The 72089-nt window shown below is 39.4% G+C and overlaps 1 long non-coding RNA gene across 1 annotated transcript; it reads left to right on the forward strand.

The window, feature by feature from the left end:
- The first annotated feature begins 22871 nt into the window (after positions 1–22871).
- Positions 22872–41096, forward strand: LOC308061195. Its single transcript, XR_013927119.1, has 2 exons — positions 22872–27050; positions 40716–41096. It is a non-coding gene; the product is annotated as an uncharacterized lncRNA (long non-coding RNA).
- The last annotated feature ends 30993 nt before the right edge of the window (positions 41097–72089 follow it).

The following is a 72089-nucleotide window of genomic DNA, read 5'->3' on the forward strand; positions in this document are numbered from 1 at the left end:
TTTAAGATAAATTCACAAATAAATGGTCCAGATGGAAATCTGTGATTAGAGTGCAGCTCTGTATTACTGCACTAGCAAAGAGTGACTCATTCTACCCATTATAAAACTCCAGCTCCCAGAAATGAATAAATTTTTGTTATAAAAGTTCTCACTAGGCTAATGCTTGACAGAGTTCTTGATCCAGGAGAAGAGTCTTTAGTATTTAATTTCTTTGTCAAAAGCAAAGTTTGGCTGTAACAATTGCAGATGTGTGCTGGTTCAGTCAGTGCTAGTTTCTAGGTGATAACTTTGGTGGAAGCTTTTCCACCTGTGCAGTACCAGCTGTGCCGTGAGGAGCTCTGTGATGGATCCTCCCCCCTTGAGGCTCTGCAGCAGTAGTTCAGTGACTGCAATGAGGCCACATCTAGACAATCAATGTGATTAGCCATATACACCTCTCATGTGTGCACACATTCTGTATCGCTCTCCTGGCTTCTTAGTTTCAGCAGAAGGGCCTTCAGTTCCATAAATGACTGCAGACCTCTACTGCTGGAGCCTCAGAGCTCTTTTCTGCTCCTGCCCCAGCAATTAACATCCCACAAGTGTCTCGTTGCTTGCCTTTTATGACCCAGGTGTCCTGCCTTTCCATTAAGTTCATCATTCAGAAAATACTAACTAGGTTGAGTTCTATAGGTTCATTTCAGCACTCATTCAAAGCCCTCCTGCAATCCTCACTGTGCAAGGTACTTCCAGAGAATTTATCTTTCTGCTCTGGATGTTTTATGTTACAAATATCACTGTAGGAGCTCATGGTCCCCATTCCCTATCTTAGTGGAATGGTTTTGACTCCACTGCGTAAGAACTGCATCTACTTATAAGACAGATCAGCAATTAATTTATTTTGCTTGATTTGCAATAAGTAGCCCTAAAAAATAAAGCTTCAGTTCTTTTCTATTCACTATTCCTATTCTCTCCCACTCAAATGGTGTGTAGCATTTTGCCTGACTTCCTTGCAAACTGTCAAGATGAAACTGATCTTGATTCTTGTAATTTTGTGCCAAAATATGACATCAGCATCCAGGGAAAGCTGAATTGGGCATCAGACAGAGCAAGTTTTATGCAGTGAGTGGCCACTGTATAATAGTTACTTTGTCATTATATTCCATGGAAGGTTTTCATGTGCCTCAAGATGCAGACTAAATAACAGGATTTTGCCTTCAAAAGAATAACAAGAAGAAAACTTCTGTTTGTACTCTTCCAGACTCTGTATAAACATTCATTGATCTTGGCTGGGCATTTTTATCACTAAAGATGGAAAGATTTGCAGCTAGGAAAGCCATGTTAGACCCCCTTTTTCTTTTTTTTTTTCTTTTTCTTTTTATAATAGGTTTGAAATGGATCCAAAAAGGGAAATCTGAAATATTTAAGCTAAAGACAATGCTGAAATGGTCTTTTTTTCATTCTTGGACTAATCTTGTGTTGCAGTGGTGTACCAGTACCTCTACTTATTGGTTGCCTATGATACTCGGAGATTTGCAACTCTGGCATCTGATTTCTAGTAAAGTGATCCTAGTTAATAAGCACTGTCTTTTAGCACTGGGAATATCTTTGTTTTTGTGAGGTAAAGTATAGATTAATGTCAAATTCCTTCATCAGTTCCATTTAAAAATGCTAATGAATTTCATAAGAGGTTTGTGTTGTGGTTGACAGTCTGACTATGCAATTAAAACCAAAGATAATTCATGTGAGATTAATTACTGTAAAGATAGAAAGTTGCATGGGGATTTGCACCAACAAATGAATTTTCTCTTTTGTGCTGAAAAGAGGTTTTACCTGATTCTTCCATTGCCACAAATTTACAAAGGGTTGATTTCATGAAGCTCTAGATGTAGCATGCTAGCTACTTATATGAGTTTTCTGCTGTTGCTTACATGACTTTTAAAGCAAAGACTCCCAGATGTCTGTAAGCACAGAAAGTTCTGCCTGCCTTCTGCTTTTCAACCAGTTACCCTCTTTATAGGCACCTTGCACACTACCCATGAACAACCAAACTTTTGATATATTAGCTGACTATATATATTGGGGCTTGCATACCCATGCAAAAACCAGAGTTATGTCTAAGCTGTTCTTTTAGGCTCATTGTCTTCAGGACCCATGAGCCTGGCCTTGAAGGTGCAGTTAGGGAAATACAAACAAAACCTTGATGATCTGCACAATGGCAAATACACAAAAGGATCTCACCCTGAAATTTAATTCTCAAAACTCTTATCTATCAATGTCATCTATCCAAGATGTTCCCAGAGATCACTGTTCTGTTTCAGAGTTATACTTCTGTGGGTAACATCAACTTTGCCTCTGGCTGCACCGAGAAGCTTGTCAGCCTTGGCATCGTTGGACAGATCCCAGCCACTTCTTATACTTGACTTTGGTCAGGTTTCTGACTCATCTGCTGGGACCCATCACCCTGTCTGTTGAAATGCTTCATTTTACTGCTTAGAAAGCACCTTTGCATCTATAGCAGTGACGTTGCCCTGCAGCCCACAGGACACTTGGAGAAATGCGTGGATGCCTGTGTTAGGGATATGTTTGGCATGAAACACAATTCATGACTGTAACAGGCTTTCTCCTTGGAGGTGTAAGATCTAAATCTCACTGTTATCCATTTTTTCTTAGCCATCTGGGATCAAAATCAGGTTGCACTCATATTTCAACTACCTTGGGAACCTCCAGAAAATGAGAACTGTTAGTTAAAATCCAGCCTAAAGTGAGTCTTGAGTTCATGTCTTGCTCATAGCACTGTTAAGCATTTTGTTCAGTGGCTGTTTAACACAAATAATGAAAATTGCCTGGGAACACAGAGTGATACTCCAGAACCCTTGTCTGTTCTGTATGTATTTCTGGTCTTGTGAATTCTGCATATTTTTCTGTTGCGGAATCGCTTAAAGAAAAATCGTGAATTAGAGCAGCATGCAGCTGCTCAGTTCTGAGAAGCAGGCTGGCTGGCCCTTCTTGATAGTCAGGACAGAAACGGAAATATATCTTGTAATTAAGACAAGTGTCCCAACTGTTGTGCACCATCCAGTTAAGGGACACCCAGCTTGGGAGCCTCTGGCCCTATGAAGGAAGTGGGCAAGAGAGTGCCTGCAGTGAGGGTGAATAGCTATTGTTGTTTAGCACATCACTTCAAAGCGCAAATGCAGCAACACACTATGTCATCAAGGCATGATTTTATTTCCAACAAGTACAGGATGTGTCATATTAACTCTGCACCTAATGCAAAATGAAATTTGTTCAGATCATATGTGCTGCCATTGACTAACCCAGGTTCTGGTATTGCTTCTCAAGTGCTGATGTTGCTTGTTGAGGATGTTAGGTCAGGACCACGTTTTCTGCAATTTTCTTCTCTCCATTTTCCTTCCTCATCAGAGACTGTATGAGCTTGTGGATGCTATGCATAATCAATTTCTTCTGTGCAGTTAGGGTTTTATCATGACCACTGCAAACAACCCTCACTTCTCATGCCCTCCTGCGTCCTGTGTCTTCTGAAGTAACTCCATCTAGTTCAATGTCACTGAGGCTCAGGACAAAGCATGTTCTATACATACAATATCTCATTATATGATAAAAGATTATCATGTAATCTTTTAATTAATTTGTTATTTGCCAGATTATTTGTTGGTACTTGGATCTCCAATACCACACATATCCCACTGCTTTTGTTCAGCTCACTTGTAACTTCAGATGTGCTGTAAAACTTTAGTTATACTTATTGTATCTCCACAACCTTGGGAATGTTGCACAAAAGTTATCTTTGTCCCACAATTTTGAAAATTATTTTTATATGTTTCTTTTCAGCATGGTATATGTGATCTGAGACAATGAAAGGCATTTTTTTTTTTTTTGTTTAATGTGCTTCCTAAATTCTATCTAACTGTCCAAAAATAATTTCAGGCACTGCTGTAAATCTCATCAAGTGCTAAACCGGTTCTTTTTAGCTGTCTAAACACCTTTTAAAATCTGACAGCACATGAATTATTTGTCCTTTCTGCTAAAGGAGTCACAAGATTACATCTATTGCCAGCTTCACTTGATTACTTTGTAGCCCTCATTTTATTTTCAGGAATCATATACCTATAAATCAAGAAGACAAATTAGTGCAAATTTGTAATTATCTTGCTTCCGCTACCCTATTTGTCCACAAAGACATCCACAAAATAATAGCCCACTATTTATATTTAATTCCTGTCTTCACAGCTGTAATGGATGGTGCTTGGTTGCCCCAGATCAATACTATCTCTTCAGAAGTCTCATATCACCAAATCACTACATGGAATAACAATCAGAATAATTTCATTTAAATGGGTACAATTAGCACTGGAGATGAAGCTATTAAATAAAGTCCATTGATTGTTTATCAGGCACTGGGGTGAGATAATTTAAACACGCTCATTGCTAAAAATGATACATAAATTGCCAGCATATTAGTATGCAGCTACTACATTTAATCTTAATTAATAATTTAACTTATTTTTAAATTTCAGTGACAAAGGTAATGAGAAAGACTTATCTGAGATTCTTACCTCAAAACTAACTCAAGGACCCTATAGATGCTTGACTGACAGATACAAGAAAGCTAATATAGTAGGAATTTATTCTTTTAGAGGCTACAGACTGTGTATGGAAACCCGATGTGTTCAATATATAAAGAACTTTCTCAGTAAAAGTGCCCATTTGCAGTAAAGTTTCAAATGCATGTTTTATATATCAACACATACATACTTTTTCCCTTGTCAAAGACTTATTTTAGAGGAGCTTTGCTATTTCACATATACAACTATTTAAAGTTCAGGGTTCTTTTAACCTAAGACTAATGAAAACTAATAAAAATCCTTTCATCTATACTAAAGCAACTCCAAAATTCCTTTTATGTGTGCTAAATTCTGGAAATATGAAGGTAGAGCTAAGCTCAGTATAAAAAGCATTTACTGAACTTTTGCAAAACCTTCTATGGTCTAGTCTTGTAAACCTTTATTCTTTATAATAGCGCCACTTCTTTGAGGAGCTTGTGAGACCAGGCTCTTGGCTGCCACACTTTTTGTCCCAAAGTTGGCTGATGCTTAAGGATGTTTGCTTGCAAAGCAATGCAGTTTTTCTTTCTATTCTCAGAAGGCAAAGAAGATTGAGAAGGCTCTGGATCTTTTTCTGTCCAAGTTATTAGGAAAATTCCCGCTAACTCAGACAGCAGAAGAACAAATCCCAGGAGAAACTGCAGCAGCTTCTCTGTGGGTTGCGGAGGGGGCCCTGGGTCAGATGGTGGGACCGAGGAAGAGAGTTGCCATCTCTTACCAGCACTCCGCCATGACAGGCACTTCTTACAGGAATGCTGAGAATTTTGAAGTAATCAAATAAATTATTTATAGGAAATCATTTTCTGTGTCTAGTCATTCCCTAAAACACTCAAATGCGTGTCTCTAATGGGGTTATAAAGCTGTGATGAGGACAGCCGTTGGAAAATGTCAACAGCATATAACTAAAAGGGTAGGTGCTTTGAGCTGGCTGAAGACTTTGCTGCAAGGTTCTGTTGAGGAACACTTCTACAGAAGAATACTCTTTTTCATTGTACTTAATATTGGGGATAAAAATCCACAGGAGCTAAAAAAACCCTCTCCATTTTCTTTGTTCCAGTTCCCTTCAGTCCCCACTTCCTGTTTGCCATAAAAGAAGGAAAAAAGTGGGAAATAAAATGAAAGGTAAACAATCTTTGCCTTTTGTGTTTACAAATCTCTGGAAATTTCTGATTTTTTTTTCAGGATCACATTCCTTTAACAACTTGAATTTAACTGTGAAGAAACAGCTGAAATTAGCTGAGGGGATTATTTACATCCAAGCAAGGGCAAGATCCTTTCTATGTGCTACTTCCCGCGGTTCTGTTTTCTAATTAAAGAAAAAGCTAACGCGAGTGAAGCCACATGCTCACGGTGCATAATTTTTGGAAAGGCAGCAGCAATTTAAAAGTAAATTTCACACTAGCTCTGAGCCTCATGTCAGATGCTGCCTGCTTGCTCTAGTTCATGAAGGCCATTTATATTCTAAATTTAAAAATAACTTGGTGCTGGCACATTCCATTAATAAATTAGGACTAGAATTTTATGTTTTCAAAGGATATGGCAAGGTATAAATAGACTGGCTAAAAACAGCTGAAGCTCTGTTTGAGTGTTTCTCTTTCACCTGCTTTTATTTCAAGCTCTTGTTTTCCAGCATCTGCCTCTCCATTTCTGAAGCAGGGTCTAACTCTGAAATTCCTTCTGCGTGGTGACAGCAGTTTTGAAGACATTATTACCTGGGGGAAGATATTTGGTGAACAGGACCAGCAATAAACCTAGTCTCCATCTCATGCAGTGAGGGAAAGGTGCTGGTGAGGTCTTGAATGATAAAGTCATGGTGTCTAAACATTCAAGTGGAACAGCTTTGCATGCTGGCAGGTCAGAGGGCACAGTTCTACTTGTAGTGTTTTTAACTTATGCACCTCCTTGCTTTTTGGACAAATGCCTACACCACAGTGAATGTTTCAGAGCCCTGCTTTCTGTTTTTTGCTGAAAAATAGTAGATCTCTGGTCTAACTGGGCAGGTGCCAGGGGAGCTTCTCTGGATTTAGAGGACAGGTTTCAATTTCATTCATTTTGGTCATGAGAGCTGGAGATTTGAATTTGGGACAAACCCCCAAATTCTCAAAAACCCAAACAAATGAGTTTACCAAAACGAACTATCCCTGCCCCAGACAAAAAAAAAATAATATAATTTTGATAAAACATCTCATTTAAATTTTTGAATCTTCTTTCATTTGAATCTTGACCTTTTCAAAAGACTTAAATAAGTAACACCAAATTTGTTTTCCTGATGAGACTGAATTATCTCAAGAAATTTGCTAAGACTAGAAATTCCATATCAAACCCCAGTATTCTGACAACTTCTTCATGCTGAAAACTATGAACAGAGAATTTTTCCACAAGAAACCCATTTCCTCAAAATGTTTTGCCTGTTTGAGATTTACTCCTCCACCCCATCCCAAGATACTTTTGTTCAGACTTGTGGCAGTGCACACCAGTTTCACAGACACGAGCATGACTTTTCTGGGGCTTGCAGATCTACCTGATCTGAGAAGTGTGGGAAGGTTGTATACTCCTGAATGATTGAAACAAACAGTCCCGCAACACCTTTTTGCCAGTATTGTATATCAGACTGATGAGTTTCTGTTCTTAGAAATTCCAGAATTGTCCTTCCAAGACCAATTTCCTTTGTGAAGTACCCATTTACATCTCATCACCCACAGAGAAGAGATTAAGGTCAGCACAGAGATATTGATAAAAGGATATCCACTAGTCAAATCTAATAAAATGTCAATATAGCAGATCCTTCAATAACTATTACTTCACTCAGAATTCCTCCTGTCATTTCCAAGAAAACATCTGAAACCGTGTGTTTGGGTTTCAGTCTTTTTGCCAATCTTTCCTTTCCATAATCCAAAGGAACGTGACTACTTTCAGTGAACAGGGTGGGACAAGGTGTTGGACCAGACAGTGAAAAGAGGGGTCTCCAGTCAGGTTCTCTGGACCTCTTTTGATTTCTACTTTCTGGGCAGTGCCAATGTCCCAGGAGGATCTCTAGCAATGGAGCCTGTAGCAAAAGTCATAAATACTTTATCTGCACACATTTGTGAATGGAAATACTTTTAGTGAGTACTTACAAGAGAAAAACAATATCCTGTGTTGGCTGACATAAGTAAGTACAACATAAGTAAGCCAAAATGCTCTCTCCTCCTTCGTAGGAAATCTAAATCTTTCTTCTGCACATGCTTGAAAAACCAAAAAACCCCACAGGCTCACCAATATGCTTTTCATGGAGTAACTGAAAATAAATACCTATGAGCAGCAGCACCCTTACAGATGAAAAGTATTAAGTTCTGCATGGTGGTGGGTCAACACAGCTTGTATGTCACCTGACAGACATTAGTTTTCCCTTGAGTTTCCTCCAGATGTTACCTGTAGTTGGATTTAATGAATATTAGCTGGGTTAATGTTCTGACACTTGGAAAGACTACATCCTGGTAGATCCCAGTGTTGTTTATACTCTGTTCATGATCAGAGCTTCACATCAAAGGCCACTTCCCTTTTAAGAAAGGGTTACAAGTGAGATATCCAGGTTGTTTTAGGATCTATTTAGGAAACTAGTACAATATGGCCTTTATGCAACCCATTTATAGTATGGATACTCTATTTTCCTATTAGTAAAAACATAGAGCTTTTTTAGTCTCTATGAAGTGAGTAATTACCTTAAAATCAGTCCACATGAGACATTTGAATGTATCTATTTGTGTACCTAAGACATATACGGAGCTCTCTGAGGCTCCAGCTTGCACCTCTGTTTTGCAATACAGCAAGACTGGAGTTGCAGACAGTGTGCCGGGTCTCAGGTCTTGCTCCTTATTCGAGTTTAATTGCAGGTGTCTGATGATTTGTTCACACTTTTCCAGTTATATGATTTTCCTGTATTCCACTGGATATCTTGCTAAGCAATACGCAGGAAATATCTAATCAGCCACTGAAGTGGTGCCTCTGCTTAAATTTAGCTTGGAGTTCTTACGTCCTCATATGCAGATTGTATCCCAGATACTCTGTCTGTTTTTTATTACTGCAGTTTGTAATATAAACATCTGTCTTTACTCTGTATGATGTCAAGAATCGAGTCAAAGGGCACGAGAGGAAGGTAAAAACTGCCTCCAGTGGCTTTGTGTACAATCTGTTTGTCCTAAGTAACATTGGAAAGCTGACCAAATCATATCTGTAAGGTTTTATAAAGCAAAATGCTACTTATTATTTGTGCCATCAAAAGGGTGAGTACAGCAGTATAGCACTCTGCATGCCGATATGAGAGTGCCCATTTAAGCAGTGAAGATAAACAAATAGTGGAAATTTCCGATGTTTTCTTTATACATAAAATGTAAGTTGAATGAGGGGATGTCGCCTTCATGGGAAGGAAAAAAGTCAGTTTAAATTCATATTTTGACCCATTTTACGTGTCTGGTAAAATGCACTTTTATGTAAGAGCAGTCATTTAATGTCCTTTTGAAATGCATCCCTTCAATAGAAGAGCAAAGTTGCCCGAATTCTGATGGGTGGTCATCCTGCCTTTGCTGTGCCTACAACCTGTTGCTGCTAGCTGCAGAGAAGGAAAACTGAATGACTGACAGTAAAAACCCCATAACAAACAGTTAGGACCACTGTAGGGTTATGAGCTTTGAAGGGTGTAGGGAAAAGGAGAGGCAGATAAAAGAACAAAATGAAGGAATATTTTAATTCTGTAGTAATGAATTCTGTAGCAGAAATCATTACTATTTTCTTTATCTCAAGAGCTGATCTATAGGCCCTTAAGTCTGTAAATTAGGGAAAACAGTTACCTCTAATCAGGATATTTCTGGATCTACATGGAGAGGTTATGCAATATGCAAAAAAGAAATCAGTGAAACAGGGACCTGCAAGTTTGTCATACATTCCTTTTGGGTTGTTTCTTGTGGAAAACAAACAGAAAAAGATGAAAAAAAACCAGAGGAAAACGTTCAGGTTTCCAAAACATTTCATGGAAAAGTCATGAGACGAATCTCTTTAAATTTGTGCTCTTTATGGGGGAAATGCATGGTACTTATATTTCACACCTTCTAAGCTGTGTGGAAATCTATGAGTATAAACATAATGCATGACTTTCAGAAGTAAATGTATGACATCTCTTTAAATCCTTCTGCGTATTGCATCTCTCTCTTGTTCCCAGGCCCTTTTAAAAAAGTAAGAAAGTTTTGAAGGAGCATAATGAGAAGTTGGAGAACATGCAGAGTGCTGGGTTTTTAACTTCACAGTGTTTAGTAGATGTCATGGACTGAAACTGGGTCTTTTTAGAGCCAAACCCCTGAGTTTGCACAAAGCCACCCAGGTCAAGTACCATGCTTACCTCAGTCCAAAGCAGATGTAACAGCAGTTGTGTGGCTTGTCAGCCTATCTAGGATGCAGACTCAGTAGCGCAGAGCATGCTGTATGTCAGAGGCACCTATTGATTTCAGCCTTGGTAGGCTCCTGCTTAGGGTCGCCTCCTGCTTTTGCTAGCAAACACCAGCAATGTGTGTCATTTTCTCACTGTGGCAGAAAACTCATATCTACAGTGTGAGCTGAAGAGCCTGGGCCAGAAGAATCTCACCAAATTAATAAAGACAGCAACAATAATGCACTACTAATTTTAGTAGTAATCCAACAGTGTAGTAGTGGTGGTGGTGGTAATAGCAATACTGGTAACAAATCATAACAATGAGAAAAATAGCCTCTTGCAGGATCATAGTGGTTTGGATTATTTTAAAAAGGAAATTTTGATCACTTTTGACCTTATCAAGATTGCACAATATTCCTAAGAGTTATGCCTAGAAGCTGCTGAATATAGCCCTGTGTGGGTTAGGCAGGGATGTGGCTCTCTCCTTCCTGTACTTTTAGAGAAGCATATTAATGTTTTTAAAGAAGTGCATTATTTAGTGCTTCCACTCTCTGCAAGTTACATGTTGAACCATTTGAAATGGGGGGGAACTATTTTCTTTCTCTTTGTCAGACTGTGAGGGTGCTATACATCCCCTGTGTATGAGATATGTAGTTCACATCAGAAATCAACATACTTGCCAGCTGTTTGTAAGGTATATTTCCCTTTTCAACACCTAGTCCAGAATCCTGTGTGACTCTCTAACCGCTGAAGAGAATGAGCACAACATTGCTTGCTATAAAAGTGGATGCTAAATGATGGGGAAGAGGAATTTGAATGATTTATTCCCTTTTAATTGAAAATACAATTTTTTTCAGAACAGCTGTTCTGCCTGTTCAGTGGTGACCAGTATCTCTAAAAATAAAATGTAAACAATGTAATGAAAATGTCATTAAGTGGAATGCAGTCCAAAATATGTGTAGCAATTTATTCATTGTTACTTCTGCTTAAAAAGGAAAGCAGCTGAAGACACATAGAAATTACAGGCAAATCCTGCTGTGTTCTTGCTAGAGAGATATTCTCTGTTGAAGTCAAAGGTTCCTTTTGCCAGACCTAGGACTCCAGAATAAGGATCTGTGCACTGCAACTTTGTCAGCTTCTCACTCTTTGTTTGACTCTGTTGTATGTATTTGCACATCTTCAGAGCTGGTTTACTCTGTGCCATCACTACCAAATGGTAACACCAGCCAACACTCGGCTCAGAGCATTTATCAGTTTAGTGACAACTGGGGAACTGTCTCTGTAATGCCTCTAATTTCTAAGCAGGCATATTCAGGTAATGGGGAGCACACAGTGTAATAAATGAATTTTTCACTTGAAGAAACTGGAAAAACAGCATGGATTTCTCTAGCCTGAAGTTGCATTATTTTTTGCAAACAAACAAGTTTTCAAGTAATTTGCACGTAGAAGCAAAAAAGCATATGTCTATTAATTTTCTCTTGTTAGTAAGGTACTTTGAAGAGAAAGATTGTTCAGTATTGCAGTATTTTTTAACTTTATGTTGCCTTTATTATTGTCTCTACATTATACAGTATGAGGAGAAATAATATTTTTTATTAGAGCAAATAATATGACATAGCTGAAAAAAATGGCAAGCCTTTGGCGTTTAGTCTTTCTTCAGGTCCATGAGGGTCCTAAAGAATTTTGAAAGACCATAGAGACAACTCGTCTCATTCAGCTATTTCAGTGGTTCTTTTTACACTGTTTATATATTTTTTACGACTGATAAAATTTTTAGGGAAAAAAATTCTTGGAATGGGACTAAAAACTTTAGAAAAGTTTTATTCATGTCCTCGTACTACTTTCATCTTTCTGCTCCTGCTTTCTTAGTCTCTACACAGGGTCCTCTTTATGCACTGATCAACCCACTCCACTTTATTCACAGGCAGAGCAGACCACATATCATTTATATCCAAAGAATGAGATTTCCTAAGGATGCTCCTTATCAGAGCAAATGCTTCTGCTTGTTGAGGAGATGTAAGCCTTACCATAATCCACAACTGAAGAGTTGTAGCTGGCAGGTATATTGTGCTGTATGGAGGAAAAGCTAACCTGTATTTTGGTTCTCAGTAGAACAGGAAACTTGCAACACGTCTTGAAAATTGCCCAGGGCACAAATGAGTTTTTGAAAAGAAGGCAAGAGACCTAAACTCCTTGCACACATCAAATTATGCTTGAAGCAAAGTAGCCCGTCTCGCTTTCAGGTTGGTTGCACAGGGAGCAAGTGTAAGGGTTTGAAATCCTGCAGACATTCTTTTCTAGTAATATACCAAAACAGGTGCAATTCCTAGTGATTTAAGCATTATGTTTGGATCAAATGCTAGGGATGACAAAACAAGTAGATGTGAGAGGTGGAGTGGTCATGAAAGTGTAATGCATGACCGCTCGTGCCCAGGCATACCTGCTCCCGCAGCTGCTTGCACTCCCCATCTTCCAGAAAAAAGAATTATTGATAGTTCTAACAAAGGAGGCATTTAAGGCGTTCAGATTATCACCTGGCTCGAGGTAAACCTGTTTGTGCAGGCCCCTTTTACAGTGTCATGGAGCCAAGCTCTGTGTTTCTCCTCCTGGTGTGGACTACAGTGGTGTTGGGCTGGTGATTCTCCAGTAAAACTCACTATACAATCTTCTGTTTACCAAGTGTTAAATTTCAACCAAGAAAAGTAGTTTGACCACGCTAACCTGTGATGAAATAGCACCTATTAGTGATTGGCACAAATCCAAAGGAATAATTTCCTCTGTGTAACTGGCTGCTATGCCCCAGAATTTTCCATTTTATACGTTTCAGGAGGAAAAGAATGATTGTTGTTTTCATCTCTAGCAAGGATGTAATCCTGAGGATTTCCTGGCGGTATTCGCAACACTAAAATAAAGCAGGGTTGCACCATAAAGTATCGTGCCAAAATTGGTGACTAAAAATGGGTTTTTAAATAGTTGAGAACTAAATGAGAAAACATTACTAAGACATAAAATAAAGTATGAGATACAGTACCACCATTACCCCTGTTATTTTGACTTTATCATAATTGTTGGTGTTTTTCTTAATGCTTCAACTGCTGAAATTATAATTGAAATCATAAATATTAATATACTGGGTAAAAAGCATACACTTGGGTTTAATTTTTTAAAAAAAGCTTCTAAACTCTGCACTTGAGGATGAAAAGTGCAATGCAGAAGCATCTTGGAATTTCAAAAGTAGAAGACAAATAGATAGTTATATACAATACAAATATGAAATGCTTGGAGCTGTTAAATTAAAATGAGTTTGGTGTCCTTACTCTGTGAGTTCTGAGGTTGATAAAACTGGATTTTGGTTGATATTTTAACCTCCCCACATACAATCTTTGTGACCTTCAGTACCTTACATCATTTCTCTGCACCTCAGAGATCATTGTACAGATGGCGGATAGGCCATGCTGGCTTTTAAATCTAAAGTTTTAGAACATGTTTGCAAATTCTTTAACAGGCGTATAAAGAATTTTTTACCTTCCTTTTACAAACTTTCTTTTATTTGCTGCCTGCTAAGCTCTGGTTTCATTTAGTATAGCATTTTTGCTAAGAAAAATATGAAACAATGCAACCCAAAAATCCAAGGCTAAGAAAAGGTCTATTTTTCATATTGTCTATGAAAAATCATTTCACTCTGATTGGTTCAGCAGGCTTTTGTGGTGTCTTATAGCTGATAATAATATGAGGAATGTAGTTATGGTAATTTAGAAAGCACCTAATTTAGAAACTTTTGTCATACTTTAGAAATAAGGTTGATTACAAGGTGTTCTGTATTTGCATGAAAGAGTTCTGGAGTCTGGAAGAGCATAAACTTTTGAGATTTCACATTCAGAGGACACTAACAGTCAATATATGGTTGTTTCCACCTGTGTATGCCTTAAATGTAGTTGAAAACTGTAACTATTCAGTTGTAATTGAAATTGGAATTGTAAGATACTAATTTTTAAAGTTTGAAAATGATGTGAAAATGCTAATTAAAGCTCAACTTTATGAGTTCTTCTCCATTTCCAATAAAGTGTCTGGTGGAGCCTGGAGTTTCTGATAAATTCATCACACTCTGCCTCCTTGTAGCTGCCCTTCAATTCTGCTCCATTACCGTTCTTCATACCACTGATACCTTCCTAAATAATTAATTCCCACTTTGACTTATTGCAATGTATAGCTGTCTTGGAGAGAGCTCTGTATGTTTTGTTCTGTCAGCTTTTCCTCTGGAGAATGGGTGCATGGTGCCAGCCAGCCCCAGGACTTAGAGGTTCAACTTCAGAGAAAGTCGTCTTGGGTTGGCTGAAGCCAAGTTCCTTTTCTTTCCCAGATCTCCACCCCTCTTCCTCCCAGCAGGCCTCACCACCCTCTTAAACATAAATGCTGCATACAGATACTTCTCTGGTCTTCCAACAACTTCAGGATGTCAGGCTGCTACCCCTTCTCCCTGGTCTTCTCAAAGGTCAAATCAGCCGGCTTTGTCATTTTATTTCCCTGGGACTGGCTTAGCACACTTGGTCTCTACTAGAAGTTCTGGGGACACAGGCAGATCTCCTGAAAGTAAGATTAAGGGGAGTCAAACAACACTCCCAACACAGAGACAGAGAGGATACTGGCTCCATTTGTCAGTAACACATTTCCCGGCACTGTTGATCAAATCAGTAAGCGGGCTATGTACTTGATATGAAACACCCCCAATACTGAAAGCTACTTTTTGGAGATTAATAATTGCTATAACATAAATATGAAATAAATATCTTTTCTTGTCAGGATTAGCTCAGTCTGAACACTATTTAGACTTCAATGTGAAAAACTCCAGGGTAAATTTCTACTGATAAAAGCTGCTTAGTCTTATTTCCTTAATAGACTTATTCCTTATTTTAAACCCAAACTTCTTATTACTTATAGACTATATTTGACAGAATATAACAACAACATTTTAAAAATCTGCCTAACAGAATAATGTACAAATGCAGAAAATGCTATCTTAGTAAACACTTTATTTTATTAAAACTCTTGAGCTGATCTTTCACATGAAATTCTACCAAGCATGCTTCTCCCTAGGAGCTGGCCATTTAAATTAAGTAGAAATAATTGGTTGTCATCTCTAAGAGGTGTTTTGTGGGAGGGTATTGTTTTGTCTTTTGTTTCTAAAGAAAGCTGGAAGGCAGATTTAAATCCTGTTATATTATTGCCGTCTTTTTCAGTTCTGAAATCATTGTGTGTCTTCAGTGAAAAAAATATCTAGTTGTTATTTTACATTCTCTGATGTGTAGAAAGTGTTCCACAGAAAATGAAAATTTAATTAAAACTGCAAATAAATCTAAGCACATTTGATACCTGAACTAAATAGTTTTATTATGCCATTATTGTAATGCTTCTTTTCCAGTCATCCTGGTGTAGATGAGCATTTATGAAAGTCTGTAGATCTGATGTGAATATTAGCAGCTTGTAAAATCCTGTTTTTAAAAAAATGTATTTAAAGAGGCTCACATACTTGATGTGAAACATCTCTACTTGCAATATTATTACCTGTTCACATAAATGTGATTTTTGTTCTCATGAAACAATGTATGTAATTTCAAAAGTCTGACATTTTTCATTATTTATATTATTGTTTAAAAGTCCAGGCTCTATATCTCTGTATTCAAGGATATAATTCAACTTTAGGTCAGCTTGGTGATCACAGAAAGTGAATGAAAATAGCAGTTATATTAATATGGAATAATATGTGAGAATGTATGTACAAGTCAGTGCTTTCTGATATTGTTGCTCTAATTTTGTTTCATGTTGCTGAAACTGTAATTCAAACACCGCCCCTTTGCATTTAATGCTTTGTGCTAACTTTAGTGAAGAATATATGTATGTGTATAAACATGTAAATTCAAACAATGGCATTTTCTTGCTATTTAAGCCAATTTTGTGAATGCATAACTTTATTGAACTTCAATGGAGTTCAGAGCATTAATTCATATGTCCAAAATGTAACCATGCTGTGGCCACTAATGGTACCAATAGTTACGTATTTCCTGGTTGAAAGTATATTTTGAATGCTAATGTTTTGTGTTTAATTTCCTTTGAAAATTAATAGTACAAATGTATTTGTTTGAATTTGCAACCTCTTTTGAACCTGACAAATTCAGTGCCTGCTTCCCACCCTTTGCAGTCACTGCAGAAAGGAATGATAAATTGTTCTCATTCTCACTTGATAATATTTTCGATTCACTTTGCAAAGGTGTAAATGACTACATGGGGATAAAGTAACGAAGCAGAAACTGAGCTTAAAGTAGAAACACAATTCCTCTCATAGATTGTCATATATCTCTCAAAGCAAGACTTTGGCAACTGTACTTAGACTTCCATATATTCTCCTATCCTGTGGAAATTTGGGAATTAAGCTTTGTTGCTCATTTTGCTCAATTAGCTGGCCCTTGGAGCTTATATGTAAGCTTGATGAAATTCAGAGGTCACATCCAAAGTCTTGTCTTAAGTGCGTTAAAAGAAACCCTGCTGGGTGGGGATTCCAGAAGGCGGTGCAGTGCGTATTTAAAAGCTTTTGGTAGCGATGATCCTTAGCGTGTGCACATGTGTGTGTGTGTACACATATATGTATGTATATACACATGTAACTGAATAAAGATATTGAATTCACATAGATAATTTTTCTACCTTTCTTGAATCATGAGTAAGGCAAAGGAAGCACCTTCAACCCGTGGAACAGCTCATCCTAACTTTTATTAATCTAAAGCATTTACATAGTTTTCCTTCAAATGTTTAAAAATTAAGTCAGTGGTACCCAAACCAAATATTGAGAAGTGTTTTGGTAGGAAGACTCAGCTGCTCTGTCCTGACTTTATTTGCCTCTACTACCTTCTCCCGTTTGTTCATCAAATGTAATGTCCTTTCCTTCTCCCTTCCTTTCTTCCTCCCCATAATTTCTGAGGGAGGCTTCTCTGATCACTTAAAAATGGATTACCTTTCTTCTTCCATCTGAGATCATGATGTTTGAGGCTTTCTCTGGCAGTAAAGCACATTGGGACATGGAAATGCTGCCTTGGCTGGTGAGGGACAAGGGAGCCAGAGGTAGGACAGCATGATCTGTCCTGCAGAAAAGGTCTTTTGCAAGCTACTAACCAGAGGTTGAGCATATGAGTCCCTGAACTCAAATCCACCTCTATTTGCTGGGCCATGTTATTCTAAAATGATTACAGTGTTGGTTGTGTTGATTGCCTGTGTTGGGGCTGCTCCAGTTTGTCTTTCCTGGATTTGATCCAGGATTATCCCTTGGCTTCACTGGCCATTCAGGCTTAATTTTTTAATTAAAATAGAGAGTCCCAAAGGCCTTCCGAAATTACTGTTGGACCCCAAAGATCATCCACGTGCCACGTTGTGCTGGTGGGGCCCTGGGGTACTCCTTTGTGGGCAGCCCATATGCCAGACGTGGGGTGGTAGCAGGCTTGGCAGCAGCGCAGGGCGGCTGTCCCGGGAGCCTGGGGCAGCCGCGGGGCTGGTGCTTGGCACAGCCCTGCTGTCCTCACCACTGTGTTCCATAACGGGGTGCTGCCAGCTCCTCACCCCCCAGCTACATCACCTGTGCAGCTAACCAGCTCCCTGCCGTGTGTTGCAAAGGCACTGCCAGAGAGCCATATTCCTTACAAAATCCTGTTTTACAGCCCTATTGTTAGAAAGAAAGAGGGACTTGGCTCTAAAAGGTTAGCATTTATAGATGCCTCTGTTTGGCTTGTGTTGGTTTTGTAATGGCTTTGCAGGAGCTTTGAATAACTCCACTGTTGTACTGAAGATTTCACCTAATTGGGACAACTGGTAGAGAGGCAGCTGGCCCAACTAAGTGGTCATAAAGTGGCATGAAGAGTGTAAGGGAGGGAATATTGTTCTGAATAAAAATATCAGGGTAGAAACGTCTCAATGCATTTAATCTGCTATGATCCTTATTTCTTCTTTTACTCTTTATTTGGATACACCGTGTATTAAAAGACTACAGAGCAGAATTTCATCACCCAGTGAAAGCATTAGTTTTCTGTCCAGCTGCATCCTCAGTATGTATAATTCAATAATGCCTTGATCAAGCAGCTGTCCTAGCCACTCACTATTACTGTGCAATATCTTCTCCTTGTTAGATGTTGCAATAGAATCACCATCTAAATGAAGGATAACATAATTAAGTGGAGTGTTGGGTAGTATCAGAGGCAGAAGCTTTCTTTTCTGGAGAGGGAACTACTTTGCCAGAGCTGTATATTTCACTTGTCGGTAATCATAGCAGCAACCAAAAGGCTATAACTTTATTCCAGGCTATTAAGTAATTAAAGCACCTGTTAAAAAGACTCTCTTAACACTAAGGAAGTATCTGTGTTTGTACCTAGCTGTTCAATGTCCTTTTTCTTCTCTTTGAACTTGTAGGGAAGAGGAGCTTATGTATAAGAAAACCAATCCAAACCCTTACAAATTTCATTTGAGCATATAGAATAAACTGTTGTTTAGTCTACTTTGACTAAACTGCCTCTAAACAGTGCTAAAGAGGTCAGGGTTTCTAGTCTAAGATATTGCAGGTACACATAAAACTGTAATAACCAAAAAAGTGAAAGAAAGGGCAATGCTTTAATTAGAGCACAAATGCACCATTTATTCACTGAGAGACCTTGACCTAGTACTATGCCTTCCTATTATAAGCTTCATACCTTGGTCCTCTTGAGGGCTCCTGGAGTGTTCAACAGCCTCACTTCTGCTGGTGGTCTCTTAAGAACTATACTGCCACTGTGACTTGAATGTGAATCAAAGCAGGGATCTTTCCCAAGAACAGCTTTATATTTTCATTAAAACTTCAAGCTTTTAATTAGGGTGAATCCTTATTTAGTCAATCTGCTGGAAAATGCAGTTGTTTCACTGGTTGCATATGCAATGCCTAGCTACCTCTAATTATACTCCTTGAAAATGTGGAGTTCCTTTTCCATGCTATAGTGCCAGTAGTTAGCTGGTAATATTCTAACATTGAAAAAATATCAAACTAACATTAATAATTTAAGAAAATAATAGTTGGCAATGGAATATGTCGGACTTCCAGATCTGTAAGGTAAAATCCAGAAAGTAGTATTGAGAAAATGTACCATGGCTTTTCCCATGCTGTGCTCACGCTCATAGTGGCAAGTCTCTGTCTAAGGGTGAAATGATAAAGGAGTGTAACAACTGAATTAAAAGCAAAAAATACCATGGCACTCTGCAGGGAAAAGGGACAGAAAGATGTGCCCTGAGTTTTATGCTCTTCTATAAGTTATTTCATTACCCAGCTATTATGTTTAATATATATATATATATATGTATATATGTATATATGTATATATATCTCACAGGCCCTCTGAGAACTAAGGGCATCACACACCAGGCTAAATGCCATGCTTGGTGTCCTCTCTTTGCCCTCAGAAACACTGCGCTCTTGGCCAACATAATGGCCCAGCTTCAAAAAGAAGGAAAGTCTCAGTTTCCTGCAGGGGTTAGTCTAGCAATTGGGATGTTCTCTTTGGAAATGGGACTTGTGGGTTGCATGTTCCTCAGATTTAGGAATGCATTGAATCCAGATTTCCAATTTACTGGACAAATACCCACAAAACTAGGTTACAGTATTAAAAAACCCCAACATCCTCCAGTCTTGACATTCATATCACCACTAATAACTTGCTAGAAGGACACCACTCTATCAAACAAAGGTGTAAGATGTTAACGAAGATTAAAGCTTATGGTACAAAGATTCAGAGGAGAATTAAGATTCAGGTTGTGTTTTCTTTTTCTTTTTTTCTAACAGTGAGCACAATCAGCCCTAGAATAACTAAACAAGAACTGTAGTGGATTTCCCATTACTGGAAACTTTAAAATTGACATTGGATGTTTTTCTAAAAAAAATGGTCCAGGTCTGTCACAGCTATTGAGATTTGAAAAAATAATTAATTCAGGGAAGTCCCATGACCTGTCGGACTAAATGATCACAATGGTCACTTCTGGCTTTAAAATCTATGGAGTTTCTGGCTTCTGTGCTGTGAATGCCAATGAGACTGCCAATTAGTGTGTGCTTTTTTTTTTTTTTTTTTTTGATGTGGACACGTGTTCACTGGGAGCTAGGCTGAGACCACCAAATTAATTTTTAAGTCATTAAAATGCTTCATTCCCTGAATAATGATTGTCACAAAACACAATCAGAATGTAAAAGAGAAAGCATCTTATTCTTGGAACAAAAAAGTAAGCATAAGGAAGTAGTATAAATATAATGCAGCTTTTTTAGCATCTCATTCTTTCCCATAACTGAATGCCATATATAATGTGTCTAATCATTCATTTCATTGTTATTTTTATTCCTTAGAATAGAAAGAACTTTACTAAGACAGTGCTTGATGGGGAAGGTTTTAATGCCAAAGCTGAGGATGAAATAGCTAAGTAGTAGTTGATCCCTGATCTCATGGGAGAGAGGATGTCTATTCAAAAGGCAGAGACAAATATGAATAGTTAATCATCTTTAGTCTGGATTTTTTCTCTGTTTCAGGTGCATGATATGTTTTTATTTTCACTAAAATCAGTGGACTCATAATTGCTTTATAAATTTATGGCAGTTCTGTCATTTATATAAAAAGGCATGAAATACAGCTACACGTTTAGATTTAAAGAAGGTGAAAAGGGGAAATGGCTTCCAAGTAACTGGAAGCTTTACATATTAATTAACATGCATGTTTAGAAACATGAGATCAGTGACTGTATTATATGTCTCTGGTGGGGCAAACATAGCTTGTTAGCAAGCGGTGAAGGTGGCATCGTACCTCAGATGCAGCACAGGGTTAAGAGCTTTCTCTACTCATTTGCTTTTATTTTAGTTATATCAGGGTGCTGGTGTGCTTGATACCAGAAAGGGTTCATAGTGGCATTTCAGCTGCTGTGGGTTGAAGCTTCTTATAGAGTACCCTGAGATGCTAAGGTGAAAAGTTTGATCCTGTGAAAAAGTGAAATAAAGTTAATACTATTCTTTTAGCAGTAAGATAGGGGCATTATTGCAAAATTCAGTTTTACAGTCCTTCCTTTGATCCCTGATTTTACTCATTCTGTCTGTGTGTTCAATTTCCTGTAAACAGCACAGTAGAGAGGTCACACTAAATGCAAATACTGGGTTTTGTGGATCTGGTGACAGTCTATACTCTGACTTGGTATGTTGCAGGGTTAGTTTTTCTGTTTATTTGTGAGTGGGTTCTGTCTCTAGGGCTCAGTTTGTGCAATGCAATCTCTCGTCTTTAACGAAGTCTAATATTATTGAGTGACCAGAGAAATAAAGAGCAGTTGTGATTGTCTTGCACTTGGCAAACTTCAGCTTGCAATATGCTTGCTCCTCGAAGCCTGTTGCCATTCAGAGTACTAAAATTGAGTTTTCAATTACTGACTAAGAAAAGCATCCCTGGTATTTTTAAAATTACACCCCCTTAGAATAATGGGGCTATTCACTTTTGTTTCATGTTGGACTGGTTTCTGAGGGACCTTCAAGAAATGAGACAGCTATTTCCCTGTTACCGACCATCTGAGCTGGGAGTAAGAAAGGGGAAAAGTCCAAGCTTGCAGTCAAAGAGATTTCCAAATATACCATCAGCAGCTTGTCTTTTCTATGTGCTAGATTCTAAAAATGCAGAGGAGGAGGCGGCCAGCAGTCTGGACAGTGCCGGGATGCCTCTTGGAAGAAGTTCAGCTACTTTAGTTCTCAAAATCTCTGCTGTGGAGTAACTGTGAGCCACTGATCTCACTTCAGAAATCCCAGTGTGAAATCTTACTGCATGCCTTAAGAGGACTACCTTAATCAAAGCATCTCAGTGTTTTTATCCCAGGGCTATCTGTGTTGTCTAGGGAGAGGAAAAATGGGATGATCTTGTGCAGCATTCCTGAAGATGTTTCATTTTCATGTGAGTTGAAAAGACCTATTTAAAATGTTCACTTATTACTTCCAAAATTAATTGTTTTCTTTATCTGCTCACATGTTTGGGAATGGTGTAGAGGAATTTTGCTTTGTTTGCAGTTGTTATTTTGAAGGTCACTTTCTGGTGTCTTATGTATCACCAATTGCCCATAGACTGAGAAATATTTATTAACAAGATCATAGGCTTTTTTCATTCAAGAAGATAAGCCTCATTCTTGAAAAATATAACTGCAAGACTGATGACTAGACCTTTTGTATTGCAGTAGCAGCTAACCCACTGCCAGTTCACTGGGCTACACAGGAATGTTCCTTATGCAGAGGAATTGTTAGGTGTGGTACCAATTCATAGATGATCTCTCTTTTGTCTAGGCTTTGATGACAGAAAGAATGACATGGCTGAAATATATTTATTGGACTCAACATACCTGGTGGATGTCAGGAGCTGACGCAATTCAGAGCATTTCCAGGAACAGACTGCTTAGCCAGTTAAGACTGGAATTTGTGTTGACTTTCATATTCACATTTCTATGGCACCTTGTGTGTAAGCTCTTTTACATTCCTGTCTAAGAGAACTGGACTTTACTGGGGGTTATTGTTTCCGCTACAGTTAGATGCAGACAGTCTTCTGCCAGACTCATCTCACAGATGCAGGTAATTCTGTGATGAATCATTTATTCACTGAAACATTGATTTTTAGCTGATTAATTCTATTTTTGCTTCCATGCAAAGGTGATTGGTTAAGTTCAGCATATCAGAAATATCAGATATTTTGCTCTATATAAAAGTGTTTTGGGGATCACATCAACCATTCAGTTTTCTAATCCACCTGAAAATAATCCAGCAGTGATGCAATTGTACCCAGTGTCATTTTCCATTCTAATCCACCTGAAAATAACCCAGCAGTGATGCAATTGTACCCAGTGTCATTTTCCAAGGTTAGAAATCCCTTATTGACCTATAGATTTTATTTTTTTCACAGACTCACAAAATAATTTATGTTAGATGAGCTCTGTGTAGGTCATGTAGCCCAGCTTCCTAGTTAAATCAGGGAAAACATCAAATTCAGACCAGGGCCTCGTCCGTGTGAGTCTTGCAAATGCCAATGATGGCAATTCTGCAGCCTTTCTGGGAAACATGTTCCAGTGCTTGATCATTCACTGCGCAAATGTTTTTTAACTTAAGTCCACCTGGATTTTTCCTTGCTGCAACTTGTGACTTGTTTCCTCTTGCCCTTTCACTGTGCACCTCTAAGAAGGGTCTGGCTCTATGTTTGCTTCATGTTGTGGTGACTTGGAGGCTGAGGCACTGCATGTTCTGCTGTTTCTCACTTCCTATGTTTATAGCAAGTGGTCTCTTTGCCTTTTTATTTTCCTTTGGTATCATTTTCTTGGTGAGAAATTACAGAAAGAATGTATGTGTGTAAGACTCCTAATTTGCCTTCATGATTACCTTCATGTTTTTATGGATTTTTTTTAATGGATTTTATGGATTATTAAATATTTGCACATAATTTAAAGTATATTCATACAAAATAAATGAACATGGTGGATTTTATGAGGCATTATCATGGTTTCTTTTGCTTGTCCACTTAGCAATTTGCCAAAAGTAGTAATCCTCAGAAGGCCTCCCAGTTTTCATTACGTCAAATGAGCAAGGTAAGGCTGTTGCATTATTTCTTTGTTAAAACGTTTGGAGTCAAAACCTACCATTACCTTTACCTAGATGTCTCCAAGATACTTTATTATTAATTACAGTAACAAAAAACCAACAGAAGTAGCTTAGTGGTATAGGTTGCCAAAGACGTAACACAGCAAAGTTTGATGGGCCACATCAAGCAAAGATTAGTAATGGAATAGATCATAATAAAATATATGAAAAAACCCCATTTTAAGTGAAATAACTACTTTTCTCTGAGTAAAAATAAATTGGTGAAAGTATTGTCTAGCAAATGAGCATTTGATATCGAACATGGGTTGGTATCCTTCACACACTTGACAGGTAAAAAATTTTCATCAATCTATCTGGTTTATGTGTGTACATGCACACACTTGGACTGTTCAGGGTTGTAAGAAAGTATATATATAATTTTTTTAAAAAAAGTAATCCATTTTCTAATATGGCCAGAGATTCACTTGTACATGGATTCTGTGAAAAACTTGGTGTCAGCTCAAAGAATTATGAAATATATGTATTTTCTTGTATTCTTTGTGAAGGAGTGGTTTGACCAAAGGGCACTTGAGGTGGTTTTACTGATGTTGTTCTTGAGTGGTATGTCTGGTCTGTTTCAAACGATGGAAGATGGGATATACTGCCTGTATAGACCGTGCATTTCCATTTCAGCTGTTTGTAACTCCTGTTTATTTAGAGAACTGATCTGGTTCTGAATGCCATTTCTGTAATTGTGGTGGTTTGACCCTGGCTGGATGCCAGGTGCCCACCAGAGCCACTCTGTCACTCCACTCCTCAACCGGATAGAGGAGAGAAAATATAATGAAAGGCTCATGGGTAGAGATAAGGACAGGGACATCACTCAGTAATTACTGTCATGAGCAGAACAGACTCGACTTGGGGAAATTGGTTTAATTTATTACCATTCAAATCAGAAAAAAACCTTCCCCCCACCCCTCCCATCTTCCTGGGCTTAACTTAATTCCTGATTTCTCTACCTCTTTGCCGCAACAGCCCAGGGGAATGGGGAATATGGGCCGTGGTCAGTCCATCACACGCTGTCTCTGCCGCTCCTTCCTCTGCAAGGGGAGGCTCCTCACACTCTGCCCCTACTCCTGCCTGGGGTCACTCCCACAGGAGGCAGTTCTCCACAAACTTCTTCAATGTGAATCCTTCCCATGGATTACAGTTCTTCATGAACTGCTCCAGCGTGGGTCCCTCCCACAGGGTGCAGCTCCTCAGGCACAGCTGGCTCCAGCCCAGGTCCCCCGCAGGGTCACAGGTGCTGCCAGCATACCTGCCCCAGCCTGGGCTCCTCTCCCCACGGGGCCACAGGTCCTGCCAGGACCCTGCTCCAGCTTTGGCTTCCCACGGGGTCACAGCCTCCTTTGGGCACCCACCTGCTCCAGCGTGGTGTCCTCCATGGGCTGCAGGAGGGGATCTGCTCCACCATGGCCCTACATGGGCTGCAGGGGGAAGCTCTGCTCCATGGTCTTCACCATGGTCTGCAGGGGAATGTCTGCTCCAGTGCCTGAGGCCCCTCCTGCCCCTCAGTCTGCACTGATGTGGGTGTCTGCACAGTTGTTGCTTTCATGTATTCTCACTCCTCTCTTCCCCTGGTGCAGATTTTTTCTTCTTTTGTCTTTTCCTCTTCTTAATATGTTATCGCAGAGGTGCCCCCACCATCACTGATGTGCTCAGCATTGGGTCTATCTTAGAACTGGCTGGCACTGGCTCCATTGGACATGGGGGAAGCGTCTGGCATCTTCTCACGGAAGTCACCCCTGTAGCCCCCCTGGTACCAAAACCTTGACATGCAAACCCACTACATTCCACCTCTTGCTTCTGTGAATCACATATTTAAGAATTTTCTTTAAGATCCACATTCATCACACAAACTTCACAGACTTCACTAATACCAAGAAAAAGAATTCCCCACACCAAATGAAAGTGCACAGTTTACACACAATCCACTCCTCACCCCTTCACCACTATAGTTACAACAACAGAAATTCCCCATGATCATTTCACTTTTTACTCTCTAGCTGTATTCAGTCCATGTTTTGCCCATTACCTCTCCCAGATACTATCCTTGTCTCAAATTCCTTGGGCCCTACGTTGAGCATCCAAAAAGGCCTGTGGTGGGTTGACCCTGGCCGGACATTAGGTGCCCACCAAAACCGTGCTGCCACTCCCCTCCTCAGCTGGACAAGGGAGAGAAAATAATGCTACTTGTCCTACTGCAGCATCAAAGCTGCAATTTAAATTTTATGTATGTAAAGAAAAGATGCACAGTACAAAGGCCTTATCTTGTAGTTAAGATTAGAAAGTCCCAGAGCCAGACTCAGTCCTAATTTGACCATATTTTCCTCATGTTATTAATGGCAGACTAATTCTTTGTCCTATAAAGCCTACCTGTAAAATGTTAATATTTCTGTCCCCTCTATTTGTCTTTAGAGTTAGCAGACTGTTCTAATCAAGCACTCTGTGTTTCACTACCTAGTACAAGTCCTACTGAGATACAAATTATAGTAATAATTAAGGGGGACAAGCCATTTCCTGCTTGCTTCTGGTCCACACAAATCCACACGTCTGAAAACACTTGGACTACTCATGGGATTATCTTTCTACCCAGAAGCAACCAAAGTTGCCCTAAGCAGAAAAGACAATACATTTTTGATTAGAGAATACCTGTCAGGTTGTAGTGGGCTAATTTAATAGCAGCCACCTGAAAGGCATTAGTTTTAATCTGGGATGCATCAGGAAGATGGGCTAATGACAATTAAGCATTTGTAACAGTATTTACAGTCCCCAAATAAATATAAGTATTTAAAGCCAGCAAATAAATGCATCCAGAAAAGCCACTTTCACATGCAAACCAATAAACAGTAGAGGTTCTAGGTTCCATAGGTAGTGCTGACTCCCCAAGTACCCACTTATTGTACCAATAGCTTGAACAAAGATTACAGCAATATGATTAGTGAATTCTTTAGATTCAGATGAAGGAAATATTCTGCTTGCTGCATTTGATGTGTTCTACCGTAGCACTAAGTCACAGTGCTCTGAGGAGCCTTCAATCATCCTAATACCCTCTCTCAACTTTGCAATATAATCTGATAAAAGGTAATTTGGGATTTATCTTTTACTCTATCTTCTCAGTGGAGCTGGAAGTGAGTATGAGTACATGTTCCTGATGTGATTTACTTCAGCTAAGAGAATCCTCAGGTCCACCCTCTCTCCTTACTTAGAAAGCTCCACTGCGCTGCCTCTGACCTGTCCCAGCATCTTCCACGAGGTGTCTTGTCATTCCTTTTTTTCCTTTTTTTTTGTAGGCTCCAACTGTTCATAAATTGAAGAAAAACTGAAGGGGACCTCGATGTAACAAAACCAGGTAGAAAACCTAATTATGAAATCTCCTTGTGCTCACAGTCTATTGGCACAGTGCAATTTCTTTTTTTTTTTTAGTTGCATGCCATATTGTCTGGAAAGGTTAAAGAATCTTGCCATGGTATCCTCATTCCTGTGAGGTGGATAGGATAAAAGCATAACTGTCTGTGGATGATCTGAGTGTGTCCCTTCTTTCTTTAAATGGAATTTTCAATTTCCTTGTCAGCTGTCAAAGATACAGAGACAGATAACCTAACTAGGATGCAATTCAGATCTTGCATTATTTTGTCCTCTGAGACCTCTTCTGTAAGAGGAACAATTGATTTCTGTTATAACATGGTCAGGCAAACCGTTAGCAGTGTGCTTACAATTCCCTCCCATGGCTACTCCACAGCAGCTTTTCAGAAATGAATAACCATACTAAACATGCTCTTGTTGCTAGTGGTGATAGTGGGATAACTAAAATTCAGAGCGAGATTTTTGTACTATAAGAAGGAGGGGCAGTAGTAAAGCCAGTTACAACATAAGTGAAGGGGTTATTGAAGCTCATTTCCAGCTTTTACCAGGCATCCTGGAGATACTTTGCAAAAGCTGTTCATTACCACATTTACCAGAGGAATAGATTTTTCTTTCCTGGGCAGCACTTTAAAATGGTGTCATAAACACAGTATTTTGTGCTGGATAAAGTGGCAAATTTGATGCCTCTCAGGCTTCTCACATAACGAAATGATAAGGCCCAGCATTTCAGCTCCCCTTGGGTGGGCAGAGATCTCCCCATCACAGGCACAAGTACACGCCAAGAAAGCCAGCTCTCACAAATTACCTAGTAGCTGCACTGAATGGGAGTGTGGAAGTCCCTGACTTCATTTGGGTCAGCAGGGCACAGGGCAGGAGGAGAGTGCTTTGCCGAATATTCATTAAGAAGAGACCTTTTCTGCTGTATCAGACTGAGTTAGAAAGTATTTAATAAAGAATACAAATATGGGGTAATTTGATCAGTGTGCTAATGGTCCCACCCATCTGCAGGGGTGAAATGATCACGTCGCACGTGAATTTTTGGCTCTAAGTTTAGCTTCTAATGGATCATGTCTGACTGTTCAGATGAACAAATGTCTTCAAAAGAGGCCTGTAGTTGTAAAGTGTGTGCATCCTGCTGGTCAAAATCCAGATTCAGTTCACCATTTATTGTCAGAGATACTATTTGGTACTTAGGTCTGCACTTAAAAAATTGAAGAGGGGAGCTGTTTTGTAAGATGAGATAGCTCTCACTCCTGTTGTTAAACAGATTGGGATTGTGGAATAACTGCATAGCTTTCAAGAATGTAGAAGAGGTTTCAGAAAGAGGGTGTTTTTTATGTCTTCTTATAAGGTCTTTTTATAAAGACTTCTCTTGTGTCTGTAGAAGTCAATGGTGATTTCACGTAGAGTGAGTTTAGACCCTTTGTGTTTGCAAACCTCAGATGCACTTTCAGCGCAGAGCAGACAGGCAAACAACTCGGTATTTGTCCACAGTATGAAGAGAGCACTGAAGTCAAAACATTCTTGTCAGCATATAATGGGGGCCCTGTAGTACTGCCGCACTTAACTCTTTTTGCTCAATGGCAATGAACTCAAGTCTCCAGTGCTTCAGAAAATGAGATCAATTTGTAAAACTTGCTGTGAAAGTACTTATCAAAATTTCAAAGAATATTTACTGCTTTGACTTCAGTAGAGCTTATTTACTGTCTCAACTAGGGAGGTAGAGCATCTGTTTCTCTGGAAAGTGGTTATTATTGTTTCTGAGAAGGACTGTAACCCAGATGCAGTGCAAATCTTTTTGCTTTTTGCTGTATCAAGCTTTGGTCTCATCATGTGACCTTTTTTCATGTGAGCAATGCATTTCAGAGGACAAACTGTCTTTAAGTTGAACTAGAAAAGAGAGGTAACGAGGAGTGACATTTTGACAGGGCAGACTCCCTGACACCATACATTGGAAAATGGTTACAAAGCACCCCAGGAGTAAGAGAGAGCCCCAGTGATGGATGATTGTGCTGAGAAAGTCTGTGGTGGTCAGCTTGGGGAAGGGAAGGAGATGTTGGGGAAGCCCTATACTCATGGCTGAAGTAGAAGAAATGCCTTCTTTACAAGACTGCTCTCCTGTTTTGTCAGGGACGCAGTAGATACCGGTGTGTAAGGAAGACCAGGTTGTGTTTGCAGGCTGGCTGGTTTGGTAGGTGCTAGTCTTGACTGACTTCGCACCTGCTTTCTGAAGGGGGGCAAGACCCAGATAATATGGAAAGGGATTGACAATGAGCTGGAAGCCTGCATGGCAAGGAGGGAAAACATCCTCAAATGGCTGGGACAGAGAGGGATGCCAAGATGTTACTGGTTTGCCACCAAAGGTTGCTTTCGTAAGGGACAGGTGTCCAGGGTTTTTAATATCCTTCTCTACCATTTAAGGGGAAATATTCTTAACACACGTTGTAAAAGATCAAATTGAGATTTTTCTGTTCTTTGTGCAAATGAAGAATGTTTTTGTCTAAAAAATAGTATTTTACTGTTTCTTTTTTTTCTATCATTTATTTCTTATGTGTTTCATATGTTGAAGTACTGGATCAAAAGCAGATTTTTATAAGTTGATTTTCTTAGGAATTTATTTCCTTGTATTTTCTTACGTATTCTTTTCAAAATGTTCTAGTCCATTTTTGAATCATGTATGACTTACTGGAGAGAAAATGGATGTCTTCAGGAAAAAGCCACAAAATATTTTTATTCATGTCAGGATAGTTCTGTATGCCTATCATCTTGGATCTTTTCCTGTCGCGGTTTAATCACAAGGGAGCATCTCAATGAAAACACTGCTTTTTAAGAGTTCATCAGCTTCTGTGACTAATTCCCTGTTATTTACAGCATCAAATGCAGTTCTAGTAAAATGATTGTCATCACAGAGAAATATGACTTCATCTGGGTAATCAGCAGCAGAAGAAACAGATGAACTTCTGAGTAGCAAAGATGTTGCTTTTTATATCAATGTGTCAAAATGTGAGAAAAAGAAAATATAGGCCATTTGGCAGAACTCCTTCTAAACTGAATGTTTTCCAAAGTTTTCTGTGAGCATTCAGCTGCTTCAGAACAGGTGCATTCATTTAATGAATACTTCATTGAATTTAAGTAAGATTTTAAGAAATCTGATGACTGCCAGACCTTCAGAATTCCCCTGAAGTGGATTTTGTTCCCTATGTCATAGCTTTATTTCCCAAGCATTTCTTAATTGACTTTTCACTTCTGATTTTTTAAATAATTCCTTTGAAGCTTGCTGTAGGGAACCTTGAATAAACAAATCTTTAATGCATAAGTGTTCTGTTAATATCAATTTTTGTATCATGTAATTAGATAGAAAGTTAATAAACAGACAAGGTTAAGAGTTAGCTGATGATTATATTGTATTTCCACAGTGAGCAGAAATAGATAGGAATAATGTCATTTCTGCAGTCTTTCCTCTGCCTGACCTGTCTTTGCTCTGTGCTATGTACATGTTGATGCCTTGCTTTGCCCAATGCTAAAATTCTTTATACCTTTCTCTCCTTTCACCTCTGCACTGTTTTTTCCTTCGCTATCATCAAATCCCAGCTCTCCAGATGTTGTGTGTGCTGATCGATGCTGTCTTCTTTTTCTAATATGCAAAATAGAGCCACCACATCACTGCCCTCCTCTCCTTTCCTCAGTGTCTTCAGGTGCTGCTTTCCACAGCACTGCTTTTTTTGCCTTGCATGGCACTGGCTTTCCACCTCTCTTGCAGCCTCAGTGCCAATTGTTTAGGAATGGGAACTGCCTCTGAAACAGTTCATCTGTCTCCATACTCTACCAGCCCTCCATTGCTTCATGCCATCTGCAAATGCCTCTGTCTCTTGTCTAGTTGCTTTCTTTCCCTCACTGCCATGATGACTGTCAAGCTCAGATATGACTCTCACAAATACTGTGAGCAAGGAGAGGAAGGGAAGGTACAATTCCCTGATTCCAGCATACCAAGTCCACGTTGGTGTGCATGGTCTCCTTGGGGCAGGAATGTTCCTTGCTGCTTGCTGGTGGCACCTTTCTTCTGCACTGACATGCAGCTTTGTAAAACTTGTACGTGTGGCCCCAATTTGTTTGACTCAGAAGGCATCCTGTAGTGCAGAATGTAGCAATATTAAATGAGGGAACTGATGACCAGGATGACCTGAGCTGATGGTGTATGTACTTAGCATGTAAACACTTGTCATGATCAGGAACTCAGTTTAAATTCAGTCTTTATAGTAGTGATTTGAGTGTGCATTATATTAGGCAAAATATTTCAGACCACTTAGTATCCTTAAAAAGAAAGACAATGTTTTGGTCAAAGAAAGAAGACTTTAATTAAAAATAACTGTTATTGCAATTTGTTATTAACCAGAGCTCTTGAAAGCTATCTTAACAGAGAGATGAAATTGCAGTTTCTTCCTCCTTGAACAGACTGAGCTATGATGATATTGTAAGCAAGTTTCTTTAACTACCTTCAGCAGACTAATGTCAGGATTCTGTATTTAGTCATGCTCTTAAGTGACAAAAAGTGGTTCTAAAAAGGTATCTGTTGGGTCTCTTGTATTGATAAAAAAATTGGAAGGGTCCACATATTGCCATGATGTGTCCAGCTGACCCCACTCTCTGCAAATCTCCATATAAATTGCTGAACGTGCCTGTGGACCAGTTAGAGGTGTGTGTTATTCTGCAAGCAGAGCTGACACAAATATGGAGCAGGAGATGAGCAAGCACAGGAGATTTCCTCATCCAGTCTTTGTAAACACATGAGATGCACAGTAAATTCTGTGAATGGAGCTATGGCGCTATAGCGAGGCTAAAATCCACCAGGCATCAATGTAATTTTTACTGGCAGGAGAAGAATTTGATCACGAAGTGACATGCCAGCCATATGACAGCACTTAAATAGTTCCTGTCAATCAGCTGCTATGTGTCATTTCCCTTATTTATCCTTTCAGGGCATATATCCATTTACATTATCATCATCTAAAAGAGAGAACAGCATTACTGAGAATAAAAGCCTATGCTGGTAACCAAGAGAAAGGGAAACAAAAGATATGTATCACTGTAGCATATGCATGTCATGGTACCGATTTGTGGTATCACTTACAGGAGAAGCTATTTAAGGAAAAAAAACCCTGAAAATGTGCTCTTAAATTCAGATGGGAAACAGTAAGAAACAGGAGAGAAATGTGCACTAGAACTTCAGGCATCGCTGCCTGACTATTCTGGCCTTATGTAGCTAATATCCTCATCTATGGAGATAGCCTTCCAAGCAATTTGCTTGATTTTTCAACTGCAGCCTCAATTTAGTGAATCACTTAAACACATGCATAATTTCAAGCATGTATTGTTAAGAGATTAGAAAGCAATTACAGCTTGTCAAACCTCCTCAGACATGGCCAAATCCCTTCTCTTTATCACAGTCCTCTAAAAATAGCTGCATCTAACCAGGGGAGAGCTTCAGAACCACTGGACCCTAGTTTTGTCCAGTGGTGAGACCTGTGTTGGCACTTGTCCCTATCCCCCACATACATTCCTCTTTTTGGGAGGGACACCTGTACATATAAGCCAGATGCAGCAGTAGTATACAGTGAATAATGAGGATGCAAGGGTCTTAAGAAGTTTAGCTGCTGGTTGGTCAGATCTCTGGGCAAAACTGGCTAAAATGGACATGCTTCCAAAAAGGTATTACGTGAGCTGTCTTTTCCTTCTCTTCAAGGCAGAGAATATTTACACATGATGGACAATATTGAACTGTGTATTTTGCAAGACAGTATTAGATGAAAATTTGAACATTTTCTCTATCCTAAAGAACAGTGAAGACAGAGTAGCAACTTGTTTGATATCCTTCCATATACCCAGAGTTTAATATGTCCATTTTCTCCTTGTTTGCAGGCATGTTTTGTAAAAAAAAAAAAAAGGGGGGGGGGAGGGAAGAGGAACAACCTCTGTGAGAAACAGTTCCTGTATACTTTACCAGTGTGATGCTACACAGCAATTTTTTTGAGAAGATGGAGATGCTGTTATCTGTGGGACAAGCTGTTTGAAGGCATGATTGACACACTTGAGTGGTTTTATGTATCACTCCTTACCATGTTACTGAAAGGCTTCAGCAGCCCAAGACTTCATTCAAATGGTAGGCAAGTAGCTAAAATTGCTTACCAGTGGGTCACGGAATAGATGCAGAGCACTGTGGCCTCATTTATTAATTTCTGGTGTAAAAAATACAGCAAATGAGCTGCACAACCTTTACTGAGCAACCAACTGAATCATAGGAACAAAGATGTTTGTAGCAAATAAGGAAAGGTCATTTGACTCACTCAAGCTCATTAGTCCTATTTAATATTGCCCTTATCCTGCACTGAGTAGACAGTTGCACAGCCTTGCCTCCAATACTTCATCCTCCAGACCATGCCTGACCACCACTTAGTTTACCCTCAGTAAGTTCCTTTGAGAAGTAAACAAAAAAACCTGCCCCACAATGGGACACCTTAAAGTTATAATCTCAGTTATTTATGCTCTCTTCAGGTGTGCAGGTTTGTTTCTGTAAGGTTGTTGAGGTTTAATCCCAGCCAGCAACCAAGCACCACACAGCTAGTTGCTCACTCCCCCTCATTCAGAGGGATGGGGAGGAGAATCAGAAAGCAATGTAAAAGTCAAGGGTTGAGATAAGAACAATTTAATAATTTAAACAGAATACAGAGGTAAGAACAACAATAATAACAGTAATAATAACAGTAATAATAATAACAAAATGGAAAGGTGGGGAGAAAAGGGTAAGGCACAAGCCGCGCACGCAAGCAAAGCAACGCAAGGAATTCATTCACCACTTCCCATGGGCTGGCAGGTGTTCAGCCATCGCCAGGAAAGCCGGGCTCCATCACATGTAACGGTTACTCGGGAGGACAAATGCCATAATGCCAGATGTCCCCACTTTCCTTCTTCTTCCCCCAGTTTATATACTCGGCATGACGTCATATGGCATGGAATACCTCTTTGGCTAGCTTGGGTCACCTGTCCCGGCTGTGTCCCCTCCCAGTTTCCCGTGCCCCCCAGCCCTCTGAATGGCAGGGCCCAAGGAACTGAAGAGTCCTTGATTCAGTATGAACATCACTCAGCAACAACTAAAAACATCAGCATGTTATCAACATTGTTCTCACATCAGAGCCCAAACACAGCACTGTATTAACTACTAAGAAGAAAATGAACTCTATCCCAGCTGAAACCAGGACAAAGGTGAAATGCAGTAATTCGAGGCTATTATCATTCTAAAACAGTTTTGTTTTTTAAGACACCAAGACAGAAAAGTATAGTCAGAAGCATAAATACAGAAAACTTGGGTAATGAAAGCAGGATGCTATCTGGAGAACCAATTGCAGATCTCATCATATTGGAAATTTGATATGAGTTAAAAATTCTGCATTCTTGAGTGGAACACCATCAAGCAGTTGACTACTGACTTGGAGAGTCTTTGGTTGGAAAGAAAATCTGGGGGGTTTATTGACTTGCTTGGTGAAGAGCTGCTTCTCTGATCTATGCAGAAATGACTCCCACTTCACTGAGAGTAGAGAGAAAGCAGTATGAAGCAGGAGCTGCCAGTCTCTTGGAGACAGGAAAGCTGTGGGGGTGCTACTGCTGGGAACAGGGATTTTGAGCAGTACTTTATGTTACTACAGCCAGGGACGGATGTAGGCTTGGGTGAGGATAGAAAAAGAGGGTCCTGTTCAGAGCAGAAGCAACATCTGCAGGGAACCAAATTGCTCCACTGTTATTTGTGATAAAATGTTCCTTGAAGTCAAAGGGAGCAGAGATGGACAAGGACAATGAACACTGCTATGTCATTATCACTTCTAAGCTCACTCATTGCTTGAAATCTGTAGCCTGTGATAAGGAACTCTTAGCAGAAACTAACAGGTGAGACCAACAACTAAATCACACAGCAACGTGGAAAAAAGGTGAATTACAAAGCGAGAAACCAATGACTTGTAGGTAGTAGACCTGCCCTTCAGCAAGCCTGCATTGATTTCAGTGAACTTGGCTCTCTGGCTACTACTAAGAACTCAGCTACTACTGACCCTCAGGTCATTCCTTAAGTTTGACTTTTGGCATTCAGCTGAAGGGCGTGCTGAACTTTGAAAAGCAGCAAGAAGCATGTTGTAAGGTAAATACTGTATTCTGCTTCTGATACGTCAGCAGGCCACTAAGCCGTACTGGTAAATCTTGCCTTTTGTGCACTGGCAACCTGAATCCTAACCAACAGTCTACCAATATGAACAGTTGAGGCCAAAACTTCCAAATTTATTTGCCTGAACTAAAGCATTAGGAGAAGGCAGACTGCCTGAGCATTATCTAATTTACTGGTTTTTTACCACCTAGCAGAAAGCCAGGAACAGAGGTGGAAAGTGGAATTATGTCACTAGAAGAGAATGGCTATACTAGATTAAACCAAAGGTCCCTCTAATCCCCATCCTGCCTTTAATGCTCAATGAATACTTACAGAAGAGTACGAAGTGGTCAACCATGAAAGGTTCTTCTTAATGGGTTCCTATCCTCCATCTATATTCAGCTCTGCAAATTTCCCAAGGGAAATCTCATCCTCTTCATCCTTTGTCTTGTCTACTTAGGTTGCAAGCTCTTAGGTTGGGTTTTATAACTGCTCAGTTACCAGCACTGTGGAACACCACATCTGTGGGTACACCAGACATGCACGTAGAATGTGTGTGTACATGCGCATTAGAAGAAGTACTGATTTCACTTTTCCTGAGATGAAACCTGTAGAATTTCAAAGAGTCAGTGAGAGAGCATTGCTCAAAGCAGAACAAAATGGTAGAAAGCTTGTTCTGGCTTAGACTGTTATGTTTTTTTCCCCCCCTTTCTTCTTTCCCTGAAAACCAATAAACAAAGCATCTTTACCCTTGAGCCTCCACTTGCCTTTATGAAATATCAATAATAGTTCTGCCCACTTTCTTGTCCACAGTTAGCTCTCTGTTCTTTTTCTCTTAGGTCTTTAGGGAACTCATTTGCTGTGCAGTAGGTAAGAGGAAGAGAAGATTTTGGTAAAAAAACAACGTTGAAGGTATTTTGATGTGAATCCTCTTTCCTGTCTTCACTATATTACTGATCTTCACAGGGAGAGAAGTTTAAGAACTGTCACATTATGTACCAAATATTACTTTCACTGCTTTGTCTGTATGTTGTTTCATGCATCTCCTCTCTTTGCCTAATCTCTTTCTAATTTTCAGCTTTTTCTCATGCTGAAAACGTCTGACCATGAGCTGACTCCAGCATAGCACGCCATGGAAAGGCTGTGCAGGAGGGCCTTGGCATAGTGGTTTTCCTGTGCCTCTTCTGCTTTTTTGACGAGCTGCAGGGGCCAGCCAGGCAGAAGCTGTGCACTCCCTCCCTCTGTTGCACCCTTTGTCCTCCTCTTCCCTGTCAGCCTACACACTGCTCTACGCCTAAACCTAACCTCACCCTCACCTTGTCCCTCCACAAGCTTGTCAGAGATCGAGAATATCCCTCTAAGACAGTCTCCACACATTTCATCACACCCTTCTGGTCAAGAGCCCCACTCAAGCACAGGTAGGCATACAACCATGAAAAAAGTGTTACCTGGGGCTGTGCCGCACAAAGAGCAACACAGAGAGAGATACATGGAGAAACACATAAAGGGAATGAGACACCTTTCATAAAGCCAGGCTGCCTTTTCCAGATGCACTGGCAGTAATTTCTAAAAATACAAGGGCATAATGGAGTACTCTTGTAGTCCTATCACAAGATTGGTAGATACATCAGCAGGCAAAGGGTTACCTGGCAGAAGTTCATGAACATTAATACAGAATTTTGAATGTCTTGGTATTTGAAATCTAAATGTCAGAGTTTGGAGAAAACATTTTGTTATTGACGTAGGCATTGACTGGACATCTGCGAGCCAAACGTCCCCCTTCATAAAATAAACTTGTTGTGGCAGTCAGTTTTGACAAAGGCAAAGAAAATGGTGCTGATGTAAGTGGCGGTTATTGAGGGTCTCTGTATATTTTAAGATTTAGTTTTCATGGGTATTAGCTTGACTTTTATTTACAGAAAAGATTGTTTAAGGAGCAAAACCTACCCTAGAGGTAAGGATGGTAACAGGTGGTGAATGAATAAAGATGACAGAACTTGTTCAACATGAATGAAAGAGGAGAGCCCATGAAGCTTAAAAACAGTTGTGACAGCCCAGGTTTGTGTTCATTCTTAAACTCCAATGGCAGTGACTTCTTTTAGTTTTGTTCTGTTTGCTTTTCACTTAAGCAGTTTTACTGTGCAAAACGTTCTTGGGTGCCGAACCTCAGGTCTCCATACCAGCCTCAGTGTGTGGGAAGTACATTGCACAAACCCTATTAGAGTCTGACTTCAGACTACTTGGAAAAAGGGCTCTTCTGCCCTCTCTTTATCAAATTATTCGCAGGTGCTTGATTCCGTTGGAGGTCATTAAGAGGAAAAACTTGTTTTGCTTATATTTCACCATGAAACCAAATGTGAGTCTAGTCTGAAAAGTGAATGAATGTTGACCCTTTATTACTGCTATATAGTGTGAATTATAGTATTTTCTATGTCTTATGTCTTCTGACTCATGTTTGCTTAGGAGAGATGTCCCTTTCCCTGTGTGGGTACGTATCGAGAGTGAGAAGTTCCCTATCCACCTCTGTATATCTCTTGTGATGCTGTAAATGGCTCAGGAACAGTCTGTTCCTACAACCAAGGGGCCAGAGGAGCAACTCATGACATCTGAAGGAGGTCATCATGACTCTTCCTGTATTTGCTGGCACTGGACAGAGGAGCTCAGAGGATTGATGGGGAAGAGAGCAGATGGTGTGTTCCCTCTGAGATTGCAGCTGGAAGCAAGTTAGTGGCTGCTATCAAGGATAGGGGAAAAACAAAGGAAGGAAATAAGAGACTGCTGTGAAGCAAAACAACAAACCAAAAACCCCAACAAACAGCACAAAGTAGCAATCATGCATTGGGAAACTGAAGCAAGGCATAAAGACATCAAGTTTGATAGTGGTTGTGGAAACAAATCATCAGTTTGGAGATTTTAGCACTGGAAACAATGACAACTTAATACTCAAGATATAATAGAGCATTACATTTCCAGTTGCACTGTACTTTGAGCTGGCTACATTAACAACATTCTTCCTCTTAAATCCTTAGTCCCTAATGCACAGTCTGCTCGTTTACAGAGAGCAAAAGCAGTTTCTGAACCTTCAGGCAAGAAAAAATTGCCATGAAGGTTACTGAGAAAGTGGAAATGAATGCTTTACTGCTGATATTCCCAGAAATTAATAAATTTATTGTGTAATTAGTTATTTAATTTTCAAGCTGGACAAAGTATGCACTGTGGTGGTCCTGCTCATGCATTAACTTTACCCTACTTAGGGAGTTGAAAGTTAAGATCCCCAATGAGGAAGTTAGAGAAAGGCCTGGATATGTAGAAGTCCCTTTTTTTTCTGCTTGAATTGATATAGACATAATGTGAATTTCATGGTTGCCTTCAGAGATTGATGGAAGTTTTGCTCTGAGGAATTCATATTAATACTACTTTCTTTCGAAGTTAGTAATTAGCAAGAAATAATCTTGGTTTCTACACACCAGCGGTTTTTTAAAAGGTGATTTATAAGTAGATGCATTCTTGTATAAGCCATTTTGAAAATTAAATATATTGTGAATGAAAGTGGATAAAAAGCCACACTGTCTCATCACCCGTGTTTCCTGCAAAAAAAGAGGGAAACTTTCAATGTGCCATGCACTTTCTCAGAAAGATCAAAAGGAGTTGTGGGGCGGATTTACAGGTTTAGAAAATTACTTGCAACAGGTTACTTCCTTTCTTTTAACATTTGTAGGCTATTGTACTTGGCTCAGTCAATTAGGGCTTTGTTTCTCATGCTAAGCACTGTTGCTATGGAAATTATATAGCATAGGAAAAACTGGTTGCTGCTGCAAATAAGGTTTTTGGGAAACAGTTTAAGGAGTAAAATAGCCCTTCTTTTGCAATGAGGAGAAAAAGACAATAAATTGATTAGCTCCCTATCTTCAGAAGGCTGTAGCTAAGCTATAAAAATAATTATAACAGAGATTTGCTGTGAGATAAATTCTATAAACTAGAAAAAGAACAAGTAGGTTCACAGCTATTGTAAACAGGAAAAGTGTGTTCCAATTTAGGCAACTTTTTGAGCTTCGTATCAGTAAAAATTGTTACTGACTCAAAAGTTAGGCCACCATAGGATGATAGTTGCTCAACACAGTGATTTTTATAGATATTACCACAAAAGTGTTAACAAAATGTTATTGCTGCAACATTTCTGTTTCAAAGAGGAAAAAAGGGTTAATAACAAGTGACAGGACAAGAAGAAATGGCCTCAAGTTATGCCAGGGGAGGCTTAGGTTGGATATTAGGAAAAATTTATTCACTGGAAGGGTGGCCAAGCATTGGAACAGGCTGCCCAGGGAGGTGGTGGAATCACCATTCCCAGAGGTGTTTAAAAAACACTTAGATGTGGCGCTTAAAGCCATGGTTTAGTGATGGACTTGGCAGTCCTGGGTTAACGGCTGGACTTTATGATCTCAAAGGTCTTTTCCAACCTAAACGGGTCTATGATTCTGTGTAGTATCCTCACTGAAACGAATGTATTCAGCTGTTATATTTTATAAAACACAGAAAACACTACATAAAGCTATATTAAGATTGCAAATTTTATGTGCTTAAGTAAGTCTGTGCTTGTGACAGCTGAAAAATTTCTATGACAGAAACACCTTGTCCTTGTGGTGCTCGTTAAGGATGCTTCTTTGGTGTATTTAGATAGCCAGCCAGGGCTTGTTTGTTGTGCTGTCAAATGACAGCCATGCACACAGGAGCAGGTTTCTAAATAGCTTTATGGTGGACTAGTCTTTGAACAGTTGTTAACTGCTGACATTAGTAATGGAACTGCACCAAAGAGGAGAATTTATGACACTCCTGCTCACTGTGTTGATCTGCTGACAATTAAGCCAGCGTGTCAGAACCCAGCCTTGCAGAAGGGCATGCTTGGCTGGCGACTGCCCCCAGCCCTATGCTGCTCATGCCGAGTCCAACAGAACACACAAAAGCATTAGTGCCACAAGCACTTCCTTGTCCCACTCACAAAATTTTGGCAGTGAACTCATTACAAGCAATCCATTAACAGCTGTCTTGTTCAGCTGATAGATGACCCAACTCAGCAGCCACAGAGCCTGCAACCATTGGAGCCTCTGGTCTTCCCACTCTGATATCAGCCTCTCTGGACTGCTGCCAAGTTCATTTAGTCACACTGCTTGAACTTACTCTATTTTTTTCCTTTTTTTTTTTCTTTTTTTTCTTACAGCCCTGTTACCTCAGCTTTTTAGAAAGGGAAAGGAAAGGGGGAGGGAAAAGGCACAGGTAATCAAAAGTGTGACCCATAAGACATGGTGATCTACCCTCCAGTTATTTGGAACTGTCTCACTGGTTTACATTCTCATACTCATACCCAGGAAAATGCTTTTGTAGTTTGCCACCTTATCAAAGTGACACCCTCAGCTATTAGTGCTAGGTAGTGCAAATCTGTAACAATGACTATTTTTATTCTCTTTGCAGCCATTTTGCTTTCTTTCTCCATGGGTGCTTATCTTAGAGCTCTCTAAGAGAGAGTAGTTATTGACTGAACAAGAGCTCTGAACAGGAGGATTTGGTACAAGGCACACACGTCGTACAAGAACAGGGACAGCTCACATTCAGAAGGCCAACATGTGCATGCACATTTGCTTCCCTTGTCCCTCTAATGATGAGTTCCCTGTTGAATGAACTACCAGCCTGCTTTTTTACACACCTGGGATACAGCAGTGATACGCCTGAGCAGCAGAGATTGCCTTTTGTAAAAGGTATTGCCTGCAGAGCTTTGAGAAATCTGGGTGAGTACTCAAACTCTGTCTTTGAACTCTTCTGTTTGTGTAAACATACTGCATCGAAAAGAACTTTTTTTAAAAAAAGGTTAAAATTTCATTGGCTGAAGATCCTTTTAATCATGATGTAATTTTTTATCATGGCCAAAGAGAAGGGGAAACTACATTAGGAACTTGTTTTCTGCAGCAGCCTGAAGATTCCAGACCTGGAGTATAAACACAATGTTAGCTTTGCATTGAAGGTTTAATGCTTTTCTATAGGAATAAGATATATTGGCTGAATAACAAAGCGGCAATCTTGGATAATGGCAAGAAAAGAATATTGAATTATAACGGACTGGTCTCCTTGAACACCTCTAGCAGTCAGTTAGATTTGCAAACTGAATGAGGTTTTAAAACACCCAGAAAATTATTCCTGACTGGATTCCCTTAAAGACTTTCCCAGCATACAAAACCAGGAAATCTGTGTTTGTATATAGGTTTTTAGATTACAGTAACCTTCAATACTATATATATAAGGTTGCAATATATTAAACAGGCACTATTGCCTCTGGTTATGCATGTGCATCAGCTAGTTGGCATGTATTTCTATCTGTGCTTCCCTACAAGAACCTAATGAGAAAAGTCCGAGAAGCAACATTTTTAATGGGAGCCTGGGAAGATAAGCATATCAGATACGCAGGAGACTTCAGTTTTGCCTAAAATGTCTCCTGTTACGCCTGTGTTACCAGTCACCATGAAATTTAAATAATCAATATTATCATGGAATCCAAAAGAATTTATTAGAAGTAGTAAGGGATGGATCATGGGAAGTATAAAGAATCTATAATCCATGGTCAAGGTTTTCACAATTATTCATGTGTCTCCTATATCATATGTTTTATTAGAGATTATTAGTACAAAATAAAGATGCCTGTCAAGAAACAATTAACTTGTGTAGTAAGGGATAGATAAACATGAGGCTGAAGGCTGTAAGAAGGTAAGTTCTCCATTTAGCTACACAGGTGTAAAAACAAAGGAATAGGGGCTGAAGCATGTAGCATGAAGTAGGGTTATCACTTTCCGAGCACTCTTAGAAAATGAGCATCCAGAATGAATGATATCAGCTTGTTCAGGTAAAGCTGATAATTGCAAAAGGAGACTAGGGAGAAAGAGAGGGGTCTGATTAATTGCTCAACATTTGATTTGTCTCACATAAATCAAGGTTTTCCATCTGTGTTGCAAAGCTAGCAATCTTTTTTTGCTCAAATGGTAATGAAATGAAATTATTTTCATTGTAAATGAAAATGAATTTGAGATGCAAATCGATGCAAGGTCTGAATGTACAGTATCTTTCAAAATTGTCCATTTGTGAAATACCAAGCTTTTGAGGAAGATTAGGTTAGAATTTAATAGAAGCCTCAAACTGAGGAGTTTTTTTTTCTTTTTTTCCCCTCCCTGATACTAAGGAGTCATATGGTTATATCCCAGATTGCTGTTCTCTGTACAAGAATAAAATCAGGCAGATGAGGCAACAAGAACTATAATAATGATCATGTTACTATTGGAAAAAGTGAGGTGGTGTCACTGTAGGTAGGATTAGTAGTTTTGTTTAAGTGTATTTCTAGATGAGGAAAGATCTCCAAAGATGCTTGGAGTCATTTATAGCTCAGACTATATTTCTGCTAACTGCATTATATCAGTATTAATTACAAGTTATTCCAAAAGACTTAGGCAGTGAAAAGTCAATGCTATGGGTATTTTTGAGTGATTTGTATCAGTGTGCAATGGAAACAACAACAATGCATATCTACAATGTGAAGAAAATACCCACTATGTTCACATAGTGTTACGCTCCTGATCTCTGGGTACACAACTTACATTACGTTTTGCAATGTAAGGGTGCTTTAAAATGGGTTCAAAAGAATGTTTCAGAAGAGAATGAGGTTCATGATATTCAACTTTGGTTCATGTCTTCTCTGTTATTCATTGGATCAATTTGTGTAAGAGCTGGTTGTGATATTACTGATGGGACTACAATTGTAAGAGCTGTGACCCACAGATTGCAAGTAATAAATTGTGTGTATCTAGCTAGTTAAATGGCTCATATGGGATATCCTGAAACAAGTCTTTGATTTGCTGTTTAAGTTAAATTTTTCCCATGTGCAGAGGGGAATTTACTACAGATCCTTTTCAATAATGGTGAATCTTCTTCTTTCGATGCTGCTGTTATATAACTACTTCTAATTACGTGTGAAAACCACAAAATGGACACCTCAGAAGTGAGGAAGATATACCAGTTGGAAAATCCTTTTTGATAGCATATCTCGCTGCTGAAATATTTAGGAAGTCTCAGACCAGCTTTTGTTATGGATATTATCTGACTAACAGCTTACCAACTTTCTGATAAAGATGAACTTTAGGGTAGGATTTAAATGTAGAAGAGGTGTTCATTTGTTTGAATTAACCCTGGAAAAGCAGTAATAGAGCAAGTAGAGTATGTGAAAGCACAGAAGAAACAGTTGAACTATCTGTAGAAACCTATTTAATCTGTGGAATAAGAGAAAATTTAAAATGAGCCACGTGCAGCCATGCTTAAGAGTATCTGTCCCTCTGTGCCTCTAAAATCACATATTATTCCATAGCATGAAAAAAGACCCAGTGATACTGAATTCAAGGGCCCCATTTTCAGGTGATTTAAAGTGCTCAAAGAAATAGTAAGGATCGAACCAGTTATTGGTCTGATGACCCACGGTGGTTGATGCTTCACTATTTAGCTTCATTTTCTAAGGGAAAATAGTGGCTGCACTTACACATTTTGTTATCCTTCTTTTCTCCTTTTCCTGACTGCGCCCTCCCTTCTCCCAAAGACTTTTTTGCCAAATCCAACTGTATTTGATAATTTAGTTGGATATATTCTGAGAATGGAAGGTAAGAGGGATTCTCAATGCTTCCTTTGCAGTTGCAATTTGCACTACAGTCATGTAGTTTGCACTGCACAACGGAACATCAGGAAACCCACACACCCTCCTCTCTGTTTCTAAACCACATGAAAAACTGTAATTGGGTTGCATGCCTTGTCAGGTCACAGAGAATCCACTTGCTGTTCAAAGTTTTTCTCCATTAATTATGGAGTGAGATCAGACAGCAACCTTAATAAATACATACCTTTTATTGGGGAGGGGGAAAAAAAAGAATAGAATAGAAAAAGCTACAAGGACATAAAACAAAAGGTTTTTTTCTACATTTAGCTTAACAACCAGGATTCTCTGCTGCACTTTAGAGTTAAGTGTGGAGAGGACTAAGTGTCTTAAAACAGTATCAGGATCATTCAGAAGTCAAATTTTTATATCTATGTTTTCCTTTTTAAAGTAGTGTTTTCATTAAAACTGTCATCCATCAAGCATTGTAATACATAAGCCTTAGGGGCAGGAGTTACATTTTAACCATTCTCCCCTTTCAGCAAAAATCCTAGCAGAAATACACACAAATTCATGTTTAAAGCAAGCCTTTAAATAAAGTCTGAACAAACATGTCTCATTAACACATTCTTTAAATACAACACATGCTGTATTTATCATATTGCTTCAGCTGAAAACTTAACACAAGAGACTGTGGTTTTAAATATGGTGCACTCGCTCCTTTGAATAATTGGATTATGTTCCTTGAGTCACAGGAACATAGATCTTGTCAAAGTGGATTACATCCATGATCCATCTAATCCACCATCCTTTTTCTGAGTGGCCAGTGCCAGATGCTAAGGAGCATGGCACAGCAACCTCATGCTAGACAGATGCAGTACAGTCTGGCACCATGCAGACCTCCTTTTAACTCTTAATGAGTGAATTTTTTTGGCTAACATCAATCTTGCTTAATACCATGGGAACAATGCTATGACAGTGGAACAAAATGTGTTGGTGAATTTAGAAAAAAAATTGCCCACAAAGGGGAAAAGAACAAGAGAAAGAAAAGAACAAGAAAACAGGCACTTGAATGTACTTTTCATTCAGATCTTTTGATAAAACAGTACTTTTGCCTGTTATCCTCCCAGTGTCTGCTGAATTTGCCAAGGGTTCTCCTAGTAAGGCATTTTCAAACATGACTGCTAGGGACCAAGCAGAAATGCATGTAGTTAAATGTTGATTAAAAAAACCGTGATGGAGATTTTTTTTCCTTGTGAAGATGTTAATGGATAAAATGTTGACTGCATGTAAGCCTGAGGGAACAATCAAAAGCTGGTAAACAAGTGGTAAGAAGGCAAAGTGTATATGGAAAATAAGTGCTATCAGGAAGAAAGTTTTGTGAATGAACAAGCTACATTCCCTGTCAAAGAAAGATCTGGAGCTTTCCATAAAATGTCGAGATGTTTTTTATGTGGATTTCATATGACACATTTTATAGAACAGCTATCTCATAAAAGCTGAAAAAGACAATGGCTGGACAATTTCACTGCACCCATGGCAGTGAAACTAAAATGTTTTTCATATAAACTTGTCGATCAAAGCTTATTCTGCTTCTCTTTGTAGAGGGCATCTTTGTCTGCCTCAGCTTAATGTTCCTTTTCAGCTGCTGCAGCGGTTCATGGGCTTTACCGTTCTTGAAAGATGTATGTAATACGATTCTACAAATACTGCTTCTTTTATTGGTTTTATTTGCTGTAGTCTGTCTTATGGCTTTTCATCCCTTTCCCTCAGGCCACATGTAGTAGGTGAAGAAGGACTACTCAGACACATTTAAACCTGGAATTGTTCACCTTGCTGCTAATGTTAGCTGCTTTAAAAGTACTTGACTTCTTCAGTCAAACCAGTCAAAAAAGCCTTCCTGGTTCAAAACCTATGTAGGAGTTAATGAAACTATGTTGATTTATACAGCCTGCCCCAAACAGACCTTTTTTTTTTTCCATACAAAGTATCTTTTGCTTTTGTGTGGAAAAAAAAATCCCAGATATTTTTAGAATGCAGTTAAAAGTACCATAAATTTTAAATGCATAACAGTCCCAGTGTAAGACACATGATGGCAAATCTCATTCCCTTCTCTTTATGTAGAAATGGATATGAGAATGCAAATGAAACTGCAGGTGTTACTAAGTTCCATCCAACTATGATGAAAAAAGAGTTGACTGGTGAATAAGCCATTTTGGCTTTAATGTATATGGTTGCTGCTCATTAAAATTAGGTATCCTGTATTTTTTTACTTACTTCTTTATACATATACTAGGGGAAATCAGTAAGTGTAGTCCATGGCAGAAAGAAGTGAGTAAATTCACATTTGAATAGCAGATTTTACCTCCTTCTTGTCTAGTCTGAAACACTAAATAGGCAATTTTATCTGTTTTTACAATTTCCCTCGATATCAACTGGAAAATCCAAACATAAAGATGTAATGCCGAATGTTCACACATTCTATCAAAATTCAGTGAATTTTTATGAAGTTGATGACAGTATAGAAAGATGCAGTAATGAGTCAGGCAAGGAAGTCACTACTCAGAAAGTGTCCTAAGGTGTTAGTACATATTCTGTATTTTAAGTGTTATGCCACGTGTAGGAAGAAGAACAAAAAAGAAAATGCTGGTAAAGACAACGAAGGCACAGAATACCAGTCACTCATACACAGCATTGTTGTAGGAGGTAGGTAGGTCTGTAAGAAAGTCTTAAATAACCATCCCAGAGGCAGATCATGTAAATCCATCTCCTGCTGCTTTTTATCTGGGTGGCCTGTTAATATTTAAAGCCTTCTTCATTTGGTCTGTATGAAGATTATTGAATCCATTGGAGGAGAAGAAAACAGTACCCAGCAAAAAAGGCATAAACAGAAAGCCATGTGCCATAGCAGGCACTCATATTTTTCAAGGAGTGCTATTTAAACCTCCTTTCTTCCTCTCTGAAGTCTTCAAGAAAATCTGCCATGAGTCCTATGGAGCCACTTAACCACTTTTGCTAGAATCACTCTCTCCCTATCAAGCTGTAAGGCTATATTTACTGTACATCTTAATCTGTTGATTTATTATGATTATTTTGTGGTCAGCTATCTTGAACAAAGTTGCTAAAATAATCCCACAGGTTCTCAGTGATTTATTACACATACGCTACCCAGAGGATCAATCCACTTAAATGCAAGCAATGTTGCTTGATTTTAAAATAGACGTTATAGCAAAAGAAAATGTAATATGAGATGAAGAGAATTTCTGAGGCAGGAGGTGAGGGATCCTCATGAGATTACCGCAAAGCCTTTTAGATTTAGAGGTGTGCTGGGTATCTATTAGCAGTTCCAGCCACAGGCTGTAGAGAAGCTGCATATCACTCACCCATGAGGATCTGTGTGTCTAAACAGCTCACCTCAAGTTTAATAGACAGTAAAGCCTATTTAAGGCATTATTTTTTTCCACTTCATTTTTTTTTTCTTTTATTTCTTTTCTATCCATTCTCTTCTGAGATTTTTGCAGTCATTCTGTGGCTGAGTGCAGCACAGATTGTTTTTTCATTTTCATATTTTACACAATCAGATCTGGACACTGCTAAATACGTTTTGATTTCAAAGGTTCAGACCCAGCAGAGCAGTAACATCAGCTTGAAAGCCTAAGTGGCCATTATAAGTGTAGCTCTCTTGTGAACACAGTTGTCTGTTGCTGTACTGAATGTATGAAAACCCTATTATTTCCCAGGGTAAGACACAATAACAACATTGTGGTCTCAAAACTGTGTAATCCAAGAGTAATAACTTAGATTGTTTTAGTTTATTGAACACACAAAAATTTGTGCAACCCAGAGGCTAAAATGTACAGTTTAACAGCACAAAAATGCTGAAAGTATGAAACAAGGATGAACCAAATGCTTGAAAAGAGGTCTTCTTCATTTGAGAGAAACCAATCTTCTATGTGGGAAAATAATCTTCTATAAACAAGAGTTGATAAATTGGGTGAGAGAGCTGGTGGGTGATAAAGAATAGGTTACAGTGGATAGGCCTTTTTTATTCTGGCATATTTCCCTTGCTAGATATATTCCCCAGACAAAAAAAATCTCATATTTTGCAGAAAAGAAATGAGCTGCTTCCCTAGAAACATCAACGTATGTCTATCTAGTGTTGTTGCATCCTATTGTGAACCAGTGCACTTCTGTGTTCAGAAAAGGAAGGTCTAGATCAGCTCTGCAATCAAATGTTCTTATAGTTCAGCATATATGGTCCAATTATTTAAAAGTAATCAACAGTTCGTCTCAAAAAGAATAAAACTCACACAGCTTTTATATCAGAAGAATATCCAAACTACTTCCCATCAGTATGCTTTCTTGTAAATCACTAAAGAATAATGATCGTTTCTGCAAGAGGCAGACTTCTTTAGGATGGAAATGAATTGTTCTCATAAACTGAATTCAGACTCCAAAGGACTTAATAGACCAATTCCCATTGATCTAAACTCTCTAAACTCCTTACCAGACCTTTGGGCATTCTTTAGACAGCCAACTTTCTCTCCTTTATGTTTCCAGCTGGTTTGGCACAAGTGGTTCAAGCCTATCATCAGAAGTGCCTGGATTTCTTTGTTAATAAGGCAGAGAAAGTGGCAGAACTTTTTCTGTCCAAATATAAATCAGAGTGTGTGTATTTATGTGTATTTGAGATAAAAAGTAAAATAAAAAAATGTTAAGATTCTGTTAAAAGAAAAATACAATCGTCCTCATGGAGTGAGAGAACAGGAAAAGGATCTTTGGATAGCAGCTGTCCTGAAACAGCTTTCCATATAATTGCTGTAAATAAAAATATTATATCTGTAAATAAAAATATTATATCTACATAAATCTTTATTTTTACAGGAACATGATCGCTTCACACATTAGATTTGTCACTGTGACACGACAGCCTTTCCTTATTTGAGCATTCCCAGTAAATCTTTATTCACAACAACAACTGATGCATGACTCCAGATATTATACTAGACAGAACAAAATGAAAACATTTTCACACAAAAGCATCAAACACATGTACTAAATATATATATATATAAACCCCCCCAGATCCTAAATGGCAGGATTTGACACAGTCATAAAGATAACAGATTCTGACAAAGAAAGAACAAAATATGTTACTATGTTTTTTTGTCTGCTTTAGCTGATTTATAAAGGGACAGCGTGGTTCAATGATGGAAATAGCAGTAATAGAGCAGACATCTTAATTTTTGATTGAACAGATTGTGTTCCACATTGTGGACAAAAATTATATCTCACTCACCTGTGACATTTTTATTACTGTAATTTAAAACAAAACAAGCTCTGTTTAGCTCATCAGGCAATTTTACTCTTTATTTCTTGCTGTATGCTTGTCCCTTAATTTTGGCAGCAAACGATGGATTTTTTTTTTTCTATTAGTGTATTCTAGCTTAACGTTCAGCGTCCAAATCTGCCCTGCATACACACCAGTCTGTATTCAGATGGGTTCTTGTTCTGTTACTCTTTAGCCTGAAATAGCTTTGGAACTGCAGCCCCATAGTATTAGGATTTTGGCCACCAAGCTAAGTAATCCAGATGCTGAGCCATACATTTTTACTATCACTGACTCAGACTACATGATTTTCAAATAAATTCCCACTCTTGTCTGGTATTTCATCTTAGTGGTCCGTACGTATCAAAGCTGACAGCATCATACGTCTTGCACCTTGAGAAGAGCCATGCTGGAATCAGAAAAGGCCTTAACTGCAGGTAGCAGAGGTCAGGAATGAGATGCCAAAGGAGGAAAACTAGCCAAAATCCATGGGCAGTGCTCTCCTGTGATGCATTGTGATACCCCTCAAATATGTGCAGAGCTAACCCACCCTGGCACTCAGCTGAATTTCCATGCTAAGCCAGTACTTCTGTAGATTTTTCATCCACAGTTGCTCAAAAATCCTTTAGATGACAAGCATGCATAAAAGTGGTTCACATAAGCAGGGACACAAATCCTGGGTTTTACAGGCAAGATATATTTGGATATGCAGTGACAAAGTTCTTCATGTTTTGTCACGCATTCTTCCAGTGAGTGAAACCCATTGTCAGTAAAATTGCAGAAGAAATAAATTGGTTGGTTCTGCAATAAAAATATGAATGCATAGGCAGGTAGGTGGTTTTGAGAGTCTGCCTTTAGGTAGACTTATTTGGCCTGAAATAAAATTATTCATTTATTTATTATGGTATCCCTTTTAATAATTCCAATGGAAAACATATTTTGCAACAAAAAGCTGAAATGCCTTTGGAATGTGTTGAATTTTCAGGAGTCAAATGTTTCCTTTCCAATCTCTCCCTCACTCTTTTCTTTTCTTATGTCTTTTCCACTAAAAACATACACAACTTTCAACTGAAATGATAAGTCAAAGCTGACTGCAATACAGGAAAGGTTTTAATCACCTCTATTGGGTAGTGTTTAACAGTTATCCCTCCCGTATCCTTTTCCAAATAAAGGTTTCATTTATTTTAATACTGCTAAATATTTACCTATTTATTTAATTAAAATGAGATATGTCATTGGATGGGGTAAAAAATTGAGCTATATCGTTATTTGTATTCTTAAAGATCTCTCTGGAGTACTGTATTTTCAGGAAGCAAACAGTAAAGTTAGTGGGTAAATTTTCAGGAAGCAAACAGTAGAGTTAGTGGATAAATTTATCTCATGTGGCTCTTGACGTTTATTGAAACCACTGTGAAACAGGATTCAGATTTTCTATTCTATTTTAGTTACATTTTGCAATGTGAAAACCAATCAATAACATTTTTGCTATGGCCATTTTAAACTAAAGCGTATCTTTCAACATAAAGTAAATTTCCTCAGGATGCAAAGCTTTGAAGCATGACTTTGAAAACTGACATTTGCTGGGACTTTCTTCTGAAACTGATCATATTTGTTTTAAAGTTTATTTTAAGTCATACCTTGAGATGCAAAGTTCAGTCACAGCTTTGGAGGTGCATCATTTCACTATAACGACCAAGATGTAGAGTAGCTGCATGATAGGTCTGATTATCAAGACTGTTGTTTTCTTGCCAACCCTTATTTAAAAATAATCCCTTTTCTTTTTCATAGGCCACCATAATAAAGTGTATTTCAAAATTTTTTATTTTGTGTGGACAGTAATCACCAAAAAAAAATCTCATTGCCTTCAAGGAAAAACCGGGCAGATCAGAGAGACAGTGACAACATAAAGATGCGCTACTGACAATGTAATCTGAAAAAGAACTGTGAAAATTCATCAAGTCAAACAAAAAAGACATTCATCACTGTATCACAATGCCATCAACCACAGATAAACAAGAAGTCCCTCAACTGTACTTTTATCCTTTCCAGTTTGTCTACAATAAGAATCTGTCCTAAATATGGTTGTGAACTTCTAGACTATTTAAGCTGGATATATTTTAGAAAGTGTGGAGAATAGGGTGATACCTCTCTCGAATGGCTGAAGAGTCTTCTAAATTTTGTAAATTTGCACAATTGCAGCACACTGTTATAAACTACTGTTCTATTAGACAGGAGGCAAGAGGCACAAGCGTGTCAAGATGAACTGAATGATTAAAATAAAATTAGCCTTATTGTGATTTTTTTTCTCTTCACACAAGACAAGGAAAACTTTGCCATACTGAATGAGAATGACTAAGTATACTTATGAACAAGAAACTATACAGCTTATTGTCTCTAAAGACACTTCAGAAAAGCAGCCTCATTCTCCAGCACGAAGTGTAGCATACTGACTCATTTTCTTAGAATGTGAATATGGACTTCAGAATGAAATAAAATTTATCTTTTATTAAGTTGTGTACTTAACTGGGATGTTCTTCATTTTTAATACAAAAGCTTAGAAATTTAGTGGGGCTCCACTTTAGCTGGTTGTTTCTTATTTACTAGAAACTTCACTGACTGCAAGTACATGGTATAAACAGGTTGAATCACATGTTAAAAGTTAAGCCAATTTAATTACCTCTGAAGTCAGGTTATGCAACAAGGTAGTTATGAATGTTTACTACTAAAATATTATCAATGGTGTCTTTGATTAGCACCAGTGTAATCACTTTAAATTAGTTACAGCCTGGATGAGAAAAAAATAAATATAACTCTTGTCATATCTGTAACATGACTCTGGGTCAGCTGAACACTAATTAGGAAATGAAAATAAATAGCGGTCTAATATAAGCCCAGTTCTGACAATGAAGAAGGAAAAAAATCCCAGCAATAGACCTGTCAAACAGAGGACAAAATATTGCTTGATATGGCTGTAGTTTGAGATAAAATCAAATCAACCACAAAACAATAGGAAGTCTGAGATAGATTTTGTCCCCTCAGACTGAAGTATTGATTGCATTAGCTATACAAGGCAATCCTTTGGGGGTGGGGAGAGAATGATAACATTCTATAGTATATGAATGAGTGAGTGAAACATAAATTAATGTAAGCAGACTGAGGTATTGATTGCATTAACTATACAAGGCAATCCTTTAAGGGCGGAGAGAGGATGATAACAGTCTGTAGTATATGAATGAGTAACTGAAACATAAATTAATGTAAGCAGCAAATGAATTCATCAAAGGGGCAGACTAAACAACATATGGAAATTTACACAATAAAAGCTCTTTCACCAGTTTTTCAGGCCACACTAAACAATGGAATAACCCCTTTTTAGACATATAAATGCTCCCGAATCACAAAATTACAATAATCTATGTGGTTATTAGTCCTGAATTCTTTATTCTTCTGTTTACTCATTGTGTTGAAGGAAGCTTTAGCACTTTCTATGACAGCACAATGAGTGGGGAAGCGAAGCCTGCAGCAAATGTCATGGACTTTCCCCAATTCAGCTTATGTGCTTCGTAAGCTTCCATCAGTTGCCAGTTAGAGAAAGTGCTGTAACTTGCTTTTAGTCATGATTTCAAAGAGCTTTGTTTATGAATTTCTGAGTGAGTTTACTTATTGCAGTTTTATTCCCCTGCTGCCTGCCTAGCTCACAAAATAAGTTTGAAATAACATGCACTTCTTCCTCTGGAAATGACACTTATAAACAAGGATGGTATATTTAAGGTAGCAGGAAAACAATGGTAAAAAAATATTTCTTCATTCTTCCTTACTTGTTTCAGACAAACTTTCTGGTAGAATTTATCTGTCAATAGCATACTTCAGGTTTTTTTTCTGGAGAGTTTATTGCTTGTTGCTTCAGGAATTATAGCTAGATAGTAACTGGGTTGTATTAGTAGTTACAAATCTACTGCTGCTACTGACTAACAGAGCTACTGTCTTCACTTAGTCTCTGCTTAGCTGGGGTTTGGGCTATTAGTGCTTGACCAAGATTATCCATGGAGTTCGTGGGTGTATTTTTTCTGTAACAAACCACTCATTTGTCCTTCTAGCTAAAATGATCAAGGATATTTATGTTGTTGAGGCACATATGACCCAGAAAATCTTAGAAAAGACCACACAGATATAGTGCATATTGACAGCAGGTGTACTAGCTAATTACAAAGTGTATTAATTTAATGAGTGTTATACACTTACCAGCCATATGGTAATCAAAAACATTTCTGGCACTATAAAGACAGGCTATCACAAACCTAGATGAGACATCAGCTGCTTTAACTAGAAACTGAGTAACATCTGGATTAGCATACAAGGAAACTTAATGCCTTTGAGGATTTGCCTTGATGAGGATAATATTGACATTGCCTTCTTATTAATATTATTTTTGTACCACCTACAATGTGCAATGTCAATGGCATCACGGAGCACATTTGAATTAAGGCAAGCTGCAAACTTTTCAAAAGCCTATCTCCACATTTTAGAGATATTTATGTCTGCAGAAATGCTCCGTATTTATTTCCCTAGTAATCTACTTAATGTAATAGCATTCAAGAAGCTAAGAAGCATGATCTGCTTTAATGACCAAATCTGGAAATGCTTAGTCAGTTATTCAGACTGCAAGTTCAAAATGTCCATTTTGCCAGCTAAGGGTGAAATAAGCGTTACTACTCACAAATCAAGAAACTTGTGCAAGTGCCCTTTGGTGAACGGTTCTATGATGTGTCTGGCAGATTTAACCTACTGCTGCATTATTTCCAAATCTCCATTATGATTCAAATCTACAGCTCTTCTATATCTCTCTGCCTCCTGCTTGCACAGAAAAACAGCCTTTTTCTCATCTTTTCTTCCTCTCCCTGCTATCTGTCATCTGTACCACCTTCTCTGACCATCTAGCATATTGGTCCATCCCTTTCACCAGCTGAATGTAGGTGTAACACTTTGATCTCGGCTTTCCCAGAGCTGTGATTTGATCAAGTAGTAATTGCTCCAGTTTGCCCTTTCTTCAGGTTTGGTTTCGTCTCCCTGCCCAACCCAGCCAACTGTCTGTGCTGACCACCATCTTCCATCCATATTCCTCATTGCTGCGCGGGTCCTGGCACTGCCTGCTCTTCTTTACGTATCTCTATCTGACATTCCTCCCTTCTCTGGCTTCAGGGGCTTTCAAGATTCTCATCTTTTACTCTTCTTCCTGATGCTGAGAACTGCCTCTGGCTACTTTTATTCACTTTGTCCTCTCATACGTTACTGTTTTAGGAGAAGTACAAGCAGATTGGAAGTAGAAGCAAATCAATAACTTGTCAGTGTCCTCTCAAAGGAAATACTGGCATCAGTTCCCACATATCATAGAGACTGAAAAAAAGACAACCAAAAAGTATACTGCTTTTCCATTTGCTGATGCCAGTAACACTGAAATTTTCTTCTAGGAACTAACAGGCCCTCCACTCACACACTCCAACACACAGATCACAGCTCATTTCTGTAGAGACATCTGAAGCCCTCGTGCTGGCATCAAGAACATCAACACATGTTTTGAAAAGTCTTAAGGGAGGAATAATGTGGCGGGGTGCATGGAATAATTACCTCTAAAAAATTATCTCTAAACGGACAGCAGAATGGCTTTCAAGCAAAGCATGCACAGCGTTTTAAATGCCAGATAACTGAGCTACTTTTTCACCTCTTATTTATGTCTACTGCCTTTTAATTTAAGCACAAATGTGAAGGAGATGTTGCACGTATTTGCTAGAGCCATGGCTTGGTAACACAGCCTTGGCCTAATGTCGTTGCAATTATATGCTCTTTAATATATGTAAAGTAGCTGCTTGAACACTCCTTATGGTTATGCAAATATTGAGAAACCTAAATGGAATAAGTGATAAATGTGCATTTAAACTAATCAGATTTTGGGTTGTATCCTGCAAGGTATTTCGCCTCTGGATTAGAGCAAGTGCTCAGAGGAGAGAAGTGGTGATGGCCAAAAGCTGGCTGGAGTAGATGGAGTAGTAGTCCTGTCCTGCTCTTGAGCAACGTTAGGTGAAGGGAAATGTACTGAATCTGCAGTGAATTTTCCAGATGAAGAAGGAAATGTAGCAAGGGACTGAAAAGTGCAAAAAAAACATTGAAATCTTCTGCCTGACACTGGCCTCTGCTGCAGGCTAGAAATATTCTCCAATATTTCAAAAGACTTGTTATTTCATTCCTCTTGTACTCTAGCATGCTGTTCTTAAGCATATAGAACCAATATTGTGCTGAGTGCACTCAGCAGGAAGCAAACCCAAACAAAATAGACTGACTGTAACAACCCTTCTTCTCCCTACCCAAACCCACTCATTTCAGCGCTCAGAGCAGTAACACATCCTTCGGGTTATAGGCATCACTTACTGAGCTGGCTTGTTTGAGAAGATGCCAGAGGAACAAAATGTGAAAACCTCTACTATGCTACCTGAAGGAAGATGAAATAGTTTTGTGCCGGGCAATGTGGGAGTTAAAATGTCTGTGTGAAGTAGTTTTAAGAGTCTGTGAGGCATTGTGTTCAATGAACTGATTTCAGGAATGTTATTAGTGAATGGATTTTAGTCCCAGAAGGGCAATGCTTAGTTGGACGAATATTAAAATCTTACTTGAAACTAATTTTAAGAAAATTTCAGTGAGCTGTATTTTGATATCCTACATGAAAGAAATAATGACCTATTCTTGCAGCAGAACTTTGCAGCACGTTGTAATGAGTCACTATCAAAGGGCAGGGTTGGTCTTCCAGCAGAATCTTGCATTTTTGGAGATATGTAAAGGGATAGTAGACATTTTAGGAGGCATGTTTGACTTTGTTTAATAATCAAAGGCTTCTTGTAACTGTAATTGCTTTTAATACCTCTTGTTTTGTTTCTTCATGAAATAGGTACCATTCATTGACCGCTGTGGTTTCCAAGACATGTACTCCCAAACCAGTCCCCCACTTCAATATATTTTTTTGGGAGGATTATTTTACAGTATGGACTCCTTCTTTCACTAAATCATACTCCGTCCACAAAGTTTTCAATGAAGAAACACATTTGAACGGCCAGTTACATGTTTAATCTGTTTTTGCTGTGTAAGAATGTAGCAGCTGGGAAAAAAAAAAGTTTGGTTTTGTTAGAAATAGCTCTTACAGAACTGCAGAATGGTTGAAGCTGGAAGGGACCTCTGGAGAGCATCCTTTCCAACCCCTCTGCTCAAGCATGTGCACCTAGTGCCAGTTGCTCAGGACCACATCTAGATGTTTTTTTTCTTCAAGGTGGAGACTCCACAACCTCCCTGGACAACCTTTTCCAGTGCTTGGTCACCCTCACAGTAAGATGTTTCCTGATCTTCAGAGGGAGCCTCCTGTGTTTCAGTTGGTGCCCATTGCCTCTGGTCCTGTCACTGGGCACCACTGGAGAGAGCCTGTCTCTATCTTCTCTGCATCCTCCCTTCAAGTAATTGTATACATTGTTGGGATCCCCATGAGCCTTCTTTTCTCTAGGTTGAGGAGCTGCAGCTCTGTCAGCCTTTCCTCATGAAAGAGGAGAGATACTGTAGTCCCTCAGTCATCCCTGTGGCCCTTTGTTGAACCCTTTCCAGTCACATGACTCTCATACTGAAGAGCCTGGAACTGGACACAGTTCCCCAGATGTGGCCTCATCAGGGAAGGACCACATCCCTCAGCGTGCTGGAAATACTTTGTCTCATGCAGCCAAGGATACCATTGGCCACCTTTGCTGCAAGGACACATTGCTGGCTCATGTTCAACTTGGTGTCCACCACAGCTCCCAGGTCCTTGTCTGCCAAGCTTTCCAGCTTGTGACCCCCAGCTTGTACTGGTGCATGGAATTGTTGAATTTCATGACGTTCCTGTCAGCCCATTTCTACAGCCTGTCAAGGTCCCTCTGGTGGGCAGTATGTCTCTCCAGCGTATCAGCTACTCCCAGTTTTGTAACATGCAAATCTTCCGAAGGTGCGCTCTGCCCCATCACCTCAATCCTTAATGAAGATTTTGAACAGCATTGCATCAAGTCTTGACCCCTGGGGTATGGAGTCACTGGCCTCCAACTAGGCTGTGTTGCTGTTGATATAATCATCTGGGCCCAGTCATTCAGCCAGTTTTCAATCCACTTCAGAAACTATATGAAAGAAAATATATGAAATCTCTGCTTGTGAATCAGTGCTCTTAAAAAGTTATCTTTCCAGCATGAAATTACCATTTTAAATGGCTATTATTACCCAGCAGTATGCACTCAATGTTAGATTTTCTCCATATCTCTATTTCCATCCTAGTACTGACAAGATACCTTTCAATGACCCTCTGTCAGGGAAATAAACACTTTCATGCTTAGTTTTATAAACTGATTTTGGGATTTGTAACCGATGAAAGACAGACTTTCTTTCACATACAAAAGTTATTCCCTGGTATTTTACAGGAATTGCCATTACAGAGACATAGTACATCAGAGAAGGGAGGGAGAGGGAGGGAAGATGGCAACTCCACCAGTGCTTTTAAGAGGAAAAGATAGGATGGTCAGGACCTTGCAGCAAAAGGTCTGGAAGAGCCTCAACATCCCCTTTACTGCTCAGATAATTGGCTCCAAAAATCTGCAGCCACTGCAGTGATTAGGAATAGAGGCAGCAATAGGGTGGAATATGGGTGACAGCCCCACAGCAGTGAGGGGAACCCAAATTCATTCCATGGGAGATGGCTCTGTTGGCCAGGCTGTGCCTTCCCCCACAGTCTGTGGGAGCCTGTACACTTTCAGCTGGTCAGGACCACTCAAAGGTCCCAGGCCAAAATTAACCTGTTGACATGGCCTCTGTGGATGTGTCAGTGAGTTTTAGTCACTGGTATTTGTTTCTTTGTCCCTGTCCCCTTCCTGGAGGCCAGCTAGTTTCTTTCTGGCTGCTGCTGGCTACATTTCTATACTACTATATTTCTGGGATTTTTTTTTCTTAATACTATTATTTTATTAATATTTTAAATTGCATTAACTCTTTATAAACTAGATTTTCCTTAGTGGGAGTGAGACTTCTGAAATGATTGCTTTGATTGAACAGAAGTTAAATGAAGAAAGATCCTAAACAGACATTTTGAAGGTACAGGTTGGCTTCCAAATGTTTGGGGAAGGCAGAACTGGCAAATTATTTTTCTGTTAAGTTGTTTCTCTTCTATTTCCTTCATCTCCTACTCTCAAAGTTTGCTAAAAGTTGTAAGAAGTCTGCTTCTTTTTTACACGCAGCTCTATGTCTATCACTTCCCTCCTATGTGGGACCTTTTCCTTTTTTTCTACTGGTAGAACATAAGAACATGGCACAGTTAACTCTTTCCATGTCTATGTGTTCTTCCTGAAAACTAGTTTATTGGTTTTCCATTCCCTTCACATCTCCACAGTTCATGGCCATAAAGCCAGCTCTGCTTAGTGCCTGGAAAACTAGTTAATATAGCTGCATTAATGTATATCTAGAGATATTTTCCAATTCGCATTATTAGAGCAGGCATGCATAGCTTTTCTGAGTATGGAGTAAGACCTTCATGTTCTCTTATCTGGTGTGTGTATGAGTAGAAGTCCATAGTGCTTTTCATATCAGAATAACACTTTATTTTAATGTTGACTGTGAGTTATTATATTTATTTTACAATTAACTGTATTATAAGCTCAATATCTTTGTAAAGTAGAAGATAATATTCTACATCCTAGAAGTAAATCTTCTATGTTAATATATTTTCTTATACATCAAAACGTACTTTGATGACTTGTCATAGAGGAGTTTACTATAAGATAAACAGAAAAGCAAATTGTTCTGAACCAAAAATACATACCAGTATAACATTTTTTAATGCATTTGATGTGCCTTAGTTAAATAAAAATTGAAACATTTAGTGGATATGGTTATTTTTACTAATTATTTTCCCCAAAATTTTTTAATAAGACCAATATACAATCATACGTGTCACTTTATGAAATTAAATATGAAGAACTTTCAACTTGAATATGTATTGACTTTTCTTTCTCTTTAACTCAGAAGAGCATTTTTGCAAAATTATTGTAGCTATAGTGAACTTTTATAGAATGCTTCTACAACAGTTACAATGTCTTGTCATTTTGTAGGGTCAAAAATAGATTCTTTGTTGTTCAGTGTTGATTTTGCATGAGCACCAGTGTGGAGAAGAAAGCAGATAAAACAAGGATGGCAATGAATAGAAATTATTTTAATACCAAAAAAGCACATAGCTATGTTACACTTAGAATCGCAGATTCTCCTGTCTTTTCAGACTGATGCTGTTGGTTTAGGAGGCTTTATGTATGATGAATGGGTGCTGAGACAAAGCATCTGATCGCAGGCTGATGGCACAAACTCCATGCTGATCCTTTCCTCCTCACTGATCCTCTTCTGTGCCTGTGACCTTTTTTTTACCCATCCCCAAAATCTCCCCAAAGAGTTTTGGCATTTTCTCTTCCTTGCCTGCTTGAACAGTGCAATGGGTTTGTGAGGAATTCATGTCTGGCTTATACACATGAGAGCACAAAAAGTGAGGAGAGGAAATCTGAATAAGTAGGCTGCATGACCAGAGGGCTAAAATCATATCTTGAGAGGCAATGAACTGGGGGTAAGGAACTGACAAAAACGACTGTTGCTGTTAGGGTCACACAACAGTCTTACTTTCTTCCTGTCAGTAAGATGAAACCATTGCCCATCCTTATGACAGAAGGATAAACGATAATGGCTGACATAATACCCTTGTGTCTATGCCTGGGATTTTTTTTCTATGCAATTGCAATTGGACATGTTGTCCATCAGAAGAAGTAAGTCTTGCCCAAGATACATATGAGCCCTGGGAAAATTTCAGAAACCAGCCTTTGGCTTCTCTAGCATGCTACTTATTTTACATTTACATCCCTTTACCTTTAACTGCAAAGGTTCTATAAAACAAAATTTGAAATGCAAAGGATGCACCAAGCTATAGCAATCTTTTCCAGGACTGTGTATTCAGGGTAAGCGACATGGACATTAAGCTGTAGCATTTTTACAGTCTTATAGAGAATTTCCTGTCCTCCCAAGGTAGATTTCATCAAATAATTTGACCTACCTGCTCATAAATACCTTTTCTCTATGCAGGCAAGTGAAAAAGAGTGAAGGAGACATCCTGAACAGTCAAAAAAAGAGCAGCATTTACTTTTTTAAATAATGGCTGCTAGGTGCAGAGGTGTCTGGGTGTCTCGACATGATGTACCCATTTAAAGGCAACATAGCTACAGTGACAGTGGGGATTCTGGCTCAGCTCAGCACTACTCTAAGGATACACATATTGCATTTCTGTGTGAAACAGTTTCCCAAACTATAGCAGTGGACATTACGCAATCTTTATTTCCTCATGTGTATGCAGTGCTGTGTAGTCTTTCACAGCCTGATTACTTGCGATTTTCCTACAGGGCCACTGCAGCAGGTATGGGGTAAGGCTTGGTGAGGGAGTCATGCCAGCACAGTGAAAGAACTGGTGCTGGTACTTGCTTGCCTCAGTCTCTCTCATCTTTGCAAGGTGTGTAATGGATGAGTAGAGGGACTGAAGGCACAGGAAAGACAGTCATTCTTCATTTTCTTGCCCCAGAATGAGTTCTTATTTATTTTAACAAGCAGATGTGAACAATGCAGATCTTGTTCTTACAGCATTAAAATTAAATTAAAATGCTCTTAATTTAGAAGCATGTTCTAAAGGCAACAATAAAAACTTTTTTCAAGCTTTGCTAATCTTTCTATTGATTTCATGTAGTGCTGTGGGAGGTCAGTAAAGAGACCAGACTTTCCAGTTACATCCCATTTCTGGAGCCTTGTGCACATGTGTGACAGAACAGCATAGGATAATAATGTGACTCAAACATCTTTATGCTTTCCACAACTCTTTAAAACATGTCTTGAGAAGAGATAAGGGAATATATGAGCATATATGAAAAGGGCTACAACTCAGTCTCTGTGATGGATCATTTATAAAGTGCACCTAGGGAGAAGAGAGGTCTGTTGGGGTTTTTCTTTGCTGTAGTGTATCACCATCTGGGGAATACAAGCTCAATTGTCCTGGTAAAATAAAGCTTAATCTACATTGCAAACACATCATTAGGAAAATGTTCATCAGGAAAGGAAGTAAAATTTCATAATGCACATAAAGTTTACCTGATACAGCTCTGGAGTATTTAAAATGTCATCTGTTGCTCTGTGTGGGATTTACTGCACTGACAGAGGAATTGTATGAAATGACCCTAAAATCTTGTAAGCAGGCAGGCCAGATAGATGGCTAAAGCTCCCAGGCTTGTAGCTTTTGTGTAAGGGTCAGCTGACATGCCCCTTTTCCTGAGCTGGAAGCAAAGTGAATGATCCCAACACAGGCCACAGCTTTGCTTCTCCTGTTGTTCCTTAAGCACTGCTTTGCTTCTCCAGCTGTCACAAGGATTTTGGCAGGGTGGGTCCCAGCAGGCCTGAAGATGAAGCCTTGTGCATGCACCAGCAGTCACGGCCAGCCACAGGCTCCCCACGCTCACCAGCCTCAGAGCCTGGCCCAGCCTAGGCAAGGTTATGTCTGCCTCTGGCTTTTTAAAGAGAACTGAGAAGGGCATTCCCGGCTGTCTTTTGGCAGGACACGATACAATGAAAAACTTCACTGTAAGAAATTACTTGTAGAAAAGTTACCACTATTTGAAGTCCTTTTGGCTCAAGGGGCCAGTTGAGGGTTTCCACTGGTGGCCAAAAGGTGCTTTAAAAGGTATGCAAACCCATGAAGTAATTTAGATGTAAAATTAGAGCCTAACAAAGGAGGGAGTGACCACATCTGGCGATGCTAGATAAACTTGCCCTAGAGAAAAGTATCATCTTCTGTTATTAAAAGTGAGCGGAGCTCTACCACACTTCCATATAGCTCAGTTAGCTGAAAGGAGTAATAAAGGAAAACACAGAGCTGTTTCCATACAGGCTGAAGCAGGTTTTACATCTCTTACCATGTATGAGGAGACACGAGTGAGACATGGAAAGGGATGGGGTGAGTCAGTGCAGAGCTGAAGAAGAGAGGTTTGAATGTGGCAATGAATGATGCAGCCCCCATCCCAAAATGGACAGGCTTAGTGTGAGCAGTTGACACAAGTGGTTGAAGATGCAGGACGGTATAAGCAACAGTGGGATTGGTAACACTGCAAGTGTGAGGCTGAAGCTGAGGAGCTCCCCAGCTTCAGGCACCTTGTCTTTCAAAGATCCTCTGGCCTGGTCAGCTGGACACCTAGGACAGGCACTTGTCCAGGGCTTTGCACGTGTGTCTTCTGTGTCCCTGAGGCACCACCAGCCCTGCAGGTCCCTGTTTATCCCCCTGGGGCCTCCCCACCCTGCCCACAGCCCAGGATCCCATGTCAGCCTCCTGGGGCCATTAGCCCCTCCTTGGTGGTGCTGCAGCAGGGCTGGTCTCCAGCTCCCCACAGCCCTGCCCTGCCTGGCCACGGGCCTCCTGACCCTGGCCCACTGACAGGGCCACATCCCAGCCTTTCCTCCCCAGGCACGTGCTCCAGACCTGGGGCTGGGGCTGCCCTTGTTCCCCCCCTGCAGCTGCCCTGCTCCTGGCTGGAGCAATGGGACAGGCCCTGCCTGCTAGCACCTTCCCTAAGGAACCCAAGGAAACCCCCATGGCCCCCAGGGAGCCCTTGGCCCCTGACAGTTTCTTTGAGAGCATTCCCCAAATTCCTCTTTCCTTTCCCTTTGCTTTGATCATCTACTCTCAACAAACCTCAGCTGAATGTAGCTGCAACCTGTTTGATGACTTCTTTGAGTAACAGTATGAAGCCATGTATAAAGCCAAAATGCCTACAGTTTTGAAGGTGTTTGACTTTGCAGAATGTTTTTGATGGTCAGGCTCTGTTTTCATCAGTATGACATCATGGACATAATTGTCTGTCTTTTCAAGGGTTGAACAGCTTTCCTAGAGTTTGTCAAGCAAATTATAAATCAAATAATCCTACCATCTTGATCTGTCTGCTCCATGATTAAATGGCAGCTATGTCTCTACAACAAATGTAGAAAGGAATAAAAATCTTTTGAAAGTCACTAATCTGAGCTAACCTGCTTCACCTTAGCCCAAAGATATCCATGCACAAGCTGTCTGCAAGTTGGTGGAGCAGACGCTCTCCCTCCCTCACATATGTCCTGAGAAGCACCCATGCTTTGTCCTCTCCCCTGTGGTGCTGATATGTCTGGGTGATCATGTGTTGACATTTGCACGCTGAAACAGCAGAGAGCAAACCATCCCTGGTCCCACATTTAAATGTGTTAGAAATAATGGGTCCTCTTCAGTGTAAATGGTTATGCCGTATGCCATTGACAGTGGGATATCACTCTTGCCATTGTTCAAAGAGAAAGAGCATGTGGCCATGTTTTTCCAGCTCAGAGGCTGAGCCAACGAACACCCCGGGGATGGAACTTCTCAGTGCCCAAGTCCACTTTCATATGATCTTTTATAATGGAACATGGGCTGAACGGGATCCTATCTGCCAGGTCTTACTGTGTAGACATGCTCTCAGGTAGGCTTCTTCAAGCATTCCCAGTCCTGTGACTGTAACAACTGCTTGTCCTCAGGACTGCAGCTTCCTCACCCTCATTTTAAAGCCAGGAACTGATGAGTGATGGCACAAAGCTGGTTGCACAGACATATAAAGCTGTACCTGGCCTTTCTTCTAAGAGAGGAGATTTTTCTTATAGCTTCTTCTTTCTAGTTTTCCTGACCACAGGTAAAGAGATATTTTTCAGGGTTGAGCATGATCCCTCCAGTAAGAACTCCAAAGCCAGGTTTCCTATTGAAAGTGCATAGCAGGCTTTTCCCCAGCAATGAACAAAGCCTTTTCCACTCTAGAGATAACAGCAGCACCTCAGTAAGACTGATCTCCACATCTCTTCTGAAGGTTGACGGTAATGTATTCCTCTTTGAGGTTTAACATTCAGCAAAATAAACAGCTCTTTTGAAAATGATCTTGTTTCCTGTTTAAACAAATTTCATATGAAATGTCAGTATAAATTCTGAGTTACAATGCCTGATATCAATTACCTTCATAGCTACTTGGGAATGCAGCTAAGTGGTAGACCTGTGTTAATTTAAAAGGCTTTCATCAAGCTTTTTAGAAAAAGGCTTTAATACAGGCTTTATTTACACCCTCCCTCCTTTTGTTTACCCAAATAGCTTAATCAAGCTGAGCAAGGTTCCTCTGATTCTTGAAACCAAATACTCTTTTTCCTTTCCTTTATCAGAAACTAGCTTGTGGTGCTGTTATACTATTTGCCCATTTACAAGCAAGGAACGAACAGCAGAGCTAGCTTACAGAGTTTGTCATCACCTTCCACACAGCAGCTGGACCCTTGTGACTCAGTTTCAGACGTAGATATGTCTCTGAATTTTCCTTGTCAAATGAAGCTTCAATGAGAATTTCTTTGTCCAGGAATGCCAGGAGGAATCTAACCCTAGGGCATGAGTATGTATCCTCTCTATGCTGCAGCACAGTGCACAGAGAAGTGGAGGTTTCTTGCAATTGCAGTTTTACTTGTATTTAATAAAAAGTGGTTTTCATAGCTTTTCCTGTGGATTAAAATTTCCAGACTTTTCAGTCTTGAATGGAATCATGGCTCAGCTGCGGTAAATGGAGTAATGTCTTCTTAACCTGATATTGTTCTTTTGGAAGATGGCTTACAGACAGTGTTAGATTAATGTCTTCCTCCATTGGAATATATGTTTTTAATATGTTTAAAGTCCATGTATATATTAGCACCAGAAATTTTAATTTACAACTAACAAAAACAGCTTTTAAATAACAAAAGCTCAATAGTTATCTTGGTGGTGGCTGGAATTTTTTCCACTCTGTTTTCTATCCAAATGTTATTTGGTTATTTTCTCAGTTTCTTTAAGTCCGTATAGCCCAAGAACAATATCTATTATTAAATGACCAAATGAGAGAAAATCAGACATATTTTGATACAGATAATTGTATTTGCTACTTTTCTAAATATAAACATTAATTATGATTAAATTTTCTTATATCTTTTGAGTGGGAACAAGTCAAAAAGAAAAGTAACTTTCAACTTTAAGCTAGAACCTGGAAAAGTAAGCATTATTATTACTTCAGGCAGTGCTGGTTTTGGCTGGGATTTTCTTCATAGCAGCTAGTATGGGCTATGTTTTGGATTTGTGCTGAAAACAGTGTTGATTGATAATACATGGATGTTGTAGTTATTGCTAAGCAGTGCTTAGAGTCAAGGTCTTCTCTGCCTCTCATCCCACCCCACCAGTGAGCAGCGTGAGGGTGCACAAGGAGCTGGGAGGGGACACAGCTGGGACAGCCAAACCCAACTGACCAAAGGGATATTCCATACCATATGACACCATGTTCAGCATATAGAGCTGGGGGAAGAAGGAAGGGGGGAATTTGGAGTGATGGCATTTGTCTTCCTGTGTGACTGTTACATGTGGTGGAGCCCTGCTCTGCTGGAGGTGGCTGAACACCTGCCTGCCGATGGGAAGTGGTAAATGAATTCCTTGTTTTGCTTTACTTGCTTGTGCGGCTTTTGCTTTGCCTATTAAACTGTCTTTATCTCAACCCATGAGCTTTCTTACTTTTACTCTTCCAACTCTCGTCTCCGTCCTACTGGGGCAAGGGGTGGGGTGTGGAGAGGGCGGGGAGTGAGCCAGCAACTGTGTGGTGCTTAGTTGCTGCCTGAGGTTAAACCACAACACACACTTATGGACGCTTATTACTGAATAACTGCTTATTCCATGTCAATTAACTCTGTATCAGATAACAGAATATCAGTACCATATTTTTTATCTCCTGGATAGTCATGCCTGAAGAGAGTCTCAGAAAATTCATATCAGTCTCCAAACTAAAATGAGGTGACAAAATACATGTGATATTTTCTTATCCATGATCACGAAGACAACATTAGCAATTTCTATAACTTTTGGAATTTGGCTCTAAGGATATTTCTGTTTCCCAACAACTATAGTATTCTAATTCAAAATACAAAGTGGTGTTTCTAATTCTGTAATAGAATTAAAAAACATGTTAATAATGTATTGTGGAAAATGCTAGTACAATTGTATTGAAAAACGAATGATGTTTCTTTTAAATACAAAGAAACCATTACAGTAGTAAAGAAGAATATTCTAGAAGACAGTAATGGATAGCTTATACAAAGCAGAACACATTAAATAAGAGGCAGCTGAAACTCAAATTGATAAATATGAAGTAATGCACATGGGAAAAACAATCCAAACTTTGTGTATGAAAAGATGGGCTCTGAGCTCCCATCATCACCCAGGAGTAAAATCTTAGGGTTATGACTCATATTTCTGTGCAAACATCTCAGTGCTTGCTATCAGTCAAATAACAATTCAAATTTTTTGGAAATATGAGAAAAAGAGCAAAGACTAAAACTGAGAGCATTAGTTTTGTGACTCAGTATAAATCCATAGCTCACTTGTGACTTAAGAACTGTGCCCCTCTTCCCAAAAAGAATAGAGCAGAAATGGAAAAAGTTTAAGGGAGGGCAACAAGGATGATCAATATCTCTGATGGTTTCCAAATCACAGGTGACTCAATAAAGTTGGTTTCTTCTGGAGAGAGAGATGAGTTTGGGGAAGGGAGTTGTAGCAACTGTCTATGAAGCATAGAAGAGTGTGAAGAGGGCAGAGAAGAAGCTACTGTTCCTTATCTCTTCCTGATGGGGAGCAAGAAGCTGTGATCTGGTGGCTGTAGGAGTCATGATCAAGACAAACACCATAAGCTTGTTCTTCAGGCAGAAGGCAGGAGAACTGTTCTGCTGCTGAGGACACTAGAAGTTTCTGTGTGTCCCAGGCAAGACTGGATGAGTTCATGAAAGGGAAACCCATGAAGAATTACTGCAATTGTAGAAACCCCAGCTACATCAGCACCCTTCTGAGCAGAAACTGGTTGGGTGAGAAAAAATGGGAATACTTAGCCTGCTCTTACATCCTTCCTCAAGCACTCGCATAGGGCACTTGTGGGAAAACGAGCACTGGGCTAGGTGAACCTATGGTCTTACCCAATACAGCCACTTTTATAGTCTTACGTTAAGGAGCTTGGCTTAAAATGCATTGCGATTGAATTCTAAGTTTTTGGTTTGGTATGCTGTATTTCAAAAATCTTCAGCCTTCCAGAGAACATCCACTCTTCTCTAAACCCTGATGCCTTGACTGTTCCATTGTACAACCAAAGCCAAAGGGAAGAAACACACAGAATGTTAAAAAATGAGCATCTGAAGTGTTCTGAAGTTCCTGGCTTCCATGTAATGTTTGACCTGGCCCACTGTACATCAGCATTAGATTGGAACTTTGTTGTTCAGTGTACAAAACCAAGAATACTGAAAATAAAAATCTACTAGTTTATGCCTCACTTAGTATTTAAGAGATTTTTTTTCCAACGTGCCAACTCAAAGCAAAGCAATGAACCTAAAACCTAAGGAAGGAAATGTAGACATTAACAGTTGTCTTGTAGAATACAGGCATACTTTCATATGATGTTGTAGCTTTGCCTGTGTTTTTAATACTGTAATCAAATCCTAGTCTCCCAGCACATCACACCTGCTCTGTGGCTGAGATGATTGCTATTTGCCAAAGGTCACATAAAGCACCTTGAAGAGCTGCATCAGAGCATAAGGATCCTGGCTGTGGGCACTCTGCTTAGAGGAAGCACTGGCACTGCAAAATCTTAACCACCAAGACTGCTTGTAGTCCACCTTTACTTTGGCAAAGTAAGTAGCAATTAGTCTTCTTTTTATGGAAGCATATTACTGTGTAGGAAAATCCCCACAAAGCAGATGACTGATCCTTTCTTGGTACAGAGAGACAAACTAAAAATAACACACTTTTCTCTCTTTTTTTTTTTTTTCCTTTTCCTTAAATAGTAACTTTTGATGTAAGTTCTTTACGAACCAGTATCTGCTTCTTTGGTGTGTTGTTCCTGTTTTTCAGAGATGTTTTTTTTGAGTGAGAAGCTTATTGGGGTTCTTTGTGGTTCTGTCTGTGGTTGCGGTGATTTACTTAACCTCTACATTTGACAGTTTGTCTGGAGAGACAGCAGTCTTGAAATCAGAAGAAATATGGAAAATACAGGAACTCAGCCTGAATGATAGGCAAGGTAGGTGAGGAAATTCCTTTTACAACATATACTTTCTGATTTATCCCAGAGAGTAGCTTCATAGCATACAGTATAATATTGGTTTAAGCTTCTGTACAGCTGATATAGAAATGTATTCAGTGTTTACATTTCCAGCCATTTTAGATTACAGACTTTTCCATTTCTTTAGTTTGAAAATTCATTTAATACATTTTGGCTTTTCCTTTAAGCATTAACACTTAGCCAAGGATCCTTGGCCTCTTCAGCAAATTAATCCAGCTCAGTTTCAGAGTTATCACTTGTGAGCCTGATTCAGACAGCAAAACAATCCAACAATGGCATGTTTCTTGCCAACAATAACCAGCTTGGCATAACTGTCCAGAAGCTAGGACTTGACATTAATTAGCTCAGAAATCCTTTTCTACCAGAAGACATTCTACTCTGTTGCATTAAGTATGTGCTTTGTGACCATTTGTCATATTTCTGTGTCAGTAGGATCATGTAGTTGTGTAGTTGAAATGTTGATCAGATATTTGGCACATCAATCTTTGACACATTTGGAATTATTGTACCAAGGACATTATTTTTGTGCATTACTCTGGTGTGTATAGGCATCTGCAGTAGTTCTCTTGCAAGTCATGCACATCTTTCTGTGGCCTGTTAAGCTCATGTTCATGGACTTTGCAAGAAATGTGTGCACAGCAAATGTCAATTGTGTAATTCTGTATAAACTCAGTTGACACAGGCCACATGAGAAATGCATCCACACTGGCTCTGTTTCTGTGGAGATGGCAAAAAGAGGCACCAACAGTTGTGCCCCAGGAGTTGGTGTTGTGGCTGACAAAGTGCCCAGAAGTGCCAATATATTTGGTTCTGGGCTTATGATACGATGTTTCCTACTATTTGCTATAAGAAGCAGTATGCAATACTTATGTAGGAACATGTGTGACTTGGGGAGAAGCTGAAGCAAAGACAAGAAAGTAATTTGGGTTTTGAACCAAAATTCTCGAGTGCAAAGTAGAGTACTGACTTGAACTAACTGTGTGGTAGCTACGCCTGGTATATTTCATATACCCTTTAAGGGAGGATAAAATTGCTTTTCTTCTTCCATTATAGGGAAAAAAACATTAACAGACTGCTCTTATGACTACATTAAAGGAGAAAGATTAATGTCGATTTCTAGCGTCCATCGCTCCTGAGAAACACTATGAACTTATATGGCAGCTACATAAGGAATACAGACAACTATTCATTTATAATCCCTTTCAATTTAGGATGGTGGTATACAAGGTGCAGTAAATTGGATGACTCACATGCAGAGGGTAATTATTATTTTTCACCACCTGGCATGAATTCTTATTCATCCCAAACAATGAACATGGCAGGAAGTAACTGCCATTCATTTCACTTCTCTGTGTGTACCTCTTTGTAATCTCCCTGAGCAGAAAGAACATATGACATCAATAAAAAAAAAAAAAAAAGAGAATCTTCTCAAGGAAGAATATGGAAGTTTTTGAGAGGTGATTTATCAACATATAGTGGCTTGAGCTGAAACTGAAAAGGCTAAATGGCTAGTGGTTGAGAAATTTGCTTGTATTTCACAGAATGGTCAGGGTTGGAAGGGACCCTTGGAGGTCATCTAGTCCAACCCCCTGCTAAAGCAGGGTCACCTACAGCAGGTTGCCACAGCCTCTCTGGGCAGCCTGTTCCAGTGCTCTGTCACCCTCAAGGTAGAGAAGTTCTTCCTCATGTTCAGAAGGAACTGCTGAGTTTGTGCCCATTACCCCTTGTCCTGTCGCTGGGCACCACTGAAAAGAGCCTGACACCATTCATATTCAAATTTGAATTCTCATTCAAATTGAGATATTTGTGTGCACTGATAAGATTACTTCTCAGTTTCCTCCTCTCCAGGCTAAACAGCCCCAGCTCTCTCAGCCTTTCCTCACAAGGGAGAAGCTCGAGTTCCCTCATCATCTTTGTAGCCCTCCACTGGGCCCTGTCTAGTAGTTCCGTGTCTCTCTTGAACTGGGGAGCCCAGAACAGGACACAGCACTCCAGATGTGGCCTCACCAGGGCAGAGTAGAAGGTGAGGATCTTCCCTCAACCTGCTGGCCATGCTCATCCTGATGCACCCCAGATTACTGTTGGCCTTCTTGGCCTCCAGGGCACACTTCTGGTTCATGGCCAGAACTCCCACGTCCCTCTTCGCAAAGCTGCCTTCCAGCAGGTCAACCCATAACCTATACTGGTGTATGGGTTTGTTCCTTCCTAGGCAGGACCTTAGAGTTGTCTTTATTGGACTTCATGATATTCCTCACCACCCAACAGTCTGCCCCGTCCAGGTCTTGCTGAATGGCAGTGCAGCCTTTCAGTGCATCAGCCATTCTTCCCAATTTTGTATCATCAGTAAAGTTGCTGAGGGTGCGATCTGCCCCTTCATCCAGGTCATTGATGAAGACGTTGAACAGGGCTGGACCCAGCTCTGACCCCTGGGGAGCAGCGCCAGCTACAGGCCTCCAGCTAGATTCTGCACTATTGATCACAACCCTCTGAGCTCTGCCATTCAGCCAGTTCTCGATCCACCTCACTGTCCCCTCATATAGTCCATACTTCCTGGGTTTACATATGAGGATGTTACATGAGACAGTGTCAAAAGCCTTGCTGATGTCAAGGCAGACAACACCTTCTACTCTCCCCTCATCTACCCAGCCAGTCATTCCATCATAGCAGGCCATCAGGTTGGTCAGGCATTATCTCCCCTTGGTGAATTCATGTTGACTGTTCCTGAGAACCTTCTTTTCCTCCACATGCTTTGAGATGACCTCCAGGATAAGCTGTTCCATCATGTTTCCAGGGATGGAGGTGAGGCTGACCAGCCTGCAGCTTCCTGGGTCCTTCTTGCCCTTTTTGAAGACTGGAGTGACATTGGCTTTCCTCTAGTCCTCAGGCACCTCTCCTGTCCTACGTGACCTTTCAAAGATGATGTGCTTGTCAATAACATCTGCCAGCTCCCTTAGCACTTGGGGGTGATTCCTATTGGGGCCCATGGATTTGTGGGTGTCAGGTTTGCTTAAGTGATCTCTGACCTGATCCTCTTCAACCAAGGAAAAGTCTTCTTTCCTCCAAACTTCCTCTTTTGCCTCCAGGGTCTATTTGGCTTGAATAATCTGAGATCTGACTTTATGGCCCAGCTTGTCTATGGCTCTCCATTGCCATATTAACTTAGATCTAACCTCTGTATGCCTTTGTTTTTGATATGTGCAATGATGATAATATTTCTTTCTTTTCCTTGACTTACAAGCTCTTTTAGTTAAAGGCAAAGATTGTATCCAGCCATGTATCCATAGTTTTGTGCCTTTGGAAGTTATAAATAGAATAATGTTCCTGGTGCCAGAAGGAAATCCATTCAGTAGGAATAATAATTTTAATAGGATGTTTCCTAATCCCTAGGAAAAACTCCTAGGTACACCTTAAAAGGCTTGTTCTAATGAAGAATCACTTGGCAGCCTGGGTTCCTTTAACGGACCTTACCAAGTGCAGTAAGCCTCACCATCTGCTACACCCGCTAATTACCAGTAGAAAAGGACACTTTTCCCTGCTGCACCACACAAAGAAATATGATTTAAATGTGTATGTTACTTATTCAA

Source organism: Falco punctatus (assembly GCF_963210335.1).
Source record: "Falco punctatus genome assembly, chromosome: 3".
NCBI lineage: Eukaryota > Metazoa > Chordata > Aves > Falconiformes > Falconidae > Falco > Falco punctatus.